Raw genomic sequence first — 69,929 nt, 5'->3', positions numbered from 1 at the left:
TATCAGCGCTTCTCCCCCACTGCCCCGTCCGGGCCAGGCCACACGCGGGAGAGGGATGGGGCTGTCGAGGTGCCCCCATGCAGGATGGGAGCTGGGCTCCACAAAAGCTGCTCGAAGCGCCCAGGAAGGTGTTGAGCTGGTTGGGATTTTCCAAGGGGAACTGGTGCAATCGCAAACTCAACATTTTCCACATGGAAATCAAACCAAAATATTGTGTTTTGGCTTCGTTCAGTGTTACCTGAATAGCCCCATTGTGCGCCAGGGTGGGGCAAGCGTTTTGGTGACGTGTGACAAAGTGGGGATATTCCCTTGTTATGTTGTATGTGAGCCTATGTGAATCTTAGTGTTTTGCATGAATGCTGTGTGTGCCTCGGTTGCCCTGTGTATTGCACCAATGCGGAGTTGGGGTGCAGGGCCCTCTGGCTTCCCCAGGAGCCCCGCCCGGTCGGACTCGCTGCAGGAAGCACACGGTGTGGAAGGAGATGCTGAATGCTCCGAGGTCAGACCCAGGAAGGTGAAAGCTGCGTGAGCTTCTTGCCCTGGAGACAGTGCGCTCACAGGGAGGAGGCTCCCCCAGAGTCCTGACTGGTTTCATACAGAGTAGTTGCAGAGCATCACCTTAGTGACTCCGTGACAACATGGAGCTGGGTGGGGCGAGTGTGTTCGTGACACACAGCTGGGTGGAGCAAGAATTTTGGTGACACAGGGCAGGGTGGGGTGAATGTTTTGGTGACATGGGGCAGGTGGGGTGACTGGGTGACACTGGGCTGGTTGGGGCGAGCGTTTTGGTGATAAGGGGCAGGTATGGCGAACGTATTGATGCCACGGGGCACGTGGGACGACCATTTTGGTGACACAGAGCTGGTGAGGTGAGTGTTTTGGTGACACGGGGCTGGGTGGGGCGAGTGTGTTCATGACATGGGGCAGGGTGGGGCGAATGTGTTGGTGACAAGGGGCAGGATGGGGTGTTTTGGTGACATGGGGCAAAGTGGGGTGACCATTTTGGCTACACGGGACTGGTTGGGGTGAGTGTTTTGGTGATAAGGGGCAGGTGTGGCGAGCATATTGGTGGCACGGGGCACGTGGGACGACCATTTTGGTGACACAGAGCTGGTGGGACACGTGTTTTGGTGACATAGGGCAGGGTGGGGCAAGCATTTTGGTGAAACAGGGCAAGGTGGGGCGAGCATTTTGGTAACACGGGACAGGGTGAGGGGAGCTTTTTGGTGACACAGGGCAGATGGGTCATGCATTGTGGTGACACAGGGCAGGGGCAGGTGACCGTTTGGTTACACGGGACTGGGCAGGGCAAGCGTTTTGGTGAGACAGAGCAAGTGGGGTGTGACGTTCCCCTCTGGTGTTATCTGGACCAGTGATCTGCTAGGCCACTCCAGTCCTTGACTCTGGGAGCCAGCCTGACCCTGCTCTGCTGTGAGACTCCCCATTCCTGGGCTGTACAATCACAGCCTCTGGCATGTAAGCTGATCCCAGCTTCTTGCAAGCGAATGACACTAGCCAATATCTGTGGTCCCAGACACAACCCTAGGAACCTCCGTCTTGCAGTGTCCAGTTATGCCCGCTGGACGCTGCAATCGTATATAAGTTTGTCAATTTAACAAAGAAATTGATATGTACTAGGCTTGTTATCCCAAGGGGAGCCCCTGACACACTTCAAACCGAACACACTGCTTCAGGTAGAATAAACAAACAGATTTATTAACTACAAAGATAGATTTTAAGTGATTAAAAGTCAAAGCACAAGAAGTCAGATTTGGTCAAATGAAATAAAAGCAAAACACATTCTAAGATGATCTGAACACTTTCAATGTCCTTACAAACTTAGATGCTTCTCACCACAGGCTGGCTGGTTGCCCTTCAGCCAGGCTCTCCCCTTTGATCAGCGCATCAGTCTCTTGGTGGTGATGTCTGTACATGGAGGTGGAAGACAGAGGAAGAGTCTGGCAAATATCTCTCCCCTTTATCATGTTCTTTCTTCCCTCTTGGCTTTGCCCCCCCTCTCTTCAGAGTCAGGTGAGCATCACCTCATCGCAGTCCCAAACTGCCCAAAGGAAGGGGATGACTCCCTTGAGGTACAAATGTCACATGGGGTAAATATTTTGGTGAGATGGGTCAGGGTATGGCAAGTGTTTTGGTGACATGGGGCAGAGTGGGGTGAGCGTTTTGGTGACACGGGGCAGAGTGGGTGAGCGTTTTGGTGACATGGGGCAGAGTGGGGTGAGCGTTTTGGTGACACGGGGCAGAGTGGGGTGAGCGTTTTGGTGACACGAGGCATATTCGGTGAATATGCTGCTTCTGACACAGGGCAGGCTGGGGAGAATGTTTTGGTGTTACGGGGGAGGGGGAGGCGAGTGTGCTCATGACATAAGGCAGGGTGGGGTGAGCATTTTTCTGACAAGGGGAAGGCTGGGGCAAATGTTTTGGTGACACAGGACAGGTGTGGTGACCATTTTGGTGACACTGGGCATGTGGGGCGAGCATTTTGGTGACACGGGGCAGGGTGAGGCAGCGTTTTGGTGACACGGGGCAGGGTGAGGCTGCGTTTGGAGACATGGGGCAGGTGGGACGAGCATTTTGGTGACCCGGGGCAGGTGGAGCAGCGTTTTGGTGACACAGGGCAGGGTGAGGCAGCATTTTGGAGACACGGAGCAGGTGAGGCGAGTGTTTTGGTGACACAGTGCAGGTGGGACGAGTGTTTTGGTGACACAGGGCAGGTGAGGCTGCGTTTGGTGATCCGGGGCAGGTGGGACGAGCGTTTTGGTGACCCGGGGCAGGTGAGGCTGCGTTTGGTGATCCGGGGCAGGTGGAGCAGCATTTTGGTGACACGGGGCAGGGTGAGGCAGCGTTTTGGTGACACGGAGCAGGTGAGGCGAGTGTTGTGGTGACCCGGGGCAGGTGGGGCTGCATTTGGTGACGGGGCAGGTGGGACAAGCGTTTTGGTGACATGGGGCAGGTGGGGCAAGGGTTTTGGTGACACGGGGCAGGTGAGGCTGTGTTTGGTGATCCGGGGCAGGTGGGACGAGTGTTTTGGTGACACGGGGCAGGTGGGGCTGCGTTTTGGTGACACGGGGCAGGTGGGACGAGTGTTTTGGTGACACGGGGCAGGTGGAGCAGCGTTTTGGTGACACGGGGCAGGGTGAGGCAGCGTTTTGGTGACATGAGGCAGGTGGGGTGAGCATTTTGGTGACACAGGGCAGGGTGAGGCAGCATTTTGGTGACACGGAGCAGGTGGGACGAGCGTTTTGGTGACCCGGGGCAGGTGGGGTGAGTGTTTTGGTGACACGGGGCAGGTGAGGCAGCATTTTGGTGACACGGGGCAGGTGGGGTGAGTGTTTTGGTGACATGGGGCAAGTGAGGCTGCGTTTGGTAACACGGAGCAGGTGGGACAAGCATTTTGGTGACACGGGGCAGGTGAGGCAGCATTTTGGTGACATGGGGCAGGTGGGGTGAGTGTTTTGGTGACATGGGGCAAGTGAGGCTGCGTTTGGTAACACGGAGCAAGTGGGACAAGCATTTTGGTGACACGGGGCAGGTGAGGCAGCGTTTTGGTGACACGGAGCAGGTGGGACGAGTGTTTTGGTGACACGGGGCAGGTGAGGCAGCATTTTGGTGACACGGGGCAGGTGGGGTGAGTGTTTTGGTGACATGGGGCAAGTGAGGCTGCGTTTGGTAACACGGAGCAGGTGGGGTGAGTGTTTTGGTGACACGGGGCAGGTGGGGTGAGTGTTTTGGTGACACAGGGCAGGTGAGGCTGTGTTTGGTGACCCGAGGCAGGTGGGGTGAGCGTTTTGGTGACATGGGGCAGGGTGAGGCAGTGTTTTGGTGACACGGGGCAGGTGGGGCGAACACACTGCTGACACGTGGCCACGCTGGTGCTGCTGTTCGCTGGTCGGTGACTTTTCACCTTTCCTGACATGCTGGTGCCCCATGCCAGCTCCCCAGGAAAGCTTAGGCTGGGGCAGAGGAGCACTGGACCCTGGTTCTGTGTCCTCCATCCTGGCCATGACTGGGGTGCAGTGGGGGGGACATAGACCCCAGTTTTGTGCCCTCCTGGCTGGGTCCCTCAGTACAGACTGGCCGGGGTGGTGTGGTGGGGGCTAGACCTCACACAGGGCTGGTTCTGAGGTGCCGGCGGTAGCTGAGCCAGCCTGGAGTGGCGGTGATGCTGGGTGTGGAGCGGAGATGTTTGTACAGCTGTGCGCAGCTGGGCCGAGTGAGCCAGCCCCGGGAACACGATGTTTAGAAAAGCACCAACAGATCTGAGAATTGATCTGCAAATGTTGAGTCTCTCCGAGCAGGCGGCCCAGCTGCAGCTGACAGGGCCAAGTGCAGGAATGTCAGGCTGGAGCAGAGCCAGGGCTGGCTGGCGATGGAGCTAGCCGACAGAGGGAGCTGGCCAGCATGCTCCCCAGCCTGTTTATCTTGTAAGAGGAGCATGGGCTTAAATTAACTGTGGACACAATGTTAAAAGTGTGAAACAGGCCATTAAAGTCACGGTTTAAGGCCCAGCCACAAAGCTGCCTCCAACAGGGTGCAGTGCCAAGAAGGGGAAGGTTTCCCCAGCACAAGCAAAGCTGGACTCTGAAGAGTGATTCAGCACCACTGCCTGGGGGCTGGATCCTGAGTGGGAATCTCATGCCAAGAGCGGGGGAGATGGATCCTGAGTGTGAATCCAGTGCCTGGGGGCTGGATCCTGAGTGGGAATCTCATGCCAAGAGCGGGGGAGATGGATCCTGAGTGTGACTCCACTGCCTGGGGGCTGGATCCCGAGTGGGAATCTCATGCCAAGAGTGGGGGAGATGGATCCTGAGTGTGAATCCAGTGCCTGGGGGCTGGATCCTGAGTGGGAATCTCATGCCAAGAGTGGGGGAGGTGGATCCTGAGTGTGAATCCAGTACCTGGGGGGGTGGATCCTGAGTGCGACTCCACTGCCTGGGGGCTGGATCCTGAGTGGGAATATCATGCCAAGAGCGGGGGAGATGGATCCTGAGTGTGAATCCAGTGCCTGGGGGCTGGATCCTGAGTGGGAATCTCATGCCAAGAGTGGGGGAGGTGGATCCTGAGTGTGAATCCAGTACCTGGGGGGGTGGATCCTGAGTGTGAATCCAGTGCCTGGGGGCTGGATCCTGAGTGGGAATCTCATGCCAAGAGCGGGGGAGATGGATCCTGAGTGTGAATCCAGTGCCTGGGGGCTGGATCCTGAGTGGGAATCTAATGCCAAGAGTGGGGGAGATGGATCCTAAGTGTGAATCCAGTACCTGGGGGGGTGGATCCTGAGTGTGAATCCAGTGCCTGGGGGCTGGATCCTGAGTGGGAATCTAATGTCAAGAGTGGGGGAGATGGATCCTGAGTGTGAATCCAGTGCCTGGGGGCTGGATCCTGAGTGGGAATCTCATGCCAAGAGCGGGGGAGATGGATCCTGAGTGTGAATCCAGTGCCTGGGGGCTGGATCCTGAGTGGGAATCTAATGCCAAGAGTGGGGGAGATGGATCCTAAGTGTGAATCCAGTACCTGGGGGGGGTGGATCCTGAGTGTGAATCCAGTGCCTGGGGGCTGGATCCTGAGTGGGAATCTCATGCCAAGAGCGGGGGAGATGGATCCTGAGTGTGAATCCAGTGCCTGGGGGCTGGATCCCGAGTGGGAATCTCATGCCAAGAGTGGGGGAGATGGATCCTGAGTGTGAATCCAGTGCCTGGCGGGGTGGATCCTGAGTGTGACTCCAGTGCCTGGGGGCTGGATCCTGAATATGAATCCAGTGCCTGGGGTTTGGATCCTAAGTGTGAATCCAGTGCCTGGGGGCTGGATTCTGAGTGTCAATCACCACTAGTGCTGGGGGCAGGGTTAGCTCCAGCTGCACTCAGTACTGGGTGTGTAAGCTGAGCACTAGTGCTTTGTGCACAGGCAGGTGTGACCCAGGCTTATAGCTCTCGTACCCACTCACATTTTTGGTGGAGTTTGGACTCAAAAAGCTGCCGGCAGCAGATGGACAAGACCCTGGGAATTCCATTTCCAGCTCAGTCAGAGTCTGGGTCCGACACCATAAGCAACAAGTCCAGTCCCCTCAGGCCTCTGGCCCTCTTCCTCCACCCCGTGCCCACCAGTGCTATTGTTGAAGCCCCAGGCATGGCGTAGGCCACTTTCTCCCTCCTCTGGTGTTTCTCAGAGACTATACCCGAGTTCTTCCTCCTCTGTGGACACCATAACAGTGCACTGTCTCTCTGGAGACTAGGCCCTGCTGCAGAATCTTTCCAGAGATAATTCCAGTGGATCAGCCCAGGCACAGAGACGATGCTGGTTGGATTTGGTTTCCCAGGCCAAGGGAAGCCCAGAGCCAGCAACTGGGGCACAGAAATGCTCATATATTCATAGATTGTAAGACCAGAAGGGACCATTGGAAACAGCTATTCTGACCTGTATAGCACAGGCCAGAGAACTTCCCTGAGTTAATTCCTGTTTGAACTAGAGCAGATCTTCTGAAAAACATCCCACCTTGATTTTAAAATTGCCAGGGATAGAGAATCCACCATGACGCTTGGTAAGTTGTTCCAATGGCTAGTTACTCTCTCTATTCAATCATAGAATCATAGAATATCAGGGTTGGAAGGGACCTCAGGAGGTCATCTAGTCCAACCCCCTGCTCAAAGCATGACAAATACCCAACTAAATCATCCTAGCCAGGGCTTTGTCAAGCCTGACCTTAAAAACCTCTAAGGAAAGAGATTCCACAACCACCCTAGGTAACCCATTCCAGTTCTTCACCACCCTACTAGTGAAAAAGTTTTTCCTAATGTCCAACCTAAACCTCCCCCTCTGCAACTTGAGAACTCCTTGTTCTGTCATCTGGTACCACTGAGAACAGTCTAGATCCATCTTCTTTGGAACCCCCCTTCAGGTAGTTGAAACCAGCTATCAAATCCCCCCTCATTCTTCTCTTCTGCAGACTAAACAATCCCAGTTCCCTCAGCCTCTCCTCGTAAGTCATGTGTTCCAGCCCCCTAATCATTTTTATTGCCCTCTTTCCAATTTTTCCACGGCCTTCTTGTACAGTACTCCAGATGAGACCTCACCAATGCCGAATAGAGGGGAATGATCACGTCCCTCGATCTGCTGGCAATGCCCCTACTTATACAGCCCAAAATGCCATTAGCCTTTGTGGCAACAAGGGCACACTGTCGACTCATATCCCGCTTCTCGTCCACTTCAACCCCTAGGTCCTTTTCTGCAGAACTGCTGCCTAGACACTCAGTCCCTAGTCTGTAGCAGTGCATGGGATTCTTCCATCCTACGTGCAGGACTCTGCACTTGTCCTTGTTGAACCTCATCAGATTTCTTTTGGCTCAATCCTCTAATTTGTCTAGGGCCCTCTGTATCCTATCCCTACCCTCCAGTATATCTGCCACTCCTCCCAGTTTAGTGTCATCTGCAAACTTGCTGTGGGTACAATCCAGCCATCCTCCAGATCGTTAATGAATATATTAAACAAAACCAGCCCCAGGACCGACCCTTGGGGCACTCTGCTTGATACCGGCTGCCAATTAGACATGGAGCCATTGATCACTACCCATTAAGCCTGATGATCTAGCCAGCTTTCTATCCATCTTATAGTTCATTCATCCAGCCCATACTTCTTTAAATTGCCAGCAAGAATACTGTGGGAGACCATATCAAAAGCTTTGCTAAAGTCAAGGAATAACACATCCACTGCTTTCCCCTCATCCACAGAGCCAGTTATCTTGGCATAGAAGGCTATTAGGTTAGTCAGGCATGACTTGCCCTTGGTGAATCCATGCTGACTGTTCCTGATCACTTTCCTCTCCTCAAAGTGCTTCAAAATTGATTCCTTGAGGACCTGCTCCATGGTTTTTCCAGGGACTGAGGTGAGGCTGACTGGCCTGTAGTTCCCCGGATTCTCCTTCTTCCCTTTTTTAAAGATGGGCACCTCCGCAGATCACCATGAGTTTTCAAAGATAGTGGCCAATGGCTCTGCAATCACATCTGCCAACTCCTTTAGCACTCTCGGATATAGCACATCCAGCCCCATGGTCTTGTGCTCATCCAGCTTTTCTAAATAGTCCCGAAACACTTTCTCCACAGAGGGCTGGTCACCTCCTCCCCATGCTGTTCTGCCCAGTGCAGTAGTCTGGGAGCTGACCTTGTTCGTGAAGACCGAGGCAAAAAAAAACATTGAGTACATTAGCTTTTCCACATCCTCTGTCACTAGGTTGCCTCCCTCATTCAGCAAGGGGCCCACACTTTCCTTGACTTCCTTCTTGTTGCTAACATACCTGAAGAAACCCTTCTTCTTACTCTTAACATCTCTTGCTAGCTGGAACTCCAAGTGTGATTTGGCCTTCCTGATTTCACTCATGCATGCCTGAGCAATAGCCTGGCATATTTACTATTCTTTCTACACGTCGGGATGTTTTTTTCCTGCAACCTCAATAAGGATTCTTTAAAATACAGCCAGCTCTCCTGGACTCCTTTCCCCCTCATGTTGTTCTCCCAGGGGATCCTGCCCATCAGTTCCCTGAGGGAATCAAAGTCTGCTTCTCTGAAGTCCAGGGTCCGTATTCTGCTGCTCTCCTTTCTTTACAATTCTCCTTTCTTTACAATTCTCTCTTTTCCTTTTCATTACAAATGCAGCCTTAGTTCTAGTCTGGGTTTGCCTAGCTTCAACTCCCAGCCATTGGATTGTGTTACACCTTTCTCTGCTAGGTTGAAGAGCCCGTTATTAAATATTAGCTCGCCCTGTAGGTACTTATAGACTGCGATCAAGTCACCCTTAACCTTTTCTTTGTTAAGCAAAATAGATTGAACTCCTTGAATCTATTGCTGTCAGGCAGGTTTTCTAATCCTTTAATCATTCTCATGGCTCTTCTCTGACCCCTCTGATTTATCAACATTTGTCTTGAATTGTGGGCACTCAGACTGGTCACAGTATCCCAGCAGCAGCTGCACCAGTGCCAAACACAGAGGTACTAGAACCTCCCTAGGTTTGCTTAAGATTCCCCTGTTTCTACATCCAAGGACTGCATTAGCCCTTTTGGCCACAGCATTGTACTGGGCCCTCATGTTCAGCTGAGTATCTGCCATGACCCCCAAGACTTTTTGTAAGTATCCTGTAAGTATGGCCTCCATTCTTTATGCCTAGATATGTGACTTTACATTTGGCTGTAGTAAAATCCATATTTTTTACTTAAGCCCAACTTACCGAGCGATCAAGATAACACTGAATCAGTGACCTGTCCTCTTCATTATTTGCCACTCACCCAATCTTTGTGTTGGCTGCAACATTATCAGTGATGATTTTATGTTTTCTTCCACGTCATAGATAAAAATATTTAGTATAGGGCCAAAAAATGATCCCTGTAGGACCCCACTAACAACACACCTGCTTGCTTACAATTCCCCTTTTACAATTACATTTTGAGACTTTTCAGTTAGCCAATTTTTAATTTATTTAAATGTGATTTGCTAAATTTGTATCTTTCTCATTTTTTAATCAAAATGTCGGGTGGTACCAAGTCAAATGCCTTACGAAAGTCTAAATATATTGCATCAACACTATTACCCTTATCAACTAAACTTCTAATCTCATAAAAAAAATCAAAATTAGTTCAAAAGGATCTACCGTATATACTCGTTCATTAGCCTGTTCGTTTATAAGCCAACCCCACAAGATGGATAAGTAAAAATAGCAAAAAACTGTATGACCCTTTCATAAGCCGACCCTATATTTCAGGGGTTGGAAAACTTTGGCTCCCAGCCCGTCAGAGTAAGCCACTGGTGGGTTGGGAAGTTTTGTATACCTGGAGCGTCTGCAGGCATGGAGCCCCTCAGTTCCCTGTGGCCACGGTTTGCCGTTCCCAGCCAATGGGAGCTGAGGGAACGGCGAACCGCAGCCACAGGATGCTGAGGGGCTCCATGCCTGCAGACACTCCAGGTATACAAAACAACAATGTATTAGATAGTCAATTCAATGATTCCATAGAGCAGGGATCGGCAACCTTTGGCACGCGGCTCGCCTGGGTAAGCACCCTGGCAGGCTGGGCCGGTTTGTTTACCTGCCGCATCTGCAGGTTCGGCCAATCACGGGTCCCACTGGGCATGGTTCACCGCTCCAGGCCAATGGGGGTGGCGGCCAGCACATCCCTCGGCCTGCGCCGCATGCCAAAGGTTGCCAATCCCTCTGCCATAGAGTTTAAAAGCATCAAATTTTGGTGTAGACCCATTTATAAGCCAACCCCCGCTCTTTGATGCGTCACCTTTTTACCAAAAATATTCGGCTTATGAACAAGTATATACGGTATTTTCCATAAACCTGTGTTGATTGTCATTAATTACATTACCCTCCTTTAATTATCTATTAGCCATTCTACTATGTTGCCTGGAATCACCATCAGACTGACAGGCCTATAATTACCTGGGCCATCCCCTTAACCTGTTTTCAATACTAGCACAACATTAGCTTTCTTCCTGTCCTCTGGAGCTTCCCCAGTGAATGAACATTAACAGCCCAGAGAGTTCCTCAGCCAACTCTTTTAAAACTCTTGGATGCAAGTTACCTGGACCTGCTTATTTTAAAAAGTCTAACTTTAGTAGCTGCTGTTTAACATCATCCTGAGTTACTGTTGGAGTGGAAACTGGTTTTTTTTAATCACCATATGATATGAATACATCATCTGTTTTTCTCCAAATACAAAACAGAAATATTTACTGAAAAATTCCACCTTTTCTACATTATTGACAATTCTACCATGTCCATCTAGTAATGGACCCATGCCATTTTTAAGATACCTTTTATTCTTGATAGACTTAAACTCCTTTTTATTATCTTTGGTTATGTCTACACTGGACCTGGAAGTGTAATTTCCAGTTCAGGGAGACATACTTTGTTGTTTACTCTCCCCCACCCCATGAAAATGAGTCTTGCAAGTTAATTCCTCCCGTCAGCTGAGTTTTCAGCTCAAAGCTGAAGCAAATAAAACCCCTTTCAAGAAGGAATCTCCTTGCTACTTGCACTCTGAGGACAAGATTTCTAGGCATAAGCAAGGGATAACCAGCTGCTTAGCCTGGGTTAGCCCTAAAGGACAGACAGAGCTTGCTTATCATAGAAGCTTCTATTACCTTTTGAAATTGAGGATTGTAACTCATTTGTGCGTGTGTGTGCGTGTGTGTGTGTTAATCTGCTTTACCTGTATTCCATAGCTCAAGCCATACACTGAGAACATAGTTCCCCCAAAAGCCCCATCACCGCCGCTCGGTGCAAGCAGGTCAAGAGGAATATGTTGTCCATAAAGTCCTCGACTCTAAAATCAAGCAGGGAAAACTGTGGTACCTGATTGACTGGGAAGGGTATGGCCCAGAAGGATGCAAATGTTCATGCTCCCACCCGGTTCAGGCCTTCCATAGGAGCCATCCCAAGGAACCTGGCCCTACGTCGCCCCGAGGGTGCCCATTGGGGAGGGGGTGATGCAATGACCCACAGGTCTCAGAGTTGGGTCTGCAGGGTTCATGGGAGCAGCCACACTCCAACCGGCAGCCTGCTGTCAATGGCTTACCCGGGATAGCCCTGGCACAGTTTGAGGCTCCTCCCCAAGGTACGACGGGCAGAGTCCCAGAGCGGCTGATTGGCCCACTGGCCCTAATTACGTGAGCAGTAGGAACAGGGAGCTGTACAACCAATGGGCTTCACCCTGCTCTGGCTTATGTGACTTGTGTTCCTGATCCTGAAGCATTGGCTTGATTTCCTGGCATCCCGACCTGGTGTGACTCCTGGCATCCGACTCATGATTCTGATCTCCAGTTTGTCTCCTGCCTCTGGCTCCCAGCTAGTGGTTCTGACCTCCCGTGCTCCTGACCCACCCGACTCTTGACTCCTGTCTTGTGACTCTGGCTCCCGTGCCCATGACCCAGCCAGGACAGCTGGTTTGGCTCCAATAACCCTGAGGGACCAAGCCCCGTACAAGAAGGATGCACCCAACAGCACCAACACAGCCCCCAAAAGCCCTGGACTCGCCTGAAGGGATAATCAGGTGCTGCAGGCCCAAGTTGTGCAGCTGAGCTCAGACAGCCGGGGGCTGCAGGAGCAAGCGAGGCAGCTCAGCACCTAGAACGCCGTGCTGCAAACACAGCCTGCAGCGCCTTGCCCAGAACAGGGCCTGTGATACGCTGGCCTGAATGGTTCGACAGGAACCGCCAGCAGTCCTGGTGCTCCAGTGCCACCTTCTGTTTGTGATGTGTCCCCAAATCTATGCCCCTGACCCGGCCAAGGTGGCCTTGATAATCAGCCTGCTGGCAGGAGATGCGTTAGGCTGTGCCTCCCCTTTGCTGGAAGGCCATAGCCCAGTGCTGTCAGACTGGGCTGCCTCTCTCCAATCGGTCAGCCATCTCTGATGACCCGCAGTGAGCTCGAACAGCCGAGGCTGCCCTGAGGGGACACCGGCAGGGGCAGGCCTGTGGCCTCCTATGAAGCAGATTTCCATCACCTCCCAGAGGAGAGTGGAATGAAGCAGCACAGCTGTACCAGTTCCAACGGGGCTCACAGGAAGAAATCAAACATGGGCGAACTGGTCCATGCAGAGACGCCTGTGGGCCTACATGCCCTGGTGGATCTTACCATCCACATAGACAATCGGCTGTGAGAATGAAACGAGGAGAAAGAAGGCTCCCTGCAGCCCCGCTACACACGGACTATGACCTCAGCTTCTGTATCACCCACTGAGCCCATGCAAACTGATCTTGCTCATTAGGGACTCACACCCAAAGAAAAGGAATGGTGCCATCAGCAAAAACCATGCTTCTACTCCAGGAAACTGACCACGCCATCTCGGCCTGCCCAGTAGGAACACCACAGAGCTAGGGGAAACAAGCTGACCCAGGCTTGCGGTGGGGAGGACCGGCTGAGCCTTGAGAGAAAAGAACTTCTCTGTATCCTAGTTCTCACTGAGACAGACCCTGAGCTTCTCATTTGCAGGTGCCTATGCAGCTAAACATCCCAGGGGGCTCCTGATGGATTCCCCTCCAATAGGCCCTCATTGATTCAGGAGCAGTGGACAATTTCGTGGATGCAGCTACAGCTCAGGCCCTGCAGATTCCCTTCTACACAAGGCCATTGCCCTGTACAGTTGAAATCATTGCTGGCTCTTTGCTTTCTTCAGTCCAGTTGTGGAGGAGACTGCTGCCCTGGAGGCTGTTTTTCAAGGACACAGAGAAATAATACAAATTGGCATGATCCATTCCTCGCATTTTCCCCTGATCCTTGTCATCTCCCAGCTGACCCTTCATGACCCCCTCATTTACTGCAAGGGCAGAAGGTTCCATTAGAATTCTGCTGACAGCATGGCCAGGGACCAGCGAACGTTGCACCCCGATCCAAGAAGGCCCAAGTAGGTGCAGTCACCAGCACTGAAACACCCACGGGGCAAACTATGGAACTCCCCGCAAGTACCATGATTACACTGATGTCTTGGAGAAGAAGAATGCAGAAAGCCTCCCTCCACACTGGGACTACAACTGCCCCATAGAACTTCAGCTATTTGGGTGGATCCACACAATGTCAGAGCCTGAACTGGGGGCATTGTGAGAATCTCTCCAAGATAACGTGGCCCTGGGGTTCATCTGCAAGTTGACTCACCAGCCCATGTTGCAGTCCTTTTCCTAAAAAAGGATGGCAGCCTCCATTTATGTGCCGATTACTAACCCTTAACTCAGATAACAATCCAGAACTATTACCCACTACCCTGATCCCCGTGTTGTTGGACCATATGGGGGCAGTCCACATTGTCACAAAACTGGGTCTCTAGGGAGCTTACAGTCTCATCCGTATCTGAGAGAGACAAATGGAAGACCACCTTTTGGACCTGGCCATGTTGCATGTTTAGTTATGCCATTCAGACTCACTAATGCTCCAGCGACATTCCAGCACTTCATTAATGCTTCATTAGTGCTATGAGACCTACTGAACCAGGTCATGGTGGTATACTATGATATACTGATCTTTTCAAACAATCTGGACCAACTCACAGTCCTGGACAGACTATGAAAATACAGTCTCTGCACTAAATTATAGAAGCACATTCAATCAGACCTCAACCAAGCTCCTGGGTTTCATCTTGTTCCCAGAGGGCATCACAACAGACCATGCAAGGTCCAGTCTGTCCACAACTGGGCAGCACCCTGCAATGCACATGACCTACAACATCTTTTAGGCTTCACAAATATCTACCAGAGGTTTATCTCGAATTTTTCAAAACAAGCTGAGCCCCTCATGGTCCTATGCTGGAAAAACACCTAATTCCATTGGTTGCCCGAGGCCAGCACACATTTGAGCAGTTAAAACTTGCCTTCACCGCCACTCCAGTATTGGCCCATCCTGACATGACACAAGCGTTCATTGCGGAAGCCAATGCCTCTATTACAGCGGCTGGGGCAGTCCTTTCCCAAAGGCATAGACTCGACCAAATACTGCACCCATCACCTACTACTCAAGGAAAATTACATGTGCTGAGCAAAAAAAATGAGATATTGCATAAGGAGCTCCTGGCAATTGAAGACCAACTTCAAAGAATGACGACACTACTTGGAAGAGGCCTGTCATCCAGTCCAAGAATTTACTGATCACAAGAACCTGGAGTACCTGTGCAGGGCCAAGACCCTGAACCAACAACTCCAGTGGGCCCTATTCTTCTCCCAGTTCAACCTTACTTTGACCTCTAATCAGAACAGCAAGGCCTAGCCTTATCCAGAAGATATGGCTTTGACCCACGAGGCCCCAGTCCAGAACCAGCCCACATTGTCAAGTCTCATAATTTCCTTAATGTAACTTGCTGCCAGGACCTCCTCATAGAATCATAGATTATTAGGGTTGGAAGGGACCTCAAGAGATCATCTTGTCCAACGCCCTGCTCAAAGCAGGACCAATCCCTAAATGGCCCCCTCAAGGACTGAACTCACAAGCCTAGGTTTAGCAGGCCAATGCTCAAACCACTGAGCTATCCCTCACCTCTCATCCTCATCCATTCTGCCTCTGTCTCCAGAATTCCACCCAATGGATTAGCCATTATCAACCTGGAACCATATGACACTCAGGAGGTGCTCACATTCATGAGGGACTTCATCTATGTTCCCCCGGACCTGCAAGAATGGCAGTTCTTCCACCATGCCATGACTCCACCTTGGCAGGACACTTTGGATGATATAAAACCCAACAATTAACATCCCATTTTTCTGGTGGCCCTGAACGTGCCCTATGATAGAGACCTTTGTAACTTCCTGCCAAGTGTGTGCCTGAACTAAGATCCTGTGACGTGTCATTCCATATTCTTTATGAAAATATACTTATGATATAAACATGACATAACTGAGATATACTTTATGCAAGATGGCTCATGTGCGATATCATTGGACAGGTTATGATTTACTGAATGTGATTATCCTATTTGTATGAATGCATCATTTCTGTATCTGAAATTAGGAATATTGACTATGTAGCTGTATTTCAACTATGCTACTTTGGGTGACGCTCACTGATCAGGTACAACAATGGAAAAGCCAGACAGGGCGGATGGCCCATCAACAAGGACAATGGACTGTAAAAGAGCCTAGTCTTCCTGTGAATGTGTGGGTCAGTCTGTGAAGAATGGCTACAAGGGCCCTGCAGAGTCAGGTAGTCTTGTCACCTGATGCTAAAACATTACCTGGGACTTCTTGGAATCTTCCACTGTAAGGGAAGGGGGGTCAAACTAGGAAACAATTTAAGGGTGAGGAGTGAGGTAATCCTGGTCATCAGTTCTCCCTGGCTACCCCACCCAAGATGACTGCTGGAACTAAGGGCTTGTCTACACTTACATTTTATAGCTGTCTAACTTGCTGGCTCAGGGGCATGAAAAATCACCCCCCTGAGCGCAGCAAGTTTGAGCACTTTAAAGTGCTAGTGTGGACAGCTCCGAGCGCTGGGAGCACCGTGGAGGTGGAGTACCAGGAGTGCTGGGAGCTCTGTCCTCCAGCGCTTGTGCGTGACCACACTCACACTTCAGAGCGCTCCCGCAGCCTAGACATAGCCTAAGACTGAACTGAGGGAAGGAACTGGGCCCAGCCTGGAAGGGTGTCTGGCCTGGGAAGAAGATTATTAGAACCACATTTAGGGTGAGAACTTACGTGTCACCAGTTTCTTTAGTGTATTAAGCTTAGTTTGCGTGCTCTGTTTTATTTTCTTAGTAATCTCATAGAATCATAGAATTTCACGGTTGGAAGAGACCTCAGGAGGTCATCTAGTCCAACAACTGCCTTGTTCTGTCTGATGCCTCCTTAACTACTTAAAATACACCTGCTATAGTTAATACATTTATTTCTGGTTTATCATATAACCCAGTTTATGCAATTTCTAACTGTGAGGGGCGAGAAGTGTGCACATCCCTCTTCCACATTGAGGGAAGAGGTGAATTTCATAATATATCTTTGGGTCTGTACTTCAAGGGAGGTGGACATCTGAGTGGTGGAGGAGGTTTTAAAAGCCTGGCTCAGCAACCACTTTATCTGCTCTCTAGCCACCAAACTTAAAACTCACTTAAAATCACTACCAGTGTTTCAGGACAATAAGCTGTGCACACCATTCTGCCAACTACACCACTGTGACAGGTTGGACCCCTTGGGAAGTCACCTAATGTGCTGAGACACCACTGAGTCTATCCGTTCTGCTGGCATGGGCCCCTGTTAACGGTCTTGCTGAGCCAGGCTCCTCTAACACACACACAGGCGGGCCACACCCATCTGCAGATCACCTCTGGGAAGACTCAGTTTAAGGGACTTCCCCCAGGTCAGTCTTAGTTGTTTCCAGCAGTCATCTTGGGTGGGGTAGCAGGGGAGAACTCACAACCTGGATTACCTCACTCCCCACCCTGAAATAGGATTTGCGTAAGGCAGGAGTCTTTTGTTTCCTAGTTTGACCCATCTTCCCTTACAGTGGAAAGTTCCAAGAAGTCCCAGGTAATGTTTTAGTATCAGGTGACAAGACCACCTGACTCTGTCGGGCCCTTGTAGCCATTCGTCACAGGCTGACTCACACATTCACAGGAAGACTAAGCTCCTGGCTTTCCTGACAGTAGGAGCACAGAGAGTAATCAAAACAAAGAGGATATTGCTCAAAAGTAGTTCAAACTTGTCACTAAAGAGCCTGGAATAACGTCCTGCACAATCTCTGAATCAGGCTTCACCTTGTCCGCAAACAGACTGGCAACCCCTGCACTTGCAGTGGAACCATGACTCAGAAAAACGATCCTCTCCAATCAGCAAGCCAACCACTTTGGTTGCCTGAATGTGTGTGTGTCTTGCAGAAATGCATTACCACCCTTTTCTGCGGCAGGGACTCAAGAAGAGGAAGGCACTTCTAAATGTCCCTGCACCCAGCCACATACAAAATCATGTATCAGACCAGTGACAGACACAGGAGTGGGGAACACCCAAAACCTCAACCAAACCACCAAAATTCCCAATATCCATGAATCGCAACAGTGCAATTGGTCAAAGAGACGTACTTTAGTTGTCAGGTTTTCAGGCTATGCTGCTTCTGTTTGTCAGACTCAGCCACAGAGACAAGTTTCAAAGTACAACACAGATTAAGATGAGAAAACCAAGCTGCCTCCTCTACCACATCTTTCCCTTTAGGCTCACCCAGAAACCTGCCAATCGCATCCAGGGTGATCCCTCTTCAGGGAGTTCAGGACCTGGCCCGTTCTCAGAGTCACTGCCATCCTTGAGGGGGGGAACCTCAGAGAGCCCGGAGGGAGGGGGCTGCTGGGACTGAGGGGGCAACACTGATGCCTGATGCCTCCAACTAAAGAGCCACATTCAGCAGCCTTGTGCTCCCCGACTGCACCAGCCAGCACCCTCAGAATAGGGCCCCCTCCGCCTTCAACAGCCAATTTGTACTCTGGGCTTTGCCAGCAAGCCAGAATCCACAGCCAAGGCCGCAGATTCCATAGCAACCGGCTCAGCCTCCATTCCACAGCCAGGTCCAGGCCGTGAGACCACTGAGTCAGAAGCCACAGAACCAGTAATGCCACCTACCAGCGTGCAAAGGGGGCGCTAGCCCCCCAGAGCAGAGACATCTGGAGCCTGCTGGGACCCAGTCTCTGCCACCCCATATGGGCTTCACTCACAGAAAGCCCCACATTCCCAGAGGCAGCCCCATTGACCAAATGTGTCAGACCTCCACAAGGAAAGCAGGCCATGCCCTCACTGGCCAAAGTCACACCCCCCACCGGAGGCCTCAGGGAAACGTTGAGCACTTTGGAAGCACAGTTTAATGTCATAAAACCTGCCCCATGAAAAGCCATGGCTAGTGCCCTTACCACAGCTCGCCAGGTCTCTGGCCAGCTGCTCGTCTGGACAGTAGAGATCATGACTTTAACAACAGATGTTGAGAGGGGCACAACAGGGACAAAACCACGCCACATAACCATCCCTTCCACCACCACAAGCTTAACAAGGCTAAGTGTGACAAGCAACACAACATGCGCAAGGCACCTCACATTTATAAACCCCGACTCCTACCCCACAGCTGGAACATGCTTCTCCCCAGAGGCAGAATCTGGAGGCAAAATCCCAACCCATGGCCACAGGGTAAACTCTGCGAATCCACAACAAAGTGCAGTACTGGCCTCCGTGCAAGCCAGCCCAGCCCAAATGGGGCAGACAAAAACCTGCCAAGACAAAAGAACCCCTGAAACTAAACACCCAACAACCAAAACCCAAACCCCCATTACCCCAAAAGAGAGAACAAAGTACAGGCATGCATAGCCTCTGTCCCAAACACTCCCACACTCCTCAGCGAGAGAGAGGTGTATCTGAGAACAGACAGACAGACAGGGACAGAGCTGGTGTGATAGCAGCACCAAGCCAAAGAACAGCTCCCAATGCCATGGGAGGTCGGAGTCCATTCCTGCTCCTCCCCACACTCCCTGTGTGAACTGAGCCTCTCTGGGGATGTCTGCACTGCAGCTGGGAGCGAGCACCCGCTTCTGAATAGCTGGGCAGACATTGCTGTGACGCTGTGGCTTGGGCTGGAGCTTGAGCTTTGAGATTTGAGAGCCCAAGTTCCAGCCTGAGCCGCCCCACCTATCCAGCTCTTTTCAGTGCACCAACAGGATAACAGCACTGTCCAGGGAGAGCACAGGACCATGGGGCATGGTGCTCACAGGATGGGGTGAGGACCCCACCCAGGGAGAGCACAGGGCTATGAGGCATAACAATATAAGAACGGCCATACTGGACCAGACCAATGGTCCATCCAACCCAGTATCCTGTCTTCCGACAACGACCAATGCCAGGAGCTTCAGAGGGAATAAACAGAACATGGCAATTATCGAATGATCCATCCTGTCATAGAATCATAGAATATCAGGGTTGGAAGGGACCTCAGGAGATCATCTAGTCCAACCCCATGCTCAAAGAAGAACCAATCCCCAACTAAATAATCCCAGCCAGGGCTTTGTCAAGCCTGACCCTAAAAACCTCTAAAGAAGGAGATTCCACCACCTCCCTAGGTAACCCATTCCAGTGCTTCACCACCGTCCTAGTGAAAAAGTTTTTCCTAATATCCAACCTAAACCTCCCCCACTGCAACTTTACTCCTTTACTCCTTGTTCTGTCATCTGCTACCACTGAGAACAGTCTAGATCCATCTTCTTTGGAACCCCCTTTCAGGTAGTTGAAAGCAGCTATCAAATCCCCCCATTCTTCTCTTCTGCAGATTAAACAATCCCAGTTCCCTCAGCCTCTCCTCATAAGTCATGTGCTCCAGCCCCCTAATCATTTTTGTTGCCCTCCGCTGGACTCTTTCCATTTTTTCCACATCCTTCTTGTAGTGTGGGGCCCAAAACTGGACACAGTACTCCAGATGAGGCCTCACAAATGCCAAATAGAGGGGAATGATCACGTCCCTCAATCTGCTGGCAATGCCCCTACTTATACAGCCCAAAATGTTGTTAGCCTTTGTGGCAACAAGGGCACACTGTCGACTCATATCCAGCTTCTTGTCCACCATAAGCCCTAGGTCCTTTTCTGCAGAACTGCTGCCTAGACACTCAGTCCCTAGTCTGTAGCAGTGCATGGGATTCTTCCATCCTACGTGCAGGACTCTGCACTTGTCTTTGTTGAACCTCATCAGATTTCTTTTGGCCCAATCCTCTAATTTGTCTAGGTCCCACTGTATCCTATCCCTACCCTCCAGCGTATCTGCCACTCTTCCCAGTTTCGTATCATCTGCAAACTTGCTGAAGATGCAATCCGTGCCATCCTCCAGATCATTAATGAAGATATTGAACAAAACTGGCCCTAGGACCGACCCTTGGGGCACTCCGCTTGATACCGGCTGCCAACTAGACATCGAGCCATTGATCACTACCCGTTGAGCCCGACCATCTAGCCAGCTTTCTATCCACGTTATAATCCATTCATCCAGCCCATACTTCTTTAACTTGCTGGCAAGAATACTGTGGGAGACCGTATCAAAAGCTTTGCTAAAGTCAAGGAATAACATGTCCACTGCTTTCCCCTCATCCACAGAACCAGTTAACTCATCATAGAAGGCAATTAGGTTAGTCAGGCATGACTTGCCCTTGGTAAATCCATGCTGACTTCTCCTGATAACTTTCCTCTCCTCGAAGTGCTTCAAAATTGATTCCTTGAGGACCTGCTGCATGATTTTTCCAGGGAACGAGGTAAGGCTGACTGGCCTGTAGTTCCCTGGATCCTCCTTCTTCCCTTTTTTAAGGATGGGCACTACATTACCCTTTTTCCAGTCATCCGGGACCTCCCACAATCACCATGAGTTTTCAAAGATAATGGCTAATGGCTCTGCAATCACATTCACCAACTCCTTTAGCACCCTTGGATGCAGCGCATCCAGTCCCATGGACTTGTGCTCGTCCAGCTTTTCTAAATAGTCCTGTCATCCAGTCCCAGCTTCTGGCAGTCAGAGGTTTAGGGATACCCAGCACATGGGGTTATATCCCTGCCCATTCTGGCTAATAGCCACTAATGGACCTATCCTCCAGGAAGTTGTCTAATTCTTTTCTGAGCCCAGTTATAGTTTTATCATAGTGCTTACAAATGTATCCAGGGCTCTGTGTGTTCCTTTTGGGGATGCTGGGCACAGGCTGGGGCCTGGCCCAACTGGTGGAGGCACTGGGGGCCTCATGCATGCCTCCAGGGCAGTGCCAGGAGCAGTGTCACAAGGTCCATTCTCCCCATGTACAGAGCAGCTCCAGCTTGCAGTGGATTTGCCAAGCAAGAGGCAGTGACTTGTGGGTAGAAGGTGCCCTCTAGAGGCGCAAAGCAAGTACTGCTCTGTGGAAGAGGTGCATGTTCTGGTGATGGCTCACCCTGGGGAGCCAATGGCTGAACCCTGGGCACACAGCCCCGCAGGGCACAAGCCAGCAAACCCAGCCAACATCACAAAGACAGAGTGGGCAGCATCTTCTCCATTCCTGCCCTTGGATCGCCATGCTCTAGGTCCTGGGCTGCCCCAACCGCAGAGGTGGGACCCGGGGGGAATCCCAGCTGTCTTTGGGCACAGGCAGCTGGTTCCCTTTATCTCATGTCTGATGAGCCAGCCGTTGGGCACAGGAAGGTCAGGTGACTCACCTGAGGTCACACAGGGTGTCAATGGCAGAGACAAGAACGGAACTGAGCTCTCCTGAGGGCCGGGCCAGAGCCTCTCCCTCCTCTGTGCTCTCTGTGTGATGGGCAGCACCCAGAGCCCCCAGCTAGGATCAGCCCCACCCCACTGTGCTGGGTGCTGCACAAACCCAGAACTCGTCCCTTCCCTTAAGAGCCTGCCTGCTCTGCTATCCCTTCCTCAGCAGCAAGGCAGCACACGCTTCCCCGGCTACCAGGCCAGAGCTGAGCAAGGCACAGCTTTCTGGGTGATGAGCAGGGGGAGTCTTTCAATCGGGGTTGGAGTCGCTCTAGGTCAGCCAGAGGTTGCTGGGCTCCATGCAGGACTCACTGTGGGGGAGTCTCTGGCCTATCCAGGCCAGACACAGGATGACCACGTGGTCCCTTCTGGTTCGAAAATCGATGAAGCTGGGGGCACCATGCAGTGACAAGTGCAGGCCAGGCACCTCAGCCGGTGCATCCAAACACGCAGCGCCTGCGAGGCAGAGGCTGGGCCTGCCCAACTGGCAAAGCTGAGTCGCTGGAGAGGCTGCCCAAGTTAGGTGCCTGCTCCCAGCCACCCACCTAAGGCCCAGGCTGCTGTGCTGGAGGCACCCCGAGGGGCAAGCGCAGACAGTTGCTTGTGCCCTTCGCACCCCATAAACATTTCTCTGGGGACACTGACACCGCCATTGGGGGGTGTACACTCAACCTGGAGACCCCCAGCTCTTCAGGTAGGGTCTCTGCCAGGAGGGGGCGCTCTGGCCACTGCTAGACAATGGGCTCTCTGCATATTCCCACTCCCTCTCCCCAACCCCACGTGTGAGGGACGAGCAGCTTTCCCAGCAGCGTTTATTAAAGGCCATGAGAAGACACTTCGACTTTGGCCTCCTTCCCAAGGAAATGTGAATCCTTTGGTGCTAGGGCAGCGTGAGGCCTTCCTCCCCTCTCAGTCTTCATCATCACCATCTCCACGCCCTCCTCCTCCGCCTGGCTAGCGACACTGATGGTATGTTCAAAAGCAGCTTGCAGGAGCCAGGACATGAGGCCGGTGAGCCTGGTGATGCAGTAGGCAGGGCCCCAGGCTATTGGGGCCACCAGACTCTCCAGGCGCCAGTAGCAGGTCAGCAGCAGCAGCAGCAGCTTAGTAACAAACAGCCTCTCGAATGCCCTCTGGCAGAGACAAAGGCAGGGCAGGGAGATGAGTGGCCAGCACAGGCGGCAGAGTCAGTGCCAGCACCACAGGCACAGCACGGTGTTCGGAGACACCAGGGCAGGCTACACAGCTCCAGCAACCCGGCCTGCTCAGGTGGCCGGATTGGCAGGGAGGCAGGGACCCAGCGAGGGGCAGTTCAGTAACACTGGCCAGGCAGGTGTGGGGCTAGCCAGGGCCAATCCACACAGTGAGGGGGACTTTGCGGAGGCTGCCAGAGGCAGGCTGGCTCTGGGAAGGGAGACGGCAGGCAGACCAGGGGCGTGCGCAGAAATTTAACTTTGATCCCTTTTGAGGGGCACGTTCTCCCCCCTCCCCCACACCGGCTCCAGCAGGAGCTTGCTCTCCTCCCCACAGCCCTGGGGCCGGGAGGCGCTCACACCATGTCTTCCAATGCCAGGGGTGTGGCAGAGACCCCAGACTGGGGATTCCCGTGTGAGTGGGACACCCTGTGTCCCCCCTCTCCCCCCACTTCTCACCCAGCTCCGCTGCAGCTGCGTCTGGACATACTGCTGGACTCTCTGGGAAGCCTTCCATATGAGCAGCAGCAGCAGCATGCAGCCCAGCAGCAGGTGCTGGGCCCAGCGGAAGAACATGTTGGTGCAGGACTCCAGCGAGAGATGGACGTTGCTGACCACGTCCTCCTGCACCTTCCAGAGGCGGAAGTACCAGCCGAGCAGGCCCATACGCAGAGACAGCAGCCAAAAGCAGAAGGGGTTTAGTAAACCTCGCACAACAGCCTTGTGCCTCGAGGGCAAAGAGGCCTCTGGCCCCTGCTCAGAGGCCTGGTCTGGGGCGTTCTGTAGCTCAGAACAGGCAACATGCGTATCAGCCACCTCGGGCAGCTGGGCAGCCCAGCGACTGGAAGGGACGAGCTTCCAGAGCAGCCATTTGTAGAAACAAACATGATTCACATAAGGCTGTGGGGAAAAGTGAGAGTGAGGAGCATAGCGCCAGCAGGGGGCACACATTGGCCCAGAACCCAGGGGAGACATGGATCTACCCCCAGGGGGCACCACTGCCTCGGGAACAAGGAAGAGACGTCCCTGCCCCCAGGGGGGCACCCACTGCCCCAGGAACAAGGGAGAAACAGCCCCACCCCCAGGGGGCACCCACGCCCCGGGAACAAGGGAGAGACAGCCCCGCCCCCAGGGGGCACCCACTGTCCTGGGACCAAGGGAGAGACGGCCCTGCCCCCAGGGGGCACCCACTGCCCTGGGACCGAGGGAGAGACGGCCCCGCCCCCAGGGGGGCACCCACTGCCCCAGGAACAAGGGAGAAACAGCCCCACCCCCAGGGGGCACCCACTGCCCCGGGACTGAGGAGATACGGCCCCACCCCCAGGGGGCACCCACTGCCCTGGGACCGAGGGAGAGACGGCCCCGCCCCCAGGGGGCACCCACTGCCCCAGGAACAAGGGAGAAACAGCCCCACCCCCAGGGGGCACCCACTGCCCCGGGACTGAGGAGATACGGCCCCACCCCCAGGGGGCACCCACTGTCCAGGGACTAAGGAAAGATGGACCTGCCCCCAGGGGGAACCACTGTCCCGGAACTGAGAGACACGGCCCCGCCCCCAGGGGGCACCCACTGCCCCGGGACCGAGGGAGAAACGGCCCCATCCCCATGGTGCACCCAGTGCCCTGGGGCCAGTGCAGTAGGTCTGGGGATGGATGGGTGCACTGGAGAAATGTGCCCAGATCCAGGGTGAGGTTTTCCTTGGGGCTGAGTTGGTTTCTTCCCCAGTCTCTCTGGTCAGCCACCAGGGTGACAGTTCTCACCAGCTCCATCAAGACGTCAGTGAGGCCAGCCATGGCCCTGTGTGTGCCCATAGTGAGGCCTCCTGCCCTCCAGCTCCTTCCAGCATTGGGAGCCCCTGGTGCTGAGCTCACACTGAGCACACACTGTGACATCAGGCCCACCCTGCAAGGCACAAGCCAGTTACCATGGCCATGGTTGTTATGGTGATGCCAGAGCCCCAGATTTGTTGCCATAGGGATAATGCAGAGCCAGACAATAGTTGCCATATGGATGAGGTAGCAGCGTCTCTGAAGGATGGGTGCCAGGAGAGCTGGGAGGCCTCCTAACTGCCTGTTAAACAGTGATAACAATTTGTTTCTCCTCAGTTTCGCACTGTTCCTGTGACCCAGGTCCATCCAGCTCCAGCTCCCCTGCTCTTTGAACCCCACCACACAGCCCCAGGCTCCCCATCAGTGCTCCCTGGTTTGTTTTAGCTTCATTAGCCAAAGGCTCAGAAGCCCAGGGGCAAACTCCCACTGAGGTCAATGGAGCCAGGATTTCACCCCGGGCGCTAAGGATCCTTGGGGGCTCGTCTGCCCAGACCACGGCAGCAAGCCTCCCAACCCGGGCTAACAGACTGGGCTAGCAGGGCTCAAGCAAGCACCCTAAAAATAGCTGTGCAGACAGCGCTTTGAAGTTGCGGCTGGGGCTGGAGCTCTGGCTCTGAAGCCCACCCTCCTTCTTAGTCTTCAGAGCCTGTGTTTCAGCCTGAGCTGCATTTTCCACTCGCTGTCTGCACGGCTGTTTATAGCATGAGTCCTGAGCCTGAGTCAGCCAACCCGGGCTGGGAAACTCACTGCCCCAAGCTATGTAGACAGACAGACAGCCGAGCACTGTAGCTGAACTCATGGTTACTGGGCTAGCGGCACCTCTGACCCTTCTCTGGTGCATCTCCTCAGCTGTCAACCTCTTGTCTTTATCTCTCCTGGGGAGCAATTTGGCAACTGTCCCACTAGACCAGCCTCTGTATCAGCTGTGGTTGCCCTGCAGACCTGAGTTTGGCCAGCTGCAATTCTTCCCTTTGGAAATCTGTGACCATGGTGTAGAGACAAAATGGCCTTCTTAAACCAAAGTGTTGATCCTGGCATTGTCTCTTAACTCTTCACTGTTGGCGGAGAGATGGCTTTTTCTTCCTGCCTGTTTCCCAGACAGCCCCTACTGAGATAATCCAATATAGCCACATGTTAAACTCCCCAGTAACCAGCCCAACGTACAGTATTACTGTAAGGTGGGTGCACAAGTGGTTGAAAGACCAACTCAAAAAGTAGTTATCAATGGTTCATTGTCAAACTGGGGGGACATATCTAGTGGGGTCCCACAGGGGTCTGTCCAGTACTATTCAACATTTTCTTCCATAACTTGGCTAACAGAATGGAGAGTAGGCTTACAAAACTTGTGGATGACACCAAGCTGGGAGGGGTTGCAAATGCTTTGGAGGACAGGATCAGAATTCAAAATCATCTTGACATACTGGAGAACTTGTCTGAAATCAACAAGATTTAATTCAGTAAAGACAAGTGCAAATCCTTAGGAAGGATCAATCAAATGAGCAATTACAGAATGGGAAATAACTGGCTAGGCGGTAGTACTGCTGAAAAGGATCTGGGGGTTCTAGTGGATCACAAATTGAATATGAGCCAACAATGTGATGCTATTGGAAAAAGGCTAATATCATTCTGGGGTGTGTTAACAGGCGCGTGGTACGTAAGACACAGAAGGTAATTATCCCTCTCTACTTGGCACTGGTGAGGCCTCAGCTGGAGTCTGTGTTCAGTTCTGGGTACCACACTTAAGAAAGTTGTGAACAAATTGGAGAGTCCAGAGGAGAGCAACAAAAATGATAAAAGGTTTAGAAAACCTGAGCAATGAGGAAAGGTTAAAACACTGGGCATGTCTACTCTTGGGAAAAGCAGACTGAGGTGGGAACCTGATAACAGTCGTCAAATCTGTGAAGGGCTGTTCTAAAGAGGGTGGTGATCAATTGTCCTCCATATCCACTGAAGGTGGGACACAAATTACTGGGTTTATTACAGCAAGGGAGATTTAGGTTTGATATTAGGAAAACTTTCTAACTCTCAGGGAGTTAAGCTGTGCAACAGGCTTCCAAGAGAGGTTGTGGAATCCCCAGCACTGAAAGTTTTTAAGAACAGACTGGACAAACACCTCTCCGGGCTGGTCTAGGCAGGGGTGAAAGTAAGATAAAAGACTTACTGGTACGGGGTCCCAGCTCTGGGCCTCCGAAAGGGACAGGGCCGCTGGTGGAAGGGGCAGGGCTGGGGGTCAGCCTCCCTCAGCCAGCCCTTCCATGCTGCCCAGCTTGTGCCGGCCAGGGCTCCAGCAGCGATTTAAAGCGCCTGGGACTCCAGCTGCTGCTGCAGTAGTGGCGGAGGCGGCCTGGAGCCACGAGCCCTTTTAAATCACCAGGCCCTGGGGCAGCTGCCCCATTTGCACTCCCTCCCCGTCGGCAGCCCTGGGGGGGGGCAAAAGGGGCAGCGCTTTAACGTCGGCTGCGGACGGGCCGTACCAGCCGATACGGGCCCACTTGCACCTCTGCGTCTACGTTTACTTGGTCCTGCCTCAGCTCAGGGGGCTGGACTTGGTGACCTCTCAAGGTCCCTTCCAGCCTGACATTTTGGAGATTCTGTGATTCACAAACTACTGCACAACAGCTCCAAGTCCGTCCCTTTGGTGTAAGGGGATTACAAACTGTGCAGCTGCCCTGGAACCAGAGGATAATCTGGAACCCTCATAGACAGCAGAGATCACAGGCTCCAACTTTCCAATGTGCCAGGGGGTGCTTGACCCCCAGCTCTGCCCCAGACCCCACCCCCACTCATACTCCACCCCTTCCCCCAAGTCCCTGCCCCAGACCCCACCTCTTCCCATCCCTGTTCCGCTCGGGAGTGCGCTGCGTCCTCTGGCCTCCCCCTTCCCCCACAGAGCCTCCAGCACGCCATGAAACAGCTGATCACGGAGGGGAAGGTGCTGATTGGTGGGGGCCACCGGCAAGTGGGAGGTGCTGGGGGAGGCAGGGAGGGCTGATGGGGGGCTGCTGGTGGGTGCTTAGCACCCACCATTTTTTCTCTGTAGGTTCTCCAGCCCTGGAGCACCCACAGACTTGGCACCTGTGGCAGAGATGGCAGAGTCCACCGGCATTCTCTGTGTCATTCCTGTACACATACTGCTTTATAATAGATGACAAACCAAATAAATGATGGAAGTAGGAACTTTAGCCCAAGTCCATGTGGTGGCTGACTGCGAGCTCACCTCCCGCTACAGCCTGTGGGTTTGGGTCACTCACCAGGGTTATTTGGGTAGATCTCAATCACTTCCCTAGCACTGCAGGGGCCTGGGGCACTGGCGCCCCTGGGTCCCTGCTGGTCTCTGCCTGTGTCACATCATAGTCTGAGCTCCCCTGGGCTATGATACTTTGATCTCATTTCAGTCCTTGGGGTATGTGTCCAGGTGCTGGGTGGTTCTGGTGGCCTGTGACGTACACCTGGTCAGACTGGATGATGGTTGTCCCTTCTGGCCTTAAACTCTGGCTGCATGTAAGCCCTGGGCTACCCAGTGTTTGTACTGGTAGAACTAAGTTGCTCAGGGGTGTGATTCTTTTACATCAATAGTTACACCAGGACAACTGCTAGTGCGGGCGCTACTATACCAGGCCAAAGGTGAACGTGTTCCCCCCGCCCCATAGCAATAAGCAATGTCATATCCGCACCCTTACACTGCTGTAACGGTGACCAGGCTGCGGCTTTCCCAGGAGAGAATGGTGCAGCTGTGTGTGTAGATAAGGGCTATGTTAACAAGCCCCCCAGTGTGATGGTAACTGTAGGGCAATGGCCCTTTAACTAGCCTCTGAGCCAGCCCATGGTGCTCGTGGGTTCCAGCGGCGCAGCGGAGCCCAGGCAGCCAGCCCTCCGCATTGGGTAGATTTAATGCAATGGCTATTTGGACCCCAGGTGGCTCTTTCTCTGCATGTTCGCTGTGTAAGGAGCAAAATGCACGGCAGCCACACAGACAGCCCACAGCCCTAGGACCTGGGGCAGCTCCAGGCACCAGCACGGCAAGCGCAGTGGCTCTCAGCACCCCCACTCTACACATTGCTCCAGTGCCCCTGGGTAGAAGGGGAGTGGGGAAGGGTGGGGGTACAGGCTGGGTGTGGGATGGGGGTTTGACTCATAGACTTTAAGGTCAGGAGGGACCATTATGATCATCTAGTCTCACCTCCTGCACAATGCAGGCCACAGAATCTCACCCACCCACTCATGTAACAAACCCCTGACCTATGTCTGAGCTATTGAAGTCCTTAACTTGTCATTTAAAGACTTCAAGCTGCAGAGAATCCTCCAGCAAGTGACCCGTGCCCCATGCTGCAGAGGAAGGCGAAAAACCTCCAGGGCCTCTGCCAATCTGCCCTGGAGGAAAATTCCTTCCCGACTCCAAATATGGTGATCAGTTAAACCCTGAGCATGTGGGCAAGACTCACCCGCCAGCACCCAGGAAAGAATTCTCTGTAGTAACTCAGATCCCAACCCATCTAACATCCCATCACAGACCACTGGGCACATTTACCGCTAATAGTCAAAGATCAATTAATTGCCAGAATTAGGCTATCCCATCATACCATCCCCTCTATAAACTTATCAAGCTTAGTCTTAAAGCCAGATATGTCTTTTGCCCCCACTACTCCCCTTGGAAGGCTGTTCCAGAACTTCACTCCTCTGATGGTTAGAAACCTTTGTCTAATTTCAAGTCTAAACTTCCTGATGGCCAGTTTATATCCATTTGTTCTTGTGTCCACATTGGTACTGAGCTTAAATAATTCCTCTCCCTCCCTGGTATTTATCCCTCTGATATATTTATAGAGAGCGATCATATCTCCCCTCAGCCTTCTTTTGGTTAGGCTAAACAAGCCAAGCTCTTTCAGTCTCCTTTCATAAGACAGGTTTTCCATTCCTCGGATCATCCTAGTAGCCCGTCTCTGAACCTGTTCCAGTTTGAATTCATCCTTCTTAAACATGGGAGACCAGAACTGCCCACAGTATTCCAGATGAGGTCTCACCAGTGCCTTGTGTAACGGTACTAACACCTCCTTATCTCTACTGGAAATACCTCGCCTGATGCATCCCAAGACCGCATTTGCTTATTTCACAGCCATATCACGTTGGTATCCTCCTCCATGGCAGGGGTCTCGTCATCCTCACAGTCCTGGCCAGAGGTCTCTGCCCTGCCAGGCCCACATTTTTCCCCTCACCTTGCACCTGCAGGGATCGGTTCTCTGGCCCCACAGCCGGGCAGGGAGCCCTCTGCAGCCAGGCCCACGGTCCTGGCCCTGCAAACTCACTCCCATGACAGCAGGGTTTGTGGAGGGCTCCCTGTGCTGCCACCTGGCCAGGGACACCCAATCCCTGCAGATGCAAGGTGCAGGGGACACTGCCCTTCCATCCTTACTGATGGACGTATTTGTTAGTCCGTTTCCTGCCACACCTAGCAAGGGACGCCACTGGTACGGTGGTGAGGAGGGTGGTACAAGAACCTGGACAGAAAGCAATAGAAAGAGAACTCTGCTCTCTTTCTAGCCTCCCTCCTGTTCCCATCACACCACCATTCTCTGTCATCGCCCATCCGTACATCCTGGCCCTGCTTCGTTACCTCCTGTCACCCATCCCACACCTGCTCCATTGTCCCTGTGCCCATCCATCTCCTGAACCCCCTCCCTGCCCCGACTCCCATGGGCCACGTAGTTCATCTCCTGTCCCCACAACCCCTCTCTGTTCTGGCAGGATGTGGCTGTCCTGGAGCACCAAGCCCCACAGCCAGCTGCTGCCTAACCTTGATGTGGCCTGTGCCACTGGACTTGTGTCTCAGGAGGTAACTACAATTTCCTCAACATTAACAATGCAGGGATTGCTAGCGTGGGTCTGCTCCCACGTGGACTGTGTCAGGTGCTCCAAGGGAAGGTCTTTGACCGCCTGACGGAGGGAAGGTTCCTCCTAGCCCCACTAGCTAAGGGGTGGATGGTCCCCCAGAGCAGGGAACGTAACACCTGGCCAGACAGACCCCTGACTGGCTGTGTGATCTGCCTACGCAGACAAATGCTGTTAGTCCTGCTGAGCCACCAGTCAGGAGCTAGCGCTGAGCTGTGACAGTGCCAGTCCTTCTCCCCCCAGTCGTCATTAGCACCCTGCCTGCCCCTTGTCTGGCGTCTCAGGGAAGGCCCTGAGCAGCACATGTGGGGGAGGCTGCGGCTGGGCAGGGGCCATGGGGGGTTCGATTGGACAGGGGTGTGGAGGGGTCGTGGTTGCAGCAGGAGCTGTTGGGGGGTTGTGGCTGGGCAGGGGCTGAGGGGGGAGTCATGGCTGGGCAGGGGCTGTGGTGGGGGTCGTGGACTGGCCAAGGGCTGCGGGGGAATCATGGCTGGATGGGGGCCATGGGTGGCCGTGGCTGGGCGGGGCTGTGGCTGGGCGGGGTTGCGGGAGTCATGGCTGGGGGGGCTGGAGGGGTTGTGTATTGGCCAGTATCTGTGGGGGGGTCATGGCTGGGCAGGGGCTGCAAAGGGGTAATGGCTGGGTCAGGGGTTGTGGATTGGACAGGGGCTGTGGGAGGGGTCATGGCTGGGGCTGTGGGGGGTTGTGGAGTGGGATGGGATTGTGAGGGGATCATGGCTGGGTCAGCAGCTGTCGGGGGGGTATCTGGGCAGGGGCTGTGGGAGGCTGTGGATTGTGCAGGGGCTGTAGCGGGGTCATGGCTGGAACAGGGGATGTTCGGTGTGTGGATGGGGCAGGGGTTGTGGGGGGCTGTGGATTGGGCAGGGGCTGTAGCGGGGTCATGGCTGGAACAGGGGATGTTGGGTGTGTGGATTGGGCAGAGGCTGTGGGAGTGTAATGATGCTGCCTCTGGGGGAACACAACTGAAACTATGGCTATACTTGCACTTCAAAGCGCTACCGCGGCAGCGCTGCCGCGGCAGCGCTTTGAAGCACTAAGTGTAGTCAAAGCGCCAGCGCTGGGAGACAGCTCTCCCAGCGCTGTCCGTATTCCACCTCCCTGTGGGGAATAACGGACAGCGCTGGGAGCCGCGCTCCCAGCGCTGGGGCTTTGACCACACTGGCGCTTTGCAGCGCCGCAATTTGCAGCGCTGGAGAGGGTGTGTTTTCACACCCTGCTGCAGAGCTGCAAATTTGCAAGTGTAGCCATGGCCTGAGAGTATAAATTCAGTACAAATTGCTTAGAGCAGGGCAGTTACAGCCCAAGGCTGGGTTTCCTTTACCACTAAGGCACCGAACCAGCCAGCCAGAGAGGAATTCGGTCTCATCCCACTGGCTAACCACACGTAACACAAGCAATTCCCTTAGACACTCCAGTTCCCCAGTATCACCACCAGTGCACTCGTCCTGGGGACGAATGGTTATGAAAACCAACATCCCAATAAAAGAAAACAGTTTCTTCTGATCCCAAAGGACCAAGCCCCAGACCCAGGTCGATACACAAGTCAGATCTTACCCACAAATCACGCTGTTGCCAATCCTTTAGAATCCAAAATCTAAAGGTTTATTCATAACAGAAAGAATAGAGATGAGAGTTAAAATTGGTTAAATGGAATCAATTCCATACAGTGATGGCAAAGTTCTTGGTTCAGGCTTGTAGCAGTGGTGGAATAAACTGCAGGCTCAAATCAAGTCTCTGGAACATTCACAGCTTGGATGGGTCATTCAGTCCTTTGTTCAGAGCTTCAGTTTGTAGCAAGGTTCCTCCAGAAGTCAGAAGCGGGATTGAAGACAAAATGGAGATGCTGCTGCTGCCTTTTATAGTCCATTTGCCATGTGGCTTGCGCTTTCTTTGTTCCAACCACAAGCCACCCAGCAAATGGCATGGAAAAACCTCAGAGTTCTGTCCACAGGCAGGTCCCTGCATGCCTTGCTGAGTGGCTAACCGCCTTCTCCCCATGGGTCAATTGTGTAGCTGATGGTCCTTAATGAGCCGTCAAGCAGGCTAGGCAGAGCTGATGCCAAACTGGGGTGTCACCCAGAAGCACAGCACAAATTTGAAATACAGACAGGATAGAGCCAATACTTATAACTTTAAATACAAAAATGAGAGCACAATCATAACCAGCAAATCATAACCTTTTCATAGACACCTCACTCGACACCTTTGTACAATATTTGCTGCAAATATATAACAGTGGTTGCAACAATGACCTATATGGTCACAGTTAATGTCAATAATGTCACGGGGGGGGCCATGGCTGGGCAGGGGCTATGTGGGATCATGGATTGGCCAGGGGCTGTGGGGGGCTCATGGCTGGGCAAGGGCTGGGGGCATGGCTGGGGCAGGGGCTGTGGGGGCTCATGGCTGGGCAAGGGCTGGGGGGCATGGCTGGGGCAAGGGGTGTGGGGGCTCATGGCTGGGCAGGGGCTGTGGGGCTCATGGCTGGGGCAGGGGCTGGGGGCTCATGGCTGGGCAAGGGCTGGGGGCATGGCTGGGGCAAGGGGTGTGGGGGTCATGGACTGAGCAGGGACTGTGGAGGTGTTGTAGCTGGGTCAGGGGCCTTGGTGGGGGTCGTGTCTGGGCAGGGGCTATGGGGGATAATGGCTGGGGCAGGGGCTGTGGTGGGGGTGGATTGTGCAGGGGCTGTGGTGAGGTAATGGCTAGGTCAGGGGCTGGGGGGGGGTTGTGGATTTGGCAGGACCTGTGGGGGGTCACGGCTGGGGCAGCGGCTCTGGGGAGTTGTGGATTGTGCAGGGGCTGTAGGGGAGTCACGGCTGGGCAGGGGCTGTAGGGGTGTCATGGCTTGGTCTGGAGTTGTGGATTTGGCAGGGCCTGGGGGTCACGGCAGGGCAGTGGCTCTGGGGTTGTGGGTGGGGCAGGGGCTGCGGGGTTGTGGCTGGGGCAGGGGCTGCGGGGTTGTGTGTGGGGCAGGACCTGCAGGGGTTGTGGCTGGGGCGGGGCTGCGGGGCTGTGGGTGGGGCAGGGGCTGTGGGGTTGTGGCTCGGGCAGGGGCTGCGGGGGTTGTGTGTGGGCAGGACCTGCAGGGGTTGTGGCTGGGGCGGGGGCTGTGGGGTTGTGGCTGGGGCAGGGGCTGTGGGGGATTGTGGGTGGGGCAGGGGCTGCGGGGTTGTGGGTGGGGCAGGGGCTGTGGGGGGGGTTGTGGCTGGGGCAGGGGCTGCGGGGGGGGTTGTGGCTGGGGCAGGGGCTGCCGGGGGGTTGGGGGTGGGGCCGGGGCTGCGGGGATTGTGGGTGGGGCAGGGGCTGTGGGGTTGTGGGTGGGGCAGGGGCTGCGGGGTTGTGTGTGGGGCAGGGGCTGCGGGGTTGTGGCTGGGGCAGGGGCTGCGGGGGTTGTGGCTGGGGCAGGGGCTGTGGGGTTGTGGGTGGAGCAGGAGCTGCGGGGTTGTGGCTGGGGCAGGGGCTGTGGGGGTTGTGGGTGGGGCAGGGGCTGCGGGGTTGTGGCTGGGGCAGGGGCTGCGGGGTTGTGGCTGGGGCAGGACCTGCGGGGTTGTGGCTGGGGCAGGGGCTGCGGGGTTGTGGGTGGAGCAGGAGCTGTGGGGTTGTGGCTGGGGCAGGGGCTGCGGGGTTGTGGCTGGGGCAGGGGCTGCGGGGTTGTGGGTGGGGCAGGGGCTGCGGGGTTGTGGGTGGAGCAGGAGCTGTGGGGTTGTGGCTGGGGCAGGGGCTGCGGGGTTGTGGCTGGGGCAGGGGCTGCGGGGTTGTGGGTGGGGCAGGGGCTGCGGGGTTGTGGGTGGGGCAGGGGTTGCGGGGTTGTGTGTGGGCAGGAGCTGCGGGGGGTTGTGGGTGGGGCAGGGGCTGCGGGGTTGTGGGTGGAGCAGGAGCTGCGGGGTTGTGGCTGGGGCAGGGGCTGCGGGGGTTGTGGGTGGAGCAGGGGCTGCGGGGTTGTGGCTGAGGCAGGGGCTGCGGGGTGTGGGTGGAGCAGGAGCTGTGGGGGTTGTGGCTGAGGCAGGGGCTGCGGGGTTGTGGCTGGGGCAGGGGCTGGGGGGTTGTGGCTGGGCGGGGCTGGGGGTTGTGGGTGGGGCAGGAGCTGGGGGTTGTGGCTGAGGCAGGGGCTGCGGGGGTTGTGGCTGGGGCAGAGGCTGCGGGGTTGTGGCTGGGGCGGGGCTGCGGGGTTGTGGGTGGGGCAGGAGCTGCGGGGTTGTGGCTGAGGCAGGGGCTGCGGGGTTGTGGCTGGGGCAGGGGCTGCGGGGGTTGTGGCTGGGGCAGGGGCTGCAGGGGTTGTGGGTGGAGCAGGAGCTGCGGGGGTTGTGGGTGGGGCAGGGGCTGCGGGGGTTGTGGCTGGCTCAGGGGCTGCGGGGGTTGTGTGGGGCAGGGGCTGCGGGGGGGTTGTGGCTGGGGCGGGGGCTGCGGGGGGGTTGTGGGTGGGGCAGGAGCTGCGGGGGGGTTGTGGCTGAGGCAGGGGCTGCGGGGGGGGTTGTGGCTGGGGCAGAGGCTGCGGGGGGGTTGTGGCTGGGGCAGGGGCTGCGGGGTTGTGGGTGGAGCAGGAGCTGCGGGGGTTGTGGGTGGGGCAGGAGCTGCGGGGTTGTGGCTGGGGCAGGGGCTGCGGGGGTTGTGGCTGGGGCAGGGGCTGCGGGGTTGTGTGTGGGGCAGGGGCTGCGGGGTTGTGGGTGGGGCAGGGGCTGCGGGGTTGTGGCTGGGGAAGGGGCTGCGGGGGGGGTTGTGGCGGGGGCAGGGGCTGCGGGGGGGGGTTGTGGCGGGGGCAGGGGCTGCGGGGGGGTTGTGGCTGGGGCAGGGGCTGCGGGGGGGTTGTGGCTGGCTATGGGGCTCCAGCCTCCTGGGGCTGTCCCTCAGTGCTGCCTGTTCCACAGCTGGTTAGACCAGTAACGAAGGGCCTGGAGCCGCTGCCCGTGTCCCCAGGAGCTGCTTCCAAGCCGGCCTGCACTGACCTCCCCTGTCTGGAACTGGCCAGTATGGCCCTTCTGGGCAGCACTGAGGGACTGGGCTGATGCTTCCCAGCCAGGGGCTACAGAGGAGCCCAGCTCCCGGAGAGGGTTTGCAGGGTGGTCTCTTGTGGCTGCAGCAGGAGAGTGTGAGAGTGCAGGAAACCCCGGGCCCCCTGCTCCAGGCTGGGGAAGGTCCAGCCCAGTGATGAGCTGCCAAAATCTTAACAACCGGTTCCCTATAAAAAGTTCTGATTTAAGGGGGGAGAATGGGAGAGGGGCCGGGGAAGGGGGAGACATACCCGTGGGCTCGGGGGCCCCTGCAGGGCCTGGGGCAAATTGCCCCACTTGCCCCCCCGCGGCCCTAGAGCTTGCAGCCCCCCTCCCCCCTTACCTTGCCGGCAGCTCAAAGCAGCAGGACGACTCACGAGCTCAGCTGAGCTGCCCAGCTGGTGCCGGTGGCTGGCCCCGCTGCAGCTGGGGGGAAGTGGGGGAAGGGCCGGGGGAGCTTCAGCCTCCCCAGCTGGGAATCCTGGGAGCAACAGGATGGTCCGGCCCGCGGACCGGAGTTCTTTGCCCACTCCCTGGCCCTTTAACAACCGGTTCTCCACAGAGGTCTAATTTTAGCAACCGGTTCTTGGGAACCTGTGGGAACCTGCTCCAGCTCACCACTGGTCCAGCCCCTTCAGCTATAGAGCCTGGGGGCCCATGGTCACAGCTGAGAACAAAGAATAAAGAGAGCCCTGAGGAAAGGGCTACAGGCTGACTGGACGTGCCTGATTGGCCCAGGCCTGATCAGGTCCACTAGCCTTTGTGGGCCGACTAGACGGCACTTAGAAACGATGGGAGTACGTGTGGTGTAAGAGCCTACACAGAACAGAACAGACAGGGAGAGAGCACACGTCAAGTGGGATGTGGGTGGGGATCAGGCATGGGGAGCAGGACATGGGCAGGGAGGGGGGGTGCATGGGGCAGGACACCAGCAAGGAGGGGATACGTGTAGGGAGGTGACAAGTGGGGTGGGACATGGGCAAGGAGGAAATATGTGCGGGACGTGTGGGGTGGATACACGAGTAGGTGGGATGTGTGGGGTGGAATGCGGGGGGGATACACGAGTAGGAGGGATGTGTGGGGTGGAATGCAGGGGGGATACACGAGGAAGTGGGATGGATGGGATGCAGTGGCGGGGAACATGGGGAGGTGGGACAGGTTGAGTGGGATGCAGGCAGGGGAGATACACATGGTGGGGTGGGATGCGGGGGGGAGACACATGGTGGGGTGGGATAGGCTGCAGGCAGGGAAACGCATGGGGAGGTGGGGTGGGATGCAGGGGGGATACACATCGGGAGGTGGGATGGGGAGGGTGGGATGCAGGCAGGGAAACGCGTGGGGAAGTGGGACAGGTGGGGTGAGATGCAGGTAGGAGGATACATGTGGGGCAGGACCCAGACTGGGAGGGGAACCCCTGCAAATTTCACACACTTCGGCTTGAAGCCAACATCTGTTTGGATGGCTGTGAAGGGGCCCCTGCGAGCACGTGGGATGGGCCGGGGCAAGGGGGCGATCTCCAGGGGGGGCAAGGCAGGGCTCCTCACACATAGTTCTTAAGGGCATAGCTCCCCAGGCTGGAGTGCTTCACCGCTTTGTACTTCATGGGGTACGGCGCATCTTGGCTGGGGGGGCAGGAGCAGCACAGGATGGCCCCCCCAAACACCAAGAGGGCACTTGAGGCCCAGCCCACATAGAGGGAAGCCCCCAGCTCCCTCTTTAAAGCCTCTGGCACCATGGGGTTGTAGAAGTTGCTGATGATGGTGTTGGCCGACCAGGACACAGGGATGAGCAGCCCAATCCCAGCCAGAATGAAGACAGCCCCAGCGGTGATGGAGATCTTGGCCTTGGCTCCCTTGTCATCAACGCACCTGGTGCACTCGGCCCCAAAGATGGCAATAAGGAGGGCAAGGAAGGACACCACAATGGAGACCACAACTAGGGCTCGGGCTGCCTGGAGGTCCGAGGAGAGGTCCAGCAGCGAGTCGTAGACCTTGCACTGCATTTGGCCTGTGCTCTCGTACACACAGTTCATCCACAGCCCCTCCCAGAACACCTGGGCCACGATGATGTTGGAGCCAATGAAGGCCGTCACCTTCCACATGGGCAGCGCACAGGTCAGGATGGTGCCTAGCCAGCCCAGCACCGACAGGGCCAGGCCCCCCATCTGCACAGCCATCACCGTCATGGCTTACGGGCAAGTCACGCTCTCACCTTTGGAGACAGTGGGAAGAGCGGATTAGAGATGCTGCACTGCACACACACACACCCCAAACCAAATGCCGGTAGTTTGTAGGAGGTGAAACCAGGGGCTGCAACAGCACGGGGAGATGGAGCAAGGCCCCAAATTAGCTGGTCAGACTCAGAAGACTTGGCTCTGCCACAGTCTCCCTCGGTCACCTTGGGCAAGTCACTCTGATCTTGCTGTGCCTCGGTTTCCCATCGCTACGATGTGAGAAGAAGTGGCACTTGGGGTCTTATGCTGGGCGTCTGCACCACAGGCCAAGTTCTAGGAGACAGAGCTGGCTTCCCATAGGCAGAGCAGCCGTGATACCCATGGTTACCTTCGCCCAACCCTGTCCATTATACCCCCCCAATGCCAAACTTTACCTGTTCAGGCTGAGCTTTTTCGGTGACTACTCTTCATGAAGGTGGATTGTGTGTGTGCATGTGTACATGTATGTACATGTGTATATGTACATATATATGTGTGCACATATATGTACATATGTGTATGTGTGCTCGTGATTTTCTGAATATTCCAGCTCCCCAGGCCATACTCCCCAGCCTCAGTGAGTGGCCCACACTAACCAGCCTCTGCCCCCAATTCCAATACCTCTTAGCCTAGAGGGAGGTGCACTGGGCTGAGAGCCAGGAGTTCGAGACAGAACAAGGAGCAATGGTCTCAAGTTGTGGGGAAGCTTTAGGCTGGATATTAGGAAAAACGTTTTCACTAGGAGGGTGGTGAAGCACTGGACTGGGTTCCCTAGGGAGGTGGTGGAATCTCCTTCCTTAGAGGTTTTTAAGGTCAGGCTTGACAAAGCCCTGGCGGGGATGATTTAGTTGGGTTTGGTCCTGCTTTGAGCAGGGGGTTGGCAACTGTTCAATATCTTTTCATCTTAGAATCATAGAATCTCAGGGTTGGAAGGGACCTCAGGAGGTCATCTAGTCCCACCCCCTGCTCAAAGCAGGATCAACCCCCAACTAAATCATCCCAGCCAGGGCTTTGTCAAGCCTGAGCTTAAAAACCTCTAAGGAAGGAGATTCCACCACCTCCCTAGGTAACCCATTCCAGTGCTTCACCACCCTACTAGTGAAAAAGTTTTTCCTAATGTCCAACCTAAACCTCCCCCAGTGCAACTTGAGACCATTACTCCTTGTTCTGTCATCTGAGAGCTGAGCACAGTGTAGATCCATCCGCTTTGGAACCCCCTTTCAAGAAGTTGAAAGCAACTATTAAATCCCCCCTCATTCTTCTCTTCTGCAGACTAAACAATCCCAGTTCCCTCAGCCGCTCCTCATAACTCATGTGCTCCAGCCCCCTAATCATTTTTGTTGCCCTCCGCTGGACTCTTTCCAATTTTTCCACATCCTTCTTGTAGTGTGGGGCTCAAAACTGGACACAGTACTCCAAATGAGGCCTCACCAATGTCAAATAGAGGGGAATGATCACATCCCTCGATCTGCTGGCAATGCCCCTACTTATACAGCCCAAAATGCCATTAGCCTTCTTGGCAATAAGGGCACACTGTTGACTCATATCCAGCTTCTCGTCCACTGTAACCCCTAGGTCCTTTTCTGCAGAACTGCTGCCTAGCCATTCGGTCCCTAGTTTGTAGCAGTGCATGGGATTCTTCCTTCCTAAGTGCAGGACTCTGCACTTGTCCTTGTTGAACCTCATGAGATTTCTTTTGGCCCAATCCTCTAATTTGTTTAGGTCCCTCTGTATCCTTTCCCTACCCTCCAGTGTATCTGCCACTCCTCCCAGTTTAGTGTCATCTGCAAACTTGCCGAGGGTGCAATCCAGCCATCCTCCAGATCATTAATGAAGATATTGAACAAAACCGGCCCCAGGACCGACCCTTGGGACACTCTGCTTGATACCAGCTGCCAACTAGACATGGAGCCACTGATCACTACCTGTTGAGCCCAACGATCTAGCCAGCTTTCTATCCAGCTTATAATCCATTCATCCAGCCCATACTTCTTTAACTTGCTGGCAAGAATACTGTGGGAGACTGTATCAAAAGCTTTGCTAAAGTCAAGGAATAACATGTCCACTGCTTTCCCCTCATCCACAGACCCAGTTATCTCCTCATAGAAGGCAATTAGGTTAGTCAGGCATGACTTGCCCTTGGTGAATCCATGTTGACTGTTCCTGATCACTTTCCTCTCCTCAAAGTGCTTCAAAATTGATCTTTATCATTTAAGGTGTGGCCCAGTGCCTTATTTACTGTCCACTATTCAAAAACTGCACCAAAAACAGAATTACTAATTTCTAATGGGCTTTTCTGTGGTGCTCATCACTACAGTACCTGAGTGCTTCAGAACACCTGTGGGAGGTAGGGAAATGGTGTTATTCTCATTTTACATTTGGGGAACTAAAGCACAGACAGATTAAAGGCAAAATTAATTAATTTGAGTGTCCAACTTGAGTTGCCTTGCACCTGAATTTGACTCAACACTTTTATGTATAGCACTTTATATCAGAACAGGCAGTTACAATATCTTTGCACAGCTCCTGTTGAATTCAGCTGCAGCTGTGGGTGCTCAGCCCTTCTGCAACTCAAACCCAAGTGTCTCATGCTGGGCACCCAGAAAACAAGGAACAAACAATTAATGGCCAACTGTGAACATTGCATCCTACAGGAATTCTGTGGCTTAATCATGAGACCATCCTTTCTCTTCCTGCAGACCCCTGCCCCATGCACTACACAGCCTCCAACTTCGGCAACAAATGAGGTTCTACAGATAAGAGACTGCTTCACTGCACCACCCTGATTCATCCCAGAGCACTCTCCATCCTGTGCAGTGAATGAGGCTGGGGCCCTCTGGAAAACTAGTATGTAATCATATCATTAAAGACTGTATTGGCATAGAATATCAGGGTTGGAAGGAACCTCAGGAAGTATCTAGTCCAACACCCTGCTCAAAGCAGGGCCAATCCCCAGGCAGATTTTCACCCCAGCTCTCTAAATGGCCCCCTCAAAGATTGAACTCACAACTCTGGGTTTAACAGGCCAATGCTCAAACCACTGAGCTATCCTTCACCCTATGCATACCCCCACGGGGGCCCAATAAAGGTTGCATGGACAACTTTAATTTTTGCAGTACCATTGTAGCTCTGTTGGTCCCAGGACAAGGTGGCTGAAGTAATATCTTTTATTGGACCAACTTCTAAATCAGACCAAATAGTTAAAGTTTGACAAAGTTATAAGCAACTGAAAATATGGTTTTGTATCAGAAAGAGTTAGGAGACCCTAGTGCTAGACATCACCTAACTGTTCTGAAAGTAATTCCAGGATTCTAACATATTCTCCTAGTTACGTGCTTCCTGCAGGGTTTGCACCAGTTTCAGCCAAGAGCTGGCCAGCTGAAGGGTTCCCACTGCTGTAATAAAGAAGGGATACCAGCTCTGAGTGGCTTGTAGAAGGCTGATCTTTTGGTCGGGGTGCCTGTTGAGCTGTAGCTTGTCCTGCTGTGGTTGGCTGGTCATGAGTCAGGCTGGAAGGTGTCATTAACCACAGAAATGCAGAGGGTTGTTTTGCAGGGACTGTTGAATGCTCAGCAATTGCTGGTAACTATGAAGTTACTCACTGGCTGGCTAAGTGTGGTTCTCATTACAGAATGAACTGAAGTAAACACACCAGCATATGAATCCGTGACAGTGTTTGGTTACCAGACACAGCTGTGGATCACTAGGTAGTGTCACAAAGCCCTGCAGAGTGGACACGCCCTGTTACTGCTCCAAAGGAACAACACTGCTATTTGTGTCATTTGTTCCATTGTCTTTGGTTGTAGTCTCACTTCCCTGCTCCCCATTCCTCTCTCCTCCGTTTTGCTCCGGCTCCTTCCTCTTCTCTCTCTCTGGGGTGGGCTCCAGGGCAACAGATTCCTCCTAAAAGTGGGGGGCCACATAGCCATACCTCCTCTGTGGTCCCACCCCTGCTCCTCCCCCTGGCCAAGCTGGAAGCCAGAGCTGGGCTGGGGAGTCTGGGCCCATCCACCTGCCCGGGGCAGCCCCTACCCATGTCCCTGCCCTGCGGCGTGCAGGGTCCGTGGCTCCCCACAGCTGCCCGCACAGCTGTTACCCCGACCCAGCTCTGCTTTCCGGCCTGGCCGAGGGGCAGGGCCTTGACGGCTGAAGAGCCACAGCCAGGCATGGACCCTCCATCTGCCCTGCACAGGGAGCCTGGGGAGTGGGGACATGGGCTGGGGCTGCTCCCCCACCCTGGGCAGGTGGACGGTCTTCAGCTCCCCACAGCTGCTCAGATTCCCCGGGCTGCTCTTACCTGGGCCGGGCTCCAGCTTCCGGCCTGGCAGGGGGCTGGGCCTGTGGTGAAAAGTGGGAGGGCCATGGCCTGTTGGCCCCCTTCCCCCCATTTGGTGCCCCTGGGTGGGCTCCCATCCCCCTGACCTTGCAGAAGTCCCTGCTAACCATGGGAACCCATCAGAGCCCCTCCTTTGTAACAGGAGCCCCTGGAGTCACTGGAAACTGACATGGTACAAGTGTCATCTGTTCATCACCCTGACCCATATCAGATGCTGGGGTCATCTCTTCCCAGAGCTGCTGTGGGTGTGTCATGCCCTGCTCACTTGGGGTCAGGATGGAACAAAAGGTGTTAGCATTAAGGACAAAGGTGGAGTCAGTTCTGGGGCCGGCTTTGTTCAATATCTTTATTAATGATCTGGAGGATGGCTGGATTGCACCCTCAGCAAGTTCACAGATGACACTAAGCTGTGGGGAGAGGTAGATACACTGGAGGGTAGGGATAGGGTCAAGAGTGACCTAGACAAATTGGAGGATTGGGCCAAAAGAGATCTGATGAGGTTCAACAAGGACAAGTGCAGAGTGCTGCATTTAGGACGGAAGAATCCCATGCACCGTAACAGAGTGGGGACTGACTGGCTAAGTGGCAGTTCTGCAGAAAAGGACCTGGAGATTACAGTGGATGAGAAGCTGGATATGAGTCAGCAGTGTGCCCTTGTTGCCAAGAAGGCCAATGGCATATTGGGCTGCATTAGTAGGAGCATTGCCAGCAGATTGAGGGAAGTGATTATTCCCCTCTATTTGGCACTGGTGAGGACACATCTGGAGTATTGCATCCAGTTTTGGGGCCCCCACTACAGAAAGGATGTGTAAAAATTGGAGAGAGTCCAGTAGAGGCAACGAAAATGATCAGGGGGCTGGGGCACATGACTTCTGAGAAGAGGCTGAGGGAACTGGGCTCATTTAGTCTGTAGAAGAGCAGAGTGAGGAGGGGATTTGATAGCAGCCTTCAGCTACCTGAAGGGGGGTTCCAAAGAGGATGGATCTAGACTGTTCTCAGTGGTGGCAGATAACAGAACAAGGAGCAATGGTCTCAAGTTGCAGTGGGGGAGGTTTAGGTTGGATATTAGGAAAAACTATTTCACTAGGAGAGTGGTGAAGCACTGGAATGGGTTCCCTAGGGAGGTGGGGGAATCTCCATCCTTAGAGGTTTTTAAGGCCCAGCTGGACACAGCCCTGGCTGGGATGATTTAGTTGGGGATTGGTCCTGCTTTGAGCAGGGGGTTGGACTAAATGACCTCCTGAGGTCTCGTCCAACCCTGATATTCTATAATTCTATAAAGGAGGTTTATTTAAGTATATTAGGAACAAAAAGAATCCTGACAATGGCATTGGTCCATTGCTAGAGGGAAATGGTAGAATTATCAAAAATTACAGGGCCGCCCAGAGGATTCAGGGGGCCTGAGGCAGTGCAATTTTGGGGGCCCCTTCCATAAAAAAAAGTTGCAATACTATAGAATACGATATTCTTGTGGGGGCCTCTGCAGGACCCGGGGTGTGGGGCAAATTGCCCCACTTGCCCCCCGCCCCCCCGGGCGGCCCTGAAAAATTATGCCATAAAGACAGAAGTGTTCAATAAATATATCTGTTCTGTATTTGGGAAGAAAACTGATGATGTTGTCATATCACATGATAACACTCTTTCCATTTCACTAGTATCTTAGGAGGATTTTAAACAGAAGCCACTAAAGTTGGACATTTTTAAATCAACAGGTCCAGATAACTTGCATCCAAGAGTTCTGAAAGAGCTGGCTGAGGAGCTTGCTTGACCACTAATGTTGATTTTCAATAAGTCTTAGAACACTGGGTAAGTTCCAGAAGACTGGAAGAAAGCTAATGTTGTACTAATATTTAAAAAGGGTAAATGATGACCTGGGTATAGGCCTATTAGGCTTACATCCATCCCAGGCAAGATAATGGAGCAGGCGATATGGGATTTGATTAGAGTAATGTAAGAGAAAGTAATGTAATTAATGCCAATTAACATGGGTTTATGGCAGTAGCTCTCAACATTTCCAGACTACTGTACCCCTTGCAGGAATCTGATTTGTTTTGTGTACCCCAAATTTCACCTCACTTAAAAACTACTTGCTTACTAAATCAGACATAAAAATACAAAAGTGTCACAGCACACTATGACTAAAAAATTGCATACCTACTCATTTTTACCATAGAGTTATAAGATAAGTCAATTGGAATATCAATATTGTACTTACATTTCAGCGTATAGCATATAGAGCAGCATAAACAAGTCATAGACTGTAGGAAATTTTAGTTTGTACCGACTTTGCTAGTGGTTTTTGCGTAGCCTGTAGTAAAACTAGGCAAATACCTAGATGAGTTGATGGACCCCAGAAGACCTCTGTGTATCCCCAGGTTTATGGAAAATAGATCCTGTCACACTAACTAAATATCTTCTTTGATGAGATTACAAGTTTAGATGATGACGGGAATAATGTTGATATAATATAGTTAGACGTCCGAAAGGCATTTGACTTGGTACCGCATGACATTTTCATTAAAAAACTACAAAGATGCAAAACTAAAATGGCACACATGAAATTAATTAACAGCTGGCTAACTAATAAGTCTCAAAGTGTAATTGTAAATGTGGAATCATCATTGAACAGTGTGTTTCTAGTGGAATCCTGCAGGGATCTTTCTTGGCCCTAGGCTATTTAACATTTTTATTAACGACCTCGAAGAAAACATAAAATCATCGTGGATAAAGTTTGCAGATGACACAATGATGGAGGGCATGGTAAATAATGAAGAGGACAGGTTTCTGACACAGAGCAATCTGGATCACATGGCAAGCTTGGCCCAAGCCAACAATGTGCATGTTAATACGGCTAAATGTAAATGGATACATCTAGGGACAAAGGATGTCATTCACACTTACATCATGGGAGAGCTCCTGCTGGAGCCCTAGGCCCTTTAAATTGCCCCCGGAGAAGCCGGGCTGACCCAGTACGGCGCACCAGCTTATTTTCACCTGTGTATACAGGAGGCCAGACTAGATGATCACAATGATCCCATCTGGCCTTGAAATCTATTAATCTATGAACCTGCCTCGCTCAGACGGGAAGGGAACTTGGGAGAGAACTGGAGGAGGCAGCTGCAGCAAGTGGAATTACAGAGAAGCCAGGGAGGGTGAAAGCCTTCTCCCTGCTGCATGTGGCAGGTGCAGAGGTGCTGGAGATCTACAGTAAGCCCCAGTGGGAGTGGGAGAGGACTGCAAACCCCTCGACAAAGCCATTCAGCAGTGCCCGGTATACTGTGACCCAGGCCAGAACGTCACTCATGAAAGGCTGGCTGCCACATGAGCCCCTGGAGCATGTCACAGATGCACGAGTCTTGCCATCTCTTGTGATTTTATGGTGAGTCTTTTTGATGTTGTTACTGAAGCACCAGATCCTGGAGTCCTGTGATTATGGGAGAATTTCAGCTTTCATTTTTAAAAAGTGATTTTCTAGTCCCCTGGTTGCAGAGAAAAGCTGGAAAACAGGCTCCCCCAAGTCCAGCAGGTAAACAGAGACCCAACTTACAATTTTGTAAAACTCTCATGATTTGGGGGGCCTGGCTTTGTTATTTTGGAGCTCAGGGGGCTGGCAAATCTGCAGGCCTATGTGATAAAGCTAAATCATGTGAAATGAAACGATTAACAGATGGACTAATCAGTGGCCATATTATTTGAGGTATAACTGATAACAAGGTGACCGGGGTATAACCTTTGTAGCCCTGACCATGGCAGGTGGCTGGGGCCAGGAAATAAAGATCATACTCCAGTGTGTGGCACCCTTATTCCCTCCTAAGCCAGGGGTCAGCGAGCCCTGAGGGCACGACACGGGGACAGCACCATTCAGTGAGGAGACGACCTTGCTGCCCCCACAGCCAGCAGCGAATGGGGAAGCAGCTCTCCTCAGGGCCATGCGTCCCCCTGACGCAACCTCCCTCAGCTCGTCACTCACCTAGACCGGGGTGAGGTGGAAGGCCTGTCAGTGGAGGTGTCGGGGCCACAATGGACCTGAGGACGGGGCTGGCATAGGAGACCTCACGGCAACTGGGCGCTATGATTCCCAGCCTGGGCAGACAGACTCGCACTAGCTCTGCGTGCATGGGCGGCGACTCAGGCCAGTGCCCAGAGCTCAGACCCAGGGCTCAGGCCAGCTTGGACCGGTGGCTAGCCGGAGCTGCTGCCAGCGCTGCAAAGACCACGCTGAGCTAGTGGTGTGGGCTGGGAGCTTCACTCCCATCTGCAGTGCAGACGTACCCTCAGAGCACTGAGACCTCAAGGGTGGCCCCAGCCTGACCTCTGCCACCCCCAAGGGGATGATCCTTCGTTTCCCCAGTAGCCTGCCTGCTGCCTCACCCAGCAAGCCCTGTGCCCCAGTCTTCCTTAGCAGAGTCCCGCTGCCCATTCCAGACTCCTGCATTCCCAGGCCAAAAGGGTCACTGTGACAATCTAGCCTGACCTGCTATATAACACAGGCCAGAGACGTGCCCCACAGGCATTCCCAGAGCAGAGCTTTGAGAAATACAGCCCGTCTTCACTGAAAAACGGGCAGTACCTTCGATTACACCTGGGGATGACAGTGGATGAGAAGCTGGATATGAGTCAGCAGTGTGCCCTTGTTGCCAAGAAGACCAACGGCATATTGGGCTGTATTAGTAGGAGCATTGCCAGCAGATCGAGGGAAGTGATTATTCCCCTCTATTTGGCACTGGTGAGGCCACATCTGGAGTATTGTATCCAGTTCCCCCCTCCCCCCCTACAGAAGGGATGTGGACAAATTGGAGAGAAGCCAGCAGAGGGCAATGAAAATGATCAGGGGGCTGGGGCACATGACTTACAAGGAGAGGCTGAGGGAACTGGGCTTATTTAGTCTGCAGAAAAGAAGAGTGAGGGGGGATTTGATAGCAGCCTTCAGCTACCTGAAGGGGGTTCCAAAGAGGATGGAGCTCGGCTGTTCTCAGTGGTGGCAGTGACAGAACAAGGAGCAATGGTCTCAAGTTGCAGTGGGGGAGGTTTAGGTTGGATTTTAGGAAAATCTATTTCACTAGGAGGGTGGTGAAGCACTGGAATGGGTTCCCTAGGGAGGTGGTGGAATCTCCTTCCTTAGAGGTTTTTAAGGTCAGGCTTGATGAAGCTCTGGCTGGGATGATTTAGTTGTGGTTGGTCCTGCTTTGAGCAGGGAGTTGCACTAGGTGACCTGCTGAGGTCTCTTCCAACCCTAATCTTCTATGATTCTATGAATCCACCACAGTCTCTGATAAACTGTCCCAATCAGCAATCAGGCCCAGGCCCAGCAACTGGGGAGGCGGCAGAGTGTGTGGGAAGAACAGGCTAGGAGCGGGGTGCGGCTCTGGAGGGGGGGTCGTGGGGTGTGTGGGGAGCACAGACTGGAGGCAGGGAGGGGTTCTGGAGAGGGGGACGTCGGGTGTGTTGGGAAAACAGGCTTCGGGTGGGGCTCTGGAGGGGGGGACGTAGGGTGTGTGGGGAGCACAGGCCGGGAGTGGGGCTCTGGAGGAGGGATGTGGGGTGAGCACAGGCCAGGGCCGAGGTGGGGTTCTGGATGGGGGGACGTGGGGTTTGTGGGGAGCACAAGCCATGAGTGGGTCTCTGGGGGGGATGTGGGATGTATGGGGAGCACTGGCCCGGACGGGTAGTTCAAGACAAGTGTTACTGCTGTACCAGGCCTGCACCCCTGATGCTGGAACCCCCCGATCCATCCCCTGCCCCATGCCCCATAGCTGCCTACAGTGTCTGTGAACGAGCTGCCGCAAGGCATGGGCTACAGGCTCAGCCCACGTTCGTTGGATGGGGAAACGAGACACAGCACAGCAGGGCTTGGAGCAGCTGCAGTTTAATGTAGAAAATCGCATTCATTTATTAACATTTCACATCGGCAGGAAGATCACAGCCTGGCCCCCAGTCTGTGGAAGGGGGCTCCCATGTCACTCTGGGGCACAACCCCCTTCCAGCACTCTCCTGGCATCCCAGTGCCCCTGCTCGCACCGCCCATCCTCCTCCTGGCACTCCCAGCCCCGGAGCCAGCCGCTCTGCTTGTCATCAGCGGAGCTCTGCCCCATGCTCCAGCTCTCGGGGGCAGCCTATGGGTCTCCACTGGGGAAGAAAATCAGCCACACCTATGGGGGGGCCCTTCCCAGAGGCGAGCCCTGGAGCTGCCTGGTCTAGTCTGTATAATTGGGAGCCAACATCAGGCCACAGGATGTGCCCGGTGCCTCGTTGGGTGCCTGCTGCCGTGGCTTTGCCCCTCCCCAGGGATGGCAGCCCACAGGAGCTGTAGCCAGCTGACTGATCTGGACAGCCTCCAGGCTGTTCCTGTTGCAGTGGTCTGGGTGCAGCTGCCCTGTTCCAGACTCAGCCGGAGCGAGACATGGGTGGCAGCCGGCTCCCAGGGAGGGTGTGCGCCACCAGAGGAAGCACCTTTCCTTTCTGCTCTTGCTCAACCTACCTGGCTCTGCTCCCACCTCCCAAACCGGTTTGCCCAGCTGGGCCACTGACATCCAGTCCCCAGCACTGCCCCTCCTGCGGGTGCCGCTGACACAGAAATCACAGGTGCAGCTAAACAAATACAGGCCTGAGAATGGGTCAAAGCAGAAACACACAGCAGGGGTGGGCCGGTGGGAAACAGCTCCCTGCTCAGCAGCCCAGCCCCTCAGGATGGGCCATCTGAACCAAGCACTGTCTGACGGATACTAGGAACTGGCCAGAGCCCTGTCTCCACTCGGAGTGTTGCCAGTATGGCTCTATAGGGACAGCCACGGGGGCAAACCTCCCAGGGGAGCTGCAGCTTGTCCAGCAAGAGTGCTGCAGCCAATACAGCTTAGCCTGGCGCCCTGAGAGAAATAAGCTATGCCAGCAAAGGACTTTTCTGCTGGTATTCCTGCGCCTACTCGGCAGCTTTTGCCAACACAGAAATGTGGTACAAATCACACCCCTACGTGACACTGTGCTACCAGCAGAAGTTTCTAGTGTAGACCTGGCCAGAGCCACCAAGAGCAAGACAGATCCCTGGAGAGTGAGACAGAGACACGCACTGAACGACAACGCTGCGAGTCAACAGGCACACACAGAAACTCAGAGACACACCCAGAGACACAGACAGAAATGTAGCCACGGAGACATGACGCACGCCCAGCCTGAGACACTGACAGACACATGGACACACACAGGGGGCCTGTTGCAGTTTCACTCTAATGAGACAGTCTCGACTGAAAGCTCCTGCTTTGACCCCTGTGCAAGGGCCCGTCCGAAATGCCAGCACCTGCTGGAGACCCGAGTTCTGGTACTGGAAGGAGGCCTAGCGGCCCCCACCCTTCCCTCAGGCGCTGCAGGGGAGGAATGGCAACGCCTGGGCCTCGCTGCGGCTTTCCTTCCTCTGCAGGAGCTGGGCTCACTCCTCCCGGCCAGGGAGGACCTGCCCTGCTCCAGCGTCATCTCTCTGTCCCCCTGAAGCATGGCGCTGCCAGAGCAGTCAGGGACGGTTTCTAGCTATTCTCCATTTTAACTCGGATTAAAGAACCAGCTGAAATCTCAAGGGAAACAGAGAAGCAACTACCCTCCCCCCGCTCCCGCACATATCCCCCAGTGCACCCCTCCCCCACCTCCCCCTCCTGAGTGGGCACAGGTGGTGCCAGAGCTGCGAGGGGGCTGGCTGACAACGCCGGAGCTAGCCGTGCCGTGGGGAGATGCCCAGCAGAGCCCTGACTGGCAGCCAGGTCCAAGCTGCCTGGCTTCGCTCAGGTGACCTTGGGGAATTTCACGAGCTCTCTGTGCACTGGCACAAACAAGCTGCAGTGGCAGATTCTTAGCACTGGGGCCCGTGCAGCCGCTCACCAGCTGCACCTGTCAGCCAGGGATGTGCCGAGGGCGTGTCTGAGCAGCCAGCCAGCCCTGGCACTGTGCGGCTTCTGCTCTCAGGAGGCCGAGCCGCTCTGCCAAGGCCCCCGCCCACAGAAAGGCCACAGTCTTCTCCTTAGGGAAGCTCCTTGCCAGCTTCTGTCTGTGTTCAGCCATCAAGTCCAGGGCCACGGGGGGAGAGCTGGGCTCAGGCAGAGGCACAAGGTACAAGCAGAGCAGTGGACTGGATCTGGACAGGACGGCAGCTCCTTGATTGTCTTGCTGGGGTAGGAGGGGTGGCCCCCGGGGTGGAGGAGGCACGGAGCACGCGCGGTCCCTAGACGTAGTTGCTGGCCGGCACCGAGCGAGCAGTCGTGTACTTGGCAGAGTAGGGTTTCTCATTCCGGGGGGGGCAGCTGCAGCAGAGCAGGGCCCCCCCGATGAGCAGGAGAGCAGATGCAGCCCAGCCGATGTACAGGGAGGCCCCCAGTTCTCTCTTCTGCGCCTCGGTGACCATAGGGTTGTAGAAATCCCGGATGATGTTGTTGGCTGACCAGGAGACAGGGATGAGGATCATGATGCCAGCAATGATGAAGATGATCCCAGAGACGATCATGACTTTGGCTTTGGCAGAAGCGTCCTCCACGCAGTTGGTGCATTTCCCTCCAATGATGGCCAGGAGGAGGCCGAGCACGGCCAGCACGATGGCGATCACCACCAGGGCGCGCGCCGCCTGCAGGTCCTGGGGCAGCGCCAGCATGGAGTCGTAGACCTTGCACTGCATCTGGCCCGTGCTCTGCACCACGCAGTTCATCCACAGCCCCTCCCAGATGATCTGAGCCACCACAATGTTGTTCCCGATGAAGGCCGTCACCCTCCACATGGGGAGCCCACAGCACAGGATGGTGCCCAGCCAGCCAATGACAGAGAGGGCAATGCCCAGCACCTGGAGCCCCATCGAAGCCATCACTCCCTGCTCTCTGCCTCGCCCAGACAGAGCTGACTGGCGTCCCTGGAAGCAGAGGTGCAATGCTCCTCGGCTGGACCATCTGGAGAAGTTATATGCCTTTGCAGTGGGTGGAGTTTCATCCCCCTTGCTCCATCCACTTTGCACAGACAAAATGTGTAAAACCAGTTCCCCAGGATTCCTGGGCTCTTCATTCTCACCACAGCAGTGGTGCTCCAGGACAGATTACAGAGGGACCAGCTCTCACGCCCTGCCATGGAGTCTGCTCCCAGGGGCACACAGCTGGGCGGCCTTACACCTCCCTCCATTTGTCCTAAATTAGGATTTTCCCCATCTTTGCTCGAGTTCCATCTGGAAAGAGCCCCCCAGGTAATGGGGGTGGGGAGCAGGCTCTGCAGGTGGAGGGAAGGAAGCTTGCAGAGAGGGTCTAAGTCAGTGGTTCTCAAACTTTAGTACTGATGACCCCTTTCACACAGCAATCCTCTGCGTGCGTCCCCCATTATACATTAAAAACATTTTTTATATATTTAACACCATTATAAATGCTGGAGGCAAAGCGGGGTTTGGGTGGAGGCTGACAGCTTGTGACCCCCCCCCATGTAATAAACTTGCGACCCCCTGAGGGGTCCCGACCCCCAGTTTGAGAACCCCTGGTCTAAGTGCTGGAGCAGGAGTCTGGGCTCCGTTCCCAGCTCTGCACTGACCACTGTGTGATTTTGGCCATGTCGTGCCTCAGTTTCCGCCCCCTGTAGAATGGTGCTCCCGGGGGTCGCTGCTGTTATAGGGTTGGGCTCTCCACAGCTGTCACTGATTCCCTTCTGGGCCCCTCCCCACTGGGCAGCCCCTCTTTAGCACACTGCAGGGAGCCTGGTCCCGCCCAGTCCCAGCAGGCAGAGCAGAGCACAAGGCTGGTTGTTGACAGCATCCAGGTATGAATCAGGCCTCAGGGATGTGGTGTCCCCAGTGTGTCTGGCCCCGCCAATCACTGAGAGCCCCAAACCGGTCTGAGCTGCTGGCTGCTGCATATTGTCAGAGAGGAAGGGCTGGGCAGATCCCTGTGAACAAGCACTGCACACAAGAGCTTTCTGTGGACTGTCATCACACAGCATCCCTCCCTCCCTCCCTCTCTCCCCCCCAGCACAGCAGTGTCACACAGGCGCCTGCAGCCATCACACCGCCCTGCTGTCCCAATCACTGACTCAGCCCAGAATCCTGCTGGGCGGCCCTGCCCAGAGAGAGGTTGGGGGAGGAACAGACAGACTGTGGCAGGGAGTGGTGCAGACCTGCCTTTTGCCCTGGGGTGGCTGGGGCTGATAGCTGGGGTGTAGCAATCCCTTGGGTCTGCACGCAGCTAGCAGCACCCATGGGCCCAGTACACCTGGCTGAGAAACCCTTGCTATCAGGGCAAAGGTGCAGGAGGTCATGGGCCTGGCCGGAGCCCAAGGCAGATCTACTCCCCCAGCCCAGGTCACAATGGGTCCATGTCATGGGGTGCGCTCCTTGAGAGCACAGCTGGTTACGGCTGACTCACGGCCTTAGCTTGGGCTGGGACACAAGCGGGATCTTACGTTGCTTCCGAAGGGAAATCCACTGCAGAAGAGACAGCTGGGCCCCAAGCTTCACGGCCCTGCAGAGCCACCAGCTGGCAATGGAGGAGTCACAGGTACTTGGCGGGATAGAAGACAATGGAGAAATGGTCTCTCTTGCCCGTAAATCTCTATCCGTCCCCAGACAAACCCCTCTAGCTATCTAGGCATTTCTGCACACCCATCCCTGTGGTTTCGAGGCAGCCATGACCACTGCCCAGACCCAGAGAGTGAAAATGGGCAGTTCCTGGGAGAATGCCAGGAGCAGGGTCCTGAACCCTTGGTCCTTCCCAGAGACCAGCACGACACCAGCCCAGGCACGCAGCCAGTGGCCACTCGTGACAAGTATGTGATCCAGAAATCAGAGCCTACCCACTGAGAAGAACCTCCCCCATGCCCCTGCATCTCACCATCCGGGAGGGACTGTCTGGGAATGGCAGAACAACAGGACCCAGTGCCCACAGCTCCCTGAATTCAGCCTAGCGAGCAATGGGGATCACGGATGCTGCAGGAAAACAGCAGAGTATCCTTGTGCGGAAGCCTCAGACTCCTGCAGTGTGGGAGGAGACCCAAGGAACAAACTGTGTGCTTCAGCTTCTCCTCAAGGCCCAAGGCCAGGGCAGTGTGACAGCATGGAGACCAGAGACTTAGCTAGACAACCAAACAAAAGCCCAACAGTTAAATCACCTTGGTTATTGTCACCTCCACTGCGATCCCTCCACAGCCAGTCCTCCTGATGCTCCCCTTACGTCACCACCTGGATACAGATGACTCACCTGGATACAGATGACTGATATGCATCTAGGGACTCAGGAGCAGCAGGCACAGACTGTCAAGAGGAACTCTTATGAGCAGAGCAAAGGCCTATCACCCTCTTTACTAGCCTAGTGGAAAATTCACAATAGCATAAGCCCAGAGAGCATGAGTTCTAGTCATCTACTGATGGCTGTTACTATTGCTGGACACTTCGCTACCCTTATTAGGCATTGCACTGTGCCTTGAGGGCAACTATCACTTATGGGTTTAACAGAAAAGGTACCTGAGAAAAGGTCACGTCAGGTACAGAACCTAGGCCTCTAACACAACAGATGAAGAAGGCACCATCATTTTGCCACTCAGAAGGTCTATATCAGTACAGCAGTTTCTGTAACCCACATTAACCCAGTCTGGCTCTGTGTCAACCCCTAGTGACTAGACGACATAAAGAGGTTTATGAATGCAACTGCTTCCGCGCTAAAACAGCTCAAGCAATAAAGGCTCCTTGTACATGCAGACAGTTAGGGGTCAGTCAGCCAGATGACCCAGACAAAGGCAGTGCTGCAATTGACTATGTTGTCTGGGCCATGTACTGCCTGCTTGGTAATAACATGGGAGGACGCCATGCTTGTAAAACTAACCTAGCTCTTTCTTAAGAGAGCTGCTGCAACTAGCACTCTAGCCATATGCACGCAGACAAGTTCCATGCAGGCGGCTACACTCACTGTAGCCAGGAGACCACTGAGGGCACCCACTGGCTCCCCTATGTGCTAACAGCATGCTCCTCTGGCCTATCCGGTGCTCCTGTAAGTGAGGGGGAACCTGGGTTGTAGAACTGAAAGTTAGATGTTCAAAGTCTGTGGATAACCCATATAGTGCTGAAAAAATATGTGTGAAGAAACCTGCAGAAATTGTTGGATTAGTGTAACACTTCTGTACTTAGAAGTGAATTTGGATGTTATCTTAATACATGGTTTGCTGTTGCATTGTCAGTGTTTGTATTGTGGTTAATGGGAGCTGCACTTTAAGAATAGGGTGGGGCACTTCACTATAGACTGTTTGAGAAGGACGGCAGCCTGTGGGAGATTTTACCTGTTTGTCTGGAAAGGGGAGATAGGGCCTGTGTGAGCTTCAAAAAGGGCAGAACTTACTTTTCCTGAAAACAGTCTCATTCATGAAGATAAGTGCTCATGGGGGAACTGATGGCCTCAGGACACTGCTAATGAGCTACAGAGCCTGAATCCTGCCCTGCTCAGCACTGTTAAACCTTGTTCCCATGTAATGGCTGTTTGGTGGCCTCCACATGAGGTGAGTTTGGTGAGTCCTAGTTCCTGCCCCTAGACCACAAACTCACTATTTTATGCTCGGGGTGGGAGTCTCAAGGGGGACTCGGGTGCTTAACTGCAACTCTTCAGACAGGTGAGGGGTAGCTCAATGGTTTGAGCATTGGCCTGTTAAACCCATAGGTGTGAGTTCAATCCTTGAGGGGGCCATTTAAGGATCTAGGGTAAAATCAGTACTTGGTCTTGCTAGTGAAGGCAGGGGGCTGGCCTCAATGACATTCAAGGTCCCTTCCAGCTCTATGAGATAGGTATATCTCCATATTTTATTTATTTTACCTCTCTGTCAGGGAGTAAAACCGGTACTGACCCTGAACCCCAGCTTTGTCCTAGCTCCTGGTCCTGAACCAGAACTGAACTGAAAAAAATGTGGGTTCCCAGTTAAAATAAAAGGTCTGAATTTGTAACATTGACAGACCCCTCTAGTCAGGATCAAACCTGGAACTTCTGGAGCTTAGTGCATGAACCTCTCCTACATGAGCTAAAAGCCACCTGGCCCTTAGCTAAGGCTGAAGCAGACTCATTAATCTCTCTCTCAGTGCCACTAGAGAGAACAGAGCACCACACCCAGGAGGTGTGTGTGTTACACATTTTTTTAGCTCCATATTTAAAAAACACTGTGATCTTATTTTCATTATAAAACAAGACAACAAAACGGTAGCAGCGGAAACTCCTAAGAGCTATAAAATCTTGCAGCTAACAATAAAAAAGAAATTAATTTGTCGTTCTATTCAAAATGTAGCTCCTTTACTGGAGCATTAAGTCAGCAGTTCAGGGGATCTCTAGGCAGCATTTTGTCATAAGATGAATCTCTTTAATAATTTCCTCCCAAAACCTTCTAATTCTGGGACACTCACACAACCACCACATGCACAAGTATGTCCCCTGCTTCCCCACAACCCCTCCAGCACAGCGCCTCTCTAGTAGCAGAAATAGGATGGATCTGAACTGCCATCTTCACAGTTATGATTTTTGGGCATAGTGATGAAAAAATGATGGAGCTTGTTAATAACAATGATGCTATAGGCAGCCACACAGGCAAGAATCCTAACTCAGGCCTAAGCCTTTGAACATGTCAAACAGCAGGTGCTGTTTCTGTGTCACACTGAGGATGCAGCATGAATAACAGCTAACTAGCCAGGCTGAACCACAAACTCTTGCAAGGTTGTGAAGTAATTTCCTCTTTTACCTCCTCTTCTATTTTAGATGCTTTATGCTTATAGAATCATAGAATCATAGAATATCAGGGTTGGAAGAGACCTCGCTGAATTGCCTACCGCCCGCGCCGCGCCGGGCGCCGCCTGCGTCGCGGCGCGGCCGCGGCGCCCCCCCCGCCGGCCGGCGGGGCGCGCGGGGCAGGTCCGAAGGAAAGGGCCCGCGGAAATGCCCGAATTGCCGCGCCCCGTTCTGGCGGCGGCCCTCCGCTCCTCCGGCAGCGGGGGGCAGCGGCGGGGTCCGCCCAGAGCAAGAACCCCCCCGCCGACCGGGGAGCGAAGCGGAAGAAGCTCTGGCTGGCCTTTTTCAAGTTTTTCCGACCCCGAGAGGAGTGGACCCCCCCCCCCCCCAAAAAAACTGGCGGGGGGCCCTGTGGGGCCTGGCTGGGGGCAAATTCCTCTCTGCCCGCTCTCTGGGGGCCCTGGAGACCTCAGGAGCTCATCTAGTCCAACTCCCTGCTCAGAGCAGGACTAGCCCATTTGTACTAGAGCTATAGTAGATCAAACTATATATTGGATACACCAGGGGGGCTGGAACAATTTTTATAGTGGGGGTGCTGATGACGGAAACCATGGAAACCATGTATTTGGTGTTTGTTATTACTACTTCATGCCAGAGGAGCGGCAGCCCCCCCAGCACCACTGGGATGTGCCCAACTCCTAGGTGCCCTGCCTCCCAGTGGAATTTGAAGCCCCGAGCTAGGCACCCACAGTTAGACCCACAAGGGGAATTAGGTGCCCAACTGCCACTTTAGGTGCCTAAACCCAATTTTTGGATCCTCAAAACCCTGGCTAAGAAGCTGCCTAACCCTTTAAGCACCTGAAAGCCCCAGGACCTAGATCCACAAATGCCAAATCCCTAAGCGCCTACGTGTCTGCCTCTAGACCTGTACACTGTTCCGATGTCTCTCTCCTGCCCAAGCCCCAGCGCGATCCACAGAGCAGGAGAAGAGGGGCTCTCCTCCCGCACCCATGCGCAGAGACTGCCTACCGAATCGGGTCCCATGCAGACTCTGGCAGGTGCCTCCCTTCTAACTTTTAGCCTAGTGGTTAGAGCCCTCACCTGGGATGTGGGAGACTCAGGTTCAATCCCCACTCTACCGGGGTTGGGGGGGGGGGAAGGATTTGAACAGGGGTCTCCCAAAAGAGGGCAGTAATCACTGACCTACAGGGTGTTTTGACTGAAGGAAAAGGGCCCCTCAGTCTCTTCTGTGGGAGCTGTTCCACTTTGGATAAATACAGAGAGAGGCTGAGCCTGTAGGCCAGGCAGCCTCTGTGGGAGGCCCAGGCCCAGTCCTCCTGCTCCAATGACTCTTCAATTATTTATCCAAACTGGAGCAGCTTCACCAGCAGACTAGCCCATAGCCCTGTGGTTAGCACCCACTCCTGGGAGTCCTGTTCAAATCCTTTCTCCCCTCTTGCAGAAGGGGACTTGAACCTGGGTCTCCCACATCCCAGCTGAGTGCTCTAGTCACTGGGTGAAAAGTTACCAGGCAGGTGGCTCTTCCTCCGGCTCTTTCCTGAGGCAGGTGCCTAACTCATTCTGACACGGAATGACTGAGGGAACGTCGACACTGCAATAAAAGCCCCGCGGCACAACCGCAGCTGACTTGGGCCCACAGGGCTTGGGCTCTGGGGCTATAAAACAGCAGTAGAGAGGTGCAGGCTCTGGCTGGAGACCAGGTCCTGAAGCCCTGGGGGGGGGCAGGGTCTCGGAGCCCAGGCTCCAGCCTGAGTCCAAATGTCTCCACTGCAATTTTTAGCTCTGCAACCCAAGCCCCGTGACCCCAAGTCAGCTGAGACTCGGTGCCATGGGTGTTACTCCAGCAGAGGGCAGCCTGGACTTAGGTACCAAACTCCGAGGGTGGGGCGGGGCTTAGGAAACATCCATCTCGTCACCATCTCCCATTGGCCAACACTGGCAGCTCCCCGCCCAGCGTGCTGGCTTTAGTGACTCGCTCCCTGAGGTGCCTCTCGCTCCCTGTGCCTTGCAGAGGGAGCCTAGGTGCCTAACCCAGGCTCTGTGGGTCACAGTGGTTTGTTCCTGTGATCTTCTAAATGCTGAGTGTTGCAACACCCGAGTCCTACTGGGGATCCGGGCCTGGTCCCTAACTCCCAGCTGGGAATGCTGCTAGGCGGCAGGACACCTAACTGTCAGGCACGGCAATACCTGTGTGGATGTAGGCCCTGAAGGGCTCAGTGTGAGAAGGGGAGCTGCAGGAAGCAGGCTGGCTCCTGGGGTCCCCCCGCTCCAGCAGATGGGCTGCAAGGCCAGGGGAAGAGTGCCCAGGAGCAGGAGAGTCAGGCAAAGAAGTTGCTGGGCCTAGGTAAAGGTAGTTATTGGATCTGTGCTGAGCTGCTTTATTTGGGGGTTACTTGTCAGTGCAACCCATAAACGGTGCCCTGAAGAAAGGGCCTGCGCAGACCCTGGCGCACACACCAGCCATCTACAAGAAAGAGAACTCATTTTTAACAAAACTGCATCTCACGAGGGATTGATTTTGCATTAAAGGAGCTGACGCAGCCCCGTGTCATGCTGAAGCTGTATGACTGGCAGTTGCACCAAGAGCCTGTTGCACCTGGGGCTCCTACTAACCTTATTACCGAGGTTCAGGGACTAATCCAGGACCGGTACAGAGATGCATACAGCTGTTTTGTGCTATTTCATTAATTGCTCTCTCCTGTTGGTGATGACCAAGCAAATGAGTCAAATGACTTGACATTGCTGCAGGACAGAGCCATCCAGGAGTGTGAGGAGACTTTCCAGAAAGACTGACTTCAAAATGGACATGTCTGCAGACAGCAAAGAGTGCTAATGGAAAGAGCATGCAATTGCATAGAGTTGGCCAAAGGAGCTCACCACAGAGGGGCCCAGGGAAGGTAACTTGCGGAAGTAGGTTGGAGCCATGAAGAGTTGGCCAGAGGAGCTCACCACAGGGCGCAGGGAAGGTAACTTACGGAAGTAGGTTGGAGCCATGAAGAGTTGGCCAAAGGAGCTCACCACAGAGGGGCCCAGGGAAGGTAACTTGCGGAAGTAGGCTGGAGTCATGAAGAGTTGGCCAAAGGAGCTCACCACAGAGGGGCCCACAGAAGGTAACTTGCGGAAGCAGGTTACTGACTGGAGATGAGCCAGTGAGTATTCAGCGGATGGCCCAACATGTACTATACAAACTGATATGGCACAAAATATTTTGCACAAAGAAACGGGAATTATCCAGAGACAAAGTGGCAAGAAGCCATAAAGGGGACAAAACTCATCTTCTGGTTTGACATTTCAAGCTTTCCCAAGAGGCATGAATGAAAACAAAGTTTTGTTCAATATGTCACTACCTGAAGTTGAAACATCTGGACAAGAGAGACTGTTAACAGGACTGTCGTCACCTGGCCAGCAAGTGTGCCCTCTGTTGGGTAACAACGAAGGATACTTTGGCTCCTAACTGCCCCACTAGGGGCTCAATCCAACATTTAGATGCCACTGGCACTCTCAAAACCTCCACTGACCTACTGCCTAACCTCACCGCACCTCATTATCTGTTGGTGGACATGGGAAAGATGCCTAAATACTGATGCCACCCCACAGCTAACGAGCTGCTTTGAGCCCTCGCTCATGCTGACACATCAACTGGCTGCTCAGATGAAATATTCCCCACCCGCCTCCACAGCAGAACTCGGTCTGGTAGGTGTTCTCAGACCATGCCTACAGGATCAGGGGCAGGCAAACTGGTCGTTCTTCAGGCTCACATGTGTGCACACACTCCCAGGACAGCCAGTAGCCCAGCACACCCTGTTTAAATCCCTCCTCTTCCTGATTTGGAGCAGGGACTTGAACCTGACTCTCCCACATCCCAAGTGAGTGCGCTGGGCTACAGAATCACTCGCACACTCGCTCTGGCCCAATGAATATTTCAATAGTTACAGGAAATGGAACGGCTTCAACAAGTCAGATTAACAGAGACACGTGCCAGAACAGTCAAGAGCCTGGCAGTCCGGCACTTGCCTGGGAGAGCTGCATTCATGGCCTTGCTCAAAATCAGGCAAAGGAGGGACTGCCAGACTGGGAATCCTAATAAAAAAATAGGCCTCTGGCCTGACAGGCCAGGATCAATAGGAGCTAGGTACCTAAGTACCTTTATGAATCTGAGAGCTAAGCCCTGCCCCTCTCCTCAGCATTTCCTATTAGCTTTCTTAGGCAGCCCCCCACTCCGCATGCTTCTGAGAACCCGTCTTACATACCTGGTTCTCCCCACACACTGTATCACGGAGCCATTAGCTTAAATCAGAGCTCAGAATCCCACTAGGCAGCGGGATGCCTAAGGATTCCGTGTTGCAGTGCCATAAGGTCCTTTCTGAATGTGGCCCCTCTGTCTTTTAAAGTCCTATCTGGGGAGACCACTGCAAAATTCAGAAAAAGAGTAAGACTCCAACTGTCCTAATGCCTTGAGTGACTCACCTGAATGAACTCTGATCTCACTCCAGAACCAGTCATTGCAACAGTGAAGCTAAGCTGGAGAACCCACATTCATACCAGTTCCAACTGATAAGTAGCAGAACAACTTTTACTCATGTGATGACTTGGTCATGTTAGGCTAAATGCTTCTCAGAAAGTATGTACCTTTATTAAAACACTCTCAGTGACTCAAATGTATGTGCACTTGTATTTCACTAACAAGTTTAGTCTTAGTTATTTACAAGTCATGCTGATTCATTATGTCAGTTGAGAGTGCTAGGACAAGAGAAACTCATCACTCTAGCTCAGCCTAATAATGATGTAATTGAAAGCTGGGCTTCATTACAGCAAAAGTTACTTTGTCAAATCCTGAGTGTTTTAAAGATGTCAACCTAAAAATTAGACAGCTTTCAAGAGAATTAGACAAAAAGAAGAAGACACTTTGAATTGGCTTATAAACTAAAGATTTTCCCACTATTGCTGTGAGTAATTCATCTTTTTATGAAGAAACAAACAAGAAAAATTACAAAAAAAAAAGCAATAAAAATGATTTGACCACTATTTGAACCTTTGGTTAAAGTGGCATAAGAACCTGCAGCACTGGTGAAATTCCAGAGAAATTAGAACAGCTTCATAATTATGACATGCATATTACAGTTTGGGCTTAGCGTATGATAGTCTTGTGCATGTGTAAGTGGCAAAGTATGGCTCTGAGTCATGGGCAAGGTCATTCTGAACTGAAAACTAACATTCTTTGATAACGAAGTCATTTGTCTAAAATTCTAAATCCTGCTGTAAAATTGTTAGGTGGAACTGACAAGAGCAGTTCCATCATTCCACTGGGATATAATCTTGATGGGAAGTAAATATGAAGCTGTAATTAAGGATCCATAATTCCGTGCTGGAACCACAATCACTTGCACCAGACTAGTACAGAACTAGGACAAATGTTATCTTTGCAACAAGGTTATGATAAGACCTTAACTGATTCATCGTTTCTTGATAATTGTAATTTTTCATGTTAAATTCCATTTTGACATTGTAAATATTATCAGCCAACCATCTGAATTCTGCTTTTTGTAATTTCTTATTAGCCAACACACCTTTTAAAGCAAATAATCCTCAAAGATTTATATAAATTCTCCAGTTTGTACTTTAGCCAAGGAATACAAATCCAAAGAACAGTGAGAAATCTAGAGAAGGAACTGGCAAGTTAAACCATGTCACCAATGTGCATTACATATGCCCGCGCTCTCTGTCTCTCAGTAGCGGAGAGGGCCACTGGCATGGTGTGCTCCAGCCATATCGGCCTCTAGCATGGAGCATTGTGGTTGGCGTGGGCCTTTGGCCTGGAGCATGCTAGTGCCACGGGAACCCCTCCGGTACTGTCCTTCTGCATCTAGCAGTCAGAGGCCTGAGCCTCCCCTGCTTTGCAGTGTAGCCCTTGTGCAGGGTCCCCAGGAGAGTTCTGAGCAGCAGGGAAAGTTTCCTTCCCAACACCCCTCTCAGTACAGCAAACCTTCCCCTACAGAGGCAGCTCAAGGGGCCCTCTGGGGAAGCAGGCACTGGCCTCCTGCTGTTGCACAGCACAAGTTGCAGGGCTCCGGGGAGGGGCCCCTGGCTCACGTATACACACCCCTAGTGCAAGATGGCAGACAGGCAGTCTGTTGTTCTTTGCATCCTACCCCGCCTGCTCTCCTAGCCAAGACAGGAGCTGCCATTGATGCCAAGAGCTGATTTACCTGCTGTTGAAGAAGGGCCCTCATGAGATACTCAACAACAGAGCATCTGTGTGTTCTGGATGGGAGAGGATCTAGCAGCCCAGCTCCTGAAACACAATCAGACAGGAAGTGTTTACAGCCCCTGCCAAGAGGCACGTTTTCCAATCCTTTAATAATTCTCGTGGCTCTTCCCTGGACCCTTTCCAATGTAGCAACATTCTTCCTGCATTGTGGGCACCAGAACTGGACACAGGATTCCAGCAGTGGTCACACCACTGCCAGATACAGAGGTAAAATAACCTCTCGACTCCTAATCAAGATTCCCCTGCATTAGCCCTTTTGGCCACAGCATCACACTGTGAGCTCATGTTCAGCAGATTATCCACCACGACCCCCACATGCTTTTCAGAGTCGCTGCTCCCTCAATACAGCCTGTCACGGAGGGTGGGGGAGTCAGGGCTCTGCACCCCCCACTTCCTGCAATTCACCATGACTCTCAGCCAGCCAGTAACACAGAAGGTTTATTAGACGACAGGAACACGGTCCAAACCAGAGCTTGTAGGTACAGACAACAGGACCCCTCAGTCAGGTCCATCTTGGGGGGCAGGGAGCCCAGACCCTGGGTCTGGGCCTCCCTCCGTTTCCCCAGCCAGCTCCAAACTGAAACTCCCTCCAGCCCCTCCTCTGACCTTTGTCTCTTTCCCCGGGCCAGGAGGCCACCTGATCTCTTTGTTCTCCAACACCTTCAGTTGGCACCTTGCAGGGGAGGGGCCCAGGCCATCAGTTGCCAGGAGACAGGGTGTCGGCCATTCTCTGTGCAGACACCATCACACTTGCCCTCTCGGGCTCTGCAACAATCACACACCCTTATCCCACCACCTAGATACTTAAGAACTGCACAGGGGAAACTGAGGCACCCACACAGTATTCAGAGAAAACATTATGAACATTCCCACTTCGTCACACAGCCCCCATCCTGTAGGTACGGCCTGCATTCTTTGTTCCTCCATGGATAACTTTACATTTGTTTGCTTGCATCCCGTTTACCAACCGATCCTGATCTCTCTGTATCACTGACCTCTTCATTACTGACCACTCCCCCAATCGTGTCATCTGCAAACTTGATCAATGATGACTTTCTGTTCTCTTCCAGGTCATTGATAAAAATGTTAAATAGCTTAGGGCCAAGAACCAGTCCCTGTGGAATCCCGCTAGAAGCACACCTGCTCAATGGCGATTACCCATTTACAATTACTTTTTTCAACCAACAGTTAGGCAGCTTTTAATCTATTTAATGTGTGTCATGTTAATTTTATATTGTTCTAATTTAATACTCAAAATGGCATGCAGTACCGTGTCAAACGCTGTACAGAAGTCTCAGTCTATTACATCAACACTATTCCCTTTAGCAACCAAACTTGTAATCTCAACAAGAGAAGATATCAAATTACTCTAACAGAAGAGGGAGGGATAGCTCAGTGGTTTGAGCATTGGTCTACTAAACCCAGAGTGGTGAGTTCAATCCCTAAAGGGGCCATTTAGCGATCTGGGGCAAAAACAAAACAAAAACCTATCAGGGATGGTACTTAGTCCTGCTAGTGAATGCAGGGGACTGGACTGGATGACCTTTCAAGGTCCCTTCCAGCTCTATGAGATAGGTATATCACCATGTATTATTTTCCATAAGCCTGTGCTGATTGACATGAATTATATTACCCTACTTTAATTCTCTATGAACCAAGTCCCGTATCAATCAATCCATTATTTTGCCTGGGCTCGATGTCAGACTGAGGGGCCTATAGTTAGGGGGAAATCATTCTGGCAGCTTGCGGGGGGGAGGCGACCCTCAGACCTCCTTCCCTCCCCTTCACACCACAGTGACAGGAGCCCAGCCCTGCTCAAGCCTTGCCATGGTGCAGCTTCCGTGGGATGGGAGTCACGTGGCACAGCCCTGCTGCTCGCAAACATTGGGATTCGTGACTCCTGAGCCCCTGTTGCCTGGGCCCATGTGAAGTCGGGAGCAGATTCTGCCCAGGCTGTTTATCCCAGTGCTTTGCCCTTTGGGGAACGGGGAGGGTGCAGGGGAACAGACCCCACCCCAGGACGTGACTGTAGTCTGACTGTTCTGACCTTCCTCTAGTCTAACCACTGCCTCCAGCCCATGCCAGGGGGCTGTTGCTGCGGAACCTCCCGCTAACGTGAAGCCTGGCCCAGCCCACCCCTCCCCATGGCACACGAGGAGTCAGAAAGGCAGGCCGCCTCTCTCAGCCACATTCGTGGTGGCAGCTCCCAAATGGCTCCTTGGAGATTCTGGGCTAGATTCACATGGAGACTGCTCCGCATTGCAGCACTTAATGTCTAGGCACTCTGTACCCACTGGAATTCGAAAACCTGAGGTAGGCCCCCAGGCTCCCTATACACTGCCTGGGGAAAGTGAACCACTAAGAAAGGGATTCACAAAAGCTCAGTGAAGAGCCACCTAAGTGAGCCAGCAGGAAATGCCAGGGAGTTAGGCAGCTGTGAGTCTAGGGCTGAACCAGGTCAGCCTTTTTTTCAGGAAAAACTAAGGTGGCAGCAGCATTCCCCCTTCCCCTCTCCCCGTGTCACAGCATTTACCCAGAATACAGGAGACCCAAGTTCAAATCCCCACTCAACCTGATTGGGAGCAGCTTGCCTATCCCCCCAGGGAGTGCCTGAACCGCCAGGCAGAGCGACCTCTCAATCTGTCCAGTTGGGGCTGTTTCGCTGTATTTAAAATACTTACAGATTCACTGGATCAAAAAGAGAGTGAGGTGAGCATGACTCTGTAGATCAGTGCTTGGGGTGGGGAGCCCTGAGTTTACTTGCACTGGGGTCCCTATGTTCTGTGTGAATGCTCTACCCACTGATCACTTGAGTCTATGGGGGCACGGCCATCTCCCCCTTGGGTGTTTCACAGGCAGCCCCTGGGCATGCCCCTGGGATTGGGCCAGGCAGGCATGATAAGCAGGGGAACACCTGGCTTGAGGATCTAGGAGCTGAGCAGACAGCCTCTGGCAGAGGCATAAGGGGCTGTACTAGGGGAGACCTAGACACCTGCAGATCAGCTTGTTTGAGGATCTGAATTTTGGACTTCGGTGCCTAAAGTGGCAGTTACATGCCTAAATCCCTTTGTGAATCTAGCCCTCTGCCTCCATTATCTCATTCTCCTCCTTTCCCTTCAGGCCCTAACTGACTCAATGTTCCTCTTTCCCCATATAACAATTATACTAATGAATTAATGCCGACACCTTCCATCCCAGGATCTCTGGTGCTTTCCAGACATGCATGAATTTGTCTTCCCACCCCCCGTGGGGCTGATCCCTATCCTCAGCCCCAGGCCCTCAGTTCCCATGACAATGCGCACAGGATAAAATCCTAGAGAGACAGGAGATGAAAGTGAGTTCAGGGAACTGGTGTGATTCCCACTCATGTCAAGGGACAGTCTTGGAGCGGAGCTGGGTTGAACGAAGTGTATCGGGGGCTATGCAGAGATGTCGATGCCTACGTGTAGACACCCATTTTGAACATCTTGCCCAGTGACTTTTAGGCTTCTCTGTCCTTCCCACGGGTGGGCTTGACACAGCTTCCCACTGGCCATCACAGGGCCCTGGCCAGAGGGGGCCCATGGGATAGCGCCAGATACATGCTATAGGTTGACTGCATGTAAGAACAGCCAGAAAACAAGCTGTGTCCCCGCTCGCCCAGGCCTGCTGGTGACGGGGCCAGCTGTGCAGCTAAGCAACACAACCCCAAACAGGACGGAGCCAACAAACCTGGCAAAGAGCAGTTCAGGAGTTTGGGACAGGGGACTGCAACAGCCATGTGAGGGGGAGTCCCAGACTGGAGAGCCAGCCCCTCCCTATGCCCCCATGGGGCACCGAGGTCCCAGGCGGGACAGCCAGCCCCTCCCTATCCCCACATGGAGCACCGAGGTCCCAGACAGGACAGCCAGCCCCTCCCTATCCCCACATAGAGCACCGAGGTCCCAGGCGGGACAACCAGCCCCTTCCTATCCCCACATGGAGCACCGAGATCCCAGGTGGGACAGCCAGCCCCTCCCTATCCTCACATGGGGCACTGAGGTTCCAGACAGGACAGCCAGCCCCTCCCTATGCCCCCATGGGGCACCGAGGTCCCAGGCGGGACAGCCAGCCCCTCCCTATCCCCACATAGAGCACCGAGGTCCCAGGTGGGACAGCCAGCCCCTCCCTAGCCCCTCTATGGGGCACCGAGGTCCCAGGCAGGACAGCCAGCCCCTCCCTATCCCCATCCCCACATGGGGCACTGAGGTTCCAGGCGAGACAGGCAGCCCCTCCCTAGCCCCTCTATGGGGCACCGAGGTCCCAGGCAGGACAGACAGCCCCTCCCTAGCCCCATCCCCACATGGGGCACCGAGGTCCCAGGCGGGACAGCCAGCCCCTCCCTATCCCCACATGGAGCACCGAGGTCCCAGGTGGGACAGCCAGCCCCTCCCTAGCCCCTCTATGGGGCACCGAGGTCCCAGGCAGGACAGCCAGCCCCTCCCTATCCCCATCCCCACATGGGGCACTGAGGTTCCAGACAGGACAGCCAGCCCCTCCCTATGCCCCCATGGGGCACCGAGGTCCCAGGCGGGACAGCCAGCCCCTCCCTAGCCCCTCTATGGGGCACCGAGGTCCCAGGCGGGACAGCCAGCCCCTCCCTAGCCCCTCTATGGGGCACCGAGGTCCCAGGCGGGACAGCCAGCCCCTCCCTAGCCCCTCTATGGGGCACCGAGGTCCCAGGTGGGACAGCCAGCCCCTCTCTAGCCCCTCTATGGGGCACCGAGGTCCCAGGTGGGACAGCCAGCCCCTCTCTAGCCCCTCTATGGGGCACCGAGGTCCCAGGTGGGACAGCCAGCCCCTCCCTAGCCCCTCTATGGGGCACCCCAGCTGGCCGGTCCGGCGGGTGGCGGCGGGTCGAGCTCCGGTCACTCACCGGGACCTGGGTCCGCGGCTCGCGGCGGAGCGCTCCGGGCGGCGGCTGCGGGCTAGGGGCTCCGGCCGCAGGTGCGGCTGGGAGGGGAGCGGGGGAGCGGCCTCCGCGGCCGGGATTGGGCGCCCAGGAGAGGCGGGAGGAGCGGGCAGGGCGCCGGCGGGGACCCGAGCCCCGGCCGGTGTGAGCGGGGCTGACTGGGGCGCGGGAACTGGCCAGACCTGGGGCGGGGGGGGGGGGGCGGGAAGGTTGCGGCCCCGGGGGCAGTGATGGGCGGCGGAGGAGCGGGCCGGGCAGTGCGGGGGTGGCGGGGGCGGAGGAGCGGGCAGTGCGGCGGACCTGGGGGCGGGCGGAGGAGCGGGCCGGGCATTGCGCGGCGGGGCGCTGGTGGGGGCCGGGCAGTGTTGGGGGCGGGCGGAGGCGGGCCGGGCATTGCGCGGGGCGCTGGTGGGGGCCAGGCAGTGCGGGGGGGGGGCGGAGGAGCGGGCCGGGCATTGCGCGGGGGGGGGGCGCTGGTGGGGGGCCGGGCAGTGCGGGGGGGCGGAGGAGCTGGTGGGGGGGCGGGCGGAGGAGCGGGCCGGGCAATGAGGGAGGGCGGTGTGCGGGGTGTGTGACGTGAGCCGATACCTGCTCCCGTGCGTGGCCCTGACTCACGGGGACACAGGTGCCGACACCGGGACTCCCAGGGCTGGTGAGTCACCCGCAGCCGAGCATCGCTTCCTTCCCGGCAGTTTCTGTGGCCCTGCGGGGAAGTCCCTCCGGGAGCTGGGCTGGGCCGGGAGCCTCAAGCCTCGCCGCAAGGCCCTGGAGAGCTCGGCCAACAAGGGGTGCAGGCTCCAGCCATTCCCCCCGCTGGGCTCCCAGTGCCCCCCTGCTGATTGGCCTGGCGTCTCCAGGAGTTAAGATTAATCTTTCATTGAAGAGTGTCATGTAATGAAGCCCTGGGAATAAACCTAATCAAAACTGGCAACACTGCTCCCCCCGCTCCCCCTCTGGCCGATAGAATCATAGAATCTCAGGGTTGGAAGGGACCTCAGGAGGTATCTAGTCCAACCCCCTGCTCATAGCAGGACCAATCCCCAACTAAATCATCCCAGCCAGGGCTTTGTCAAGCCAGGCCTTAAAAACCTCTAAGGATGGAGATTCCACCACCTCCCTACGGAACCCATTCCAGTGCTTCACCACCCTCTTAGTGAAAAAGATTTTCCTAATATCCAACCTAAACCTCCCCCACTGCGACTTGAGACCATTGCTCCTTGTTCTGATCTCAGGTACCACTGAGAACAGTCTAGATCCATCCTCTTTGAACCTCCTTTAAGGTAGTTGAAAGCAGCTATCAAATCCCCCCTCATTCTTCTCTTCTGCAGACTAAACAATCCCAGTTCCCTCAGCCTCTCCTCATAAGTCATGTGCTCCAGCCCCCTAATCATTTTTGTTGCCCTCCGCTGGACTCTCTCCAATTTATCCACATCCTTCTTGTAGTGTGGGGCCCAAAACTGGACACAGTACTCCAAATGAGGCCTCACCAATGTCGAATAGAGGGGAATGATCACGTCCCTCAATCTGCTGGCAATGCCCCTACTTATACAGCCCAAAATGCTGTTAGCCTTCTTGGCAACAAGGGCACACTGCTGACTCATATCCAGCTTCTCATCCACTGTAACCCCTAGGTCCTGTTCTGCAGAACTGCTTCCTAGCCATTCGGTCCCTAGTCTGTAACAGTAAATGAGATTCTTCCATCCTAAGTGCAGGACTCTGCACTTGTCCTTGTTGAACCTCATCAGGTTTCTTTTGGCCCAGTCCTCTAATTTATCTAGGTCCCTCTGTATCCTAGCCCTACCCTCCAGCGTATCTACCACTCCTCCAAGTTTAGTGTCATCTGCAAACTTGCTGAGAGTATCAGAGGGGTAGCCGTGTTAGTCTGGATCTGATTCTTTGCTGAGAGTGCAATCCACACCATCCTCCAGATCATTAATGAAGATATTGAACAAAACCGGCCCCAGGACCGACCCTTGGGGCACTCCACTTGATACCGGCTGCCAACTAGACATGGAACCATTGATCACTACCCGTTGAGCCCGACGATCTAGCCAGCTTTCTATCCACCTTATAGTCCAATCATCCAGCCCATACTTCTTTAACTTGCTGGCAAGAATACTGTGGGAGACTGTAGCAGGGTGGACCCCTGCTCCTGCCCGGAAGGGGTTAAAAACCAGGGCCGCCCAGAGGGGGGGGCAAAGGGGGCAATTTGCCCCGGGCTCCGCAGGGGCCCCCAAGAGAACAGTTGAGGCTCCCGCCTCCGCCCCTCTCCTGGAGCCTCAGCGCATCAAGCGGCGTGTCTCAGCCGGGGCCCCTGAGCCCCGCCCCGCTCCGAACCGCGTGGTGAGGGGGGGCGGGGCTGCGAGCTCCGGGCTGAGCTCCCCTCCCTCCGCTCGGCGTGGAGCTCCCAGCCCCGCCCCCTCACCACGCGGCTCTGAGCGGGACGGAGCTCAGGCCCCGCCGGCCACACGCTGCAGCTGTTCCGGCGAGGCGCTAAGACTCCGGGTGAGGAGGGAGCCGGGGGTAAGAGGCTGGGGCCGGGCGGGGAAGCGGGACCCGCCACCGAGCGCAGCCGGTCTTGGCGGCAGGGGCCCTTCCGTTCTGGGACCCGCCCGAAGTGCCCGAAGACCAGCGGTGGGACCCCCGCGCCGCGGTCGTCCGAAGACCGGGCTGCACTTCGGCGGCGGGTCCCGCTTCGGCGGTAATTCGGCGGCGGGGGGTCCCGCCGCGGGTCTTCGGGGCACTTCGGCGGCGGGTCCTGGAACGGAAGGGCCCTCCGCCGCCAAAGACCCCGGGCCCCCGGAATCCTCTGGGCGGCCCTGTTAAAAACAGCCCTGGGAAG

At 54.2% G+C, this 69,929-nt stretch overlaps 3 protein-coding genes across 5 annotated transcripts; all 3 read right to left on the bottom strand.

Moving 5' to 3' along the window:
- Nucleotides 1-22,513: 22,513 nt before the first annotated feature.
- Nucleotides 22,514-24,805, bottom strand: TMEM270 (transmembrane protein 270). 2 transcript variants are annotated; one of them, XM_039508450.1, is made up of 3 exons: nt 24,669-24,805; nt 23,368-23,808; nt 22,514-22,848 (listed from the first exon to the last, which is right to left on the bottom strand). In XM_039508450.1, exons 1-3 carry the CDS (start codon nt 24,798-24,800, stop codon nt 22,531-22,533), a joined length of 891 nt encoding a protein of 296 aa, XP_039364384.1. In that variant the 5' UTR covers nt 24,801-24,805; the 3' UTR covers nt 22,514-22,530. The 2 variants fall into 2 exon arrangements, with proteins under 2 accessions (XP_039364384.1, XP_039364385.1); XM_039508451.1 differs by having other exon boundaries at nt 23,368-23,538; nt 24,669-24,785.
- An 11,838-nt stretch (nt 24,806-36,643) lies between these two features.
- Nucleotides 36,644-67,088, bottom strand: LOC120387587 (claudin-4-like). 2 transcript variants are annotated; one of them, XM_039508513.1, is made up of 3 exons: nt 67,052-67,088; nt 62,096-62,181; nt 36,644-37,840 (listed from the first exon to the last, which is right to left on the bottom strand). In XM_039508513.1, exon 3 carries the CDS (start codon nt 37,812-37,814, stop codon nt 37,170-37,172), a length of 645 nt encoding a protein of 214 aa, XP_039364447.1. In that variant the 5' UTR covers nt 37,815-37,840; nt 62,096-62,181; nt 67,052-67,088; the 3' UTR covers nt 36,644-37,169. The 2 variants fall into 2 exon arrangements, with proteins under 2 accessions (XP_039364447.1, XP_039364448.1); XM_039508514.1 differs by lacking the exons at nt 62,096-62,181; nt 67,052-67,088 and adding exons at nt 52,579-52,676; nt 53,373-53,399.
- Nucleotides 49,823-51,059, bottom strand: LOC120387588 (claudin-4-like). The gene has a single exon (XM_039508516.1). It carries the CDS (start codon nt 51,008-51,010, stop codon nt 50,381-50,383), a length of 630 nt encoding a protein of 209 aa, XP_039364450.1. The 5' UTR covers nt 51,011-51,059; the 3' UTR covers nt 49,823-50,380.
- Nucleotides 67,089-69,929: the final 2,841 nt, after the last annotated feature.

The sequence above is a fragment of the Mauremys reevesii genome, linkage group 20 (assembly GCF_016161935.1).
Source record: "Mauremys reevesii isolate NIE-2019 linkage group 20, ASM1616193v1, whole genome shotgun sequence".
Taxonomy (NCBI): Eukaryota; Metazoa; Chordata; order Testudines; family Geoemydidae; genus Mauremys; species Mauremys reevesii.
The sequence above is the reverse complement of the archived record's forward strand: the minus strand, read 5'-3'. Positions and strand labels throughout refer to the sequence as shown.

Excerpts from the sequence above, each read along its gene's own strand:
- TMEM270 (XM_039508450.1), bottom strand. The coding sequence starts at position 24,800 with ATGTCACAGTGTGTGCTCAGTGTGAGCTCAGCACCAGGGGCTCCCAAT. Across the intron at positions 23,809-24,668 it reads CTGACGTCTTGATGGAGCTG|CCTTATGTGAATCATGTTTG; the intron begins GTGAGAACTGTC and ends TTTTCCCCACAG. Across the intron at positions 22,849-23,367 it reads CGCAGCTGCAGCGGAGCTGG|AGGGCATTCGAGAGGCTGTT; the intron begins GTGAGAAGTGGG and ends TGTCTCTGCCAG.
- LOC120387587 (XM_039508513.1), bottom strand. The coding sequence starts at position 37,814 with ATGACGGTGATGGCTGTGCAGATGGGGGGCCTGGCCCTGTCGGTGCTG.
- LOC120387588 (XM_039508516.1), bottom strand. The coding sequence starts at position 51,010 with ATGGCTTCGATGGGGCTCCAGGTGCTGGGCATTGCCCTCTCTGTCATT.